Genomic DNA, 72,089 nt, shown 5'->3' with positions numbered 1-72,089 from the left:
CTGACTAGGCTGGGACGCGAACCCGCGCGCCGCGACGAATTCTAGTCGGCAGGCAAGTTCGGTAACCACTGCGCCAATAAAGCTCTAGCCAACGGCGCAGCCGTTAGCGTCCTTGCATGAAGGAATCGGCGGGGAGGTTTCCACGTGCTACAACGGATACACTTTCTGTGTACTCGTTACACTCCCCCACCCCCCACCCCCGGACGAGCCCCCAGAATTTGTTTCGGGTCCCAAAAATGGTACCAGACAACAAATACAATAGTCTGTGGAACAGACAAAAGTGCATGAGGAACGAGGACACGATGTTGCTCACGTGCTGTCCAAATTCAGTCTTTTTAATTTCAACATAATGACTCAAACATCACATTCACATCCGCTTAAATTAAATGTCTTCATGCTCAATAAAACGAAAATCTATTCAAAATAATATTTGCAGTTACAGGAATACATATTCTTCCAACCAATAACAGTCTTGCTTTACTGTGATGGATACAACTGACATCTGTTGTTCTTTTCAGCTGTACGACATACTTTCGCCACAAGGGGACGCGCGCGGACGAATATAACGGTTTCATTGTCAGTCTTTTCTTTTCACATCAACAAATAATCATTTTACACGTCCTTAAACAATACAGATAATGTACAGAAAGTTCGCTAAATACCTTTACTAAACAACATGTCCGCTATATACATTTATTAAACAAAGGTGGGAGAGTAATGACTACAAGTTTTGTATGACGCAATCTATATCGCAATCTACAATTCTACAGCAGAGGGCAAAATAGCCGTTGCTATCACTTCGCCATGAGAACGCAGTTTCTTTTCACTTTCTTTTGTCAATTAAACTTCTTAAATGACCATCATACTTGCTCTTAACATACAATCAACACAATAAAATTACATTTGACTCAAAATTAGTCAACATTGGTGAATACTGACCTGTGGAACAGACAAAAGTGCATGAGGAACGAGGACACGATGTTGCTCACGTGCTGTCCAAATTCAGTATGGGCGGAAGTCCACATCTAAGACGAGGCCAGACGGCAGCATTTCCGGTGTCAAAAGTTCCACTTACTTTTCCCTTTTAATTAAACAATTGATAACAAAATGAACCTAAGGATGAATTTTGTTGATTGTGAAACCACAATTTATATTAATCTGATTACATATTTTTGTAGTTACTACACGTTAATACTTTGTAGCGCCACCTTTTGCTCCATTTACAGCTGAAAGTCGCTTGGGGTATGTTTCTATCAGTTTTGCACATCAAGAGACTGACATTCTTGCCCATTCTTCCTTGCAAAACAGCTCGAGCTCAGTGAGGTTGGATGGAGAGTGTTTGTGAACAGCAGTCTTCAGCTCTTTCCACAGATTCTCGATTGGATTCAGGTCTGGACTTTGACTTGGCCATTCTAACACCTGGATACGTTTATTTTTGAACCATTCCATTGTAGATTTGGCTTTATGTTTTGGATCATTGTCCTGTTGGAAGATAAATCTCCGTCCCAGTCTCAGGTCTTGTGCAGATACCAACAAGTTTTCTTATATATATATATATATATATATATATATATAAGTTATAAGATAAGATATATATATTATATATGTATATATATCTATGTATATATATGTATGTATATATATGTATATATGTGTATATATATATATGTGTGTATATATATATATATATATAATATATATATATATATATATAATATATATTGGATCGACTTTGTGAGTACTCACTTTACAACATGTATTTAGAGGGCCCGAGCATCAGACAATGTAAAGGTCCTATTGGAAGCAGAAAGTTTCCCAAAACTGAATCACCTGTTGCGAGCCTGTGTGTTATGTTGAAAATCTGTTTTAGCAGAGCTCTCAAACCTCGCTTAGTAGTGCAAGTGAGCAGTAATTCTTTTCCACAAGGATTTATTTGTGCTGTCATGAAGGAGGATTTCCAATGGTATTTGATGTGGTTGTCTGGATTTATTGTTTATTTTCTTCTCAGTTGACTCTCATTAGATGTTCACGTGAATTCTTCTCATCTCATGTTTCAAATACTTCATTCTCTTCAGCAGTCTTTTACTGATGTTTTCTTTTCCTTCTTTTTTTTTGTGTGCATGTTTGTCCTACAACAACAACAACAAAGGCAATCATATTAACAATTCATAGATCAGGTGGATCCACATAACCACCTTTTTAACCTTGAGGTCACCCTACATTATTGATAGGCTGCTTGCCACTGGCTTTATTTGTGATGCAAATGTTGTGCGGTCAGCTGCATCTCAAGACGTACCTGGACAACTCACAAGATATGGCCGAGTCGGGTTTTTTGTAAGTGGAAGACATAGGTGGGAGTCTGTCCAATCTAAAAGGAGCATGGATGACTGCGCAAGAAGCACTTTGTGATTGAAATATTGACACTAGTCAGCAAGCACGCCAGTGTTATAATCCACCGTATTGATTCCCTCCACTTGTGCTTATCGTGTTGGTGCCAATTCCAAGACAAGACAATGAGGTTGAGGTTTGACAAGCGACATCTATTTTTCATGGCTTCTTTGTTTACACACGGCATTACACGCAGGATGTGGTCTAAGTGGTTTCCTGTAAACTTATACTCCTCTATCTTTTGTTTTTGTACCTCAGATGAACGAATACATGTTTTATTTGTGATTTCTAAATCTTAGACATTAATTTTCTTTGAATTTATGAGTGAGAGTAAAAGTGTTAATGGTCAGTGTGCTTAACAGTCTCGTGAGAAAGATAAACAAGTTGACAAATAACTCAGTGTTTAGCTATAAAAGCACTCCCACTCTCAGTAAAAAGGGGGAAGACCCCTGCCCTGAATCCATGGTATGGAAAAATAGCACATTCATGAGAGACGACTTGAATGCAGTTACAAGTGTTATCTGTAACATGTGGGATCTGCAGTCAAAGATGGAGTTAAGTCTGTTGATCGGGAACTTTTAATTCTCTTGTTGTTGCACTGGAGACAATAATGCTTATGAATATGGTTGAGCATCGTTAGAATTTGAACTGTTCTGATTCCGATTCCGGTTCTTTTAATGGGCAGAGTAAAAAAATTGCATAGTTTATATTCATTTCTTAACTTCTCTGTTATTTTTTTAAATTATATGAACTTTCGGGCTCTTTTTAACATGTGCTGTACATGCAGTGGGGCAAATAAGTATTTAGTCAACCACTAATTGTGCAAGTTCTCCCACTTGAAAATATTAGAGAGGCCTGTAATTGTCAACATGGGTAAACCTCAACCATGAGAGTACACTTGAAAAGATTAGAGAGGCCTGTAATTGTCAACATGGGTAAACCTCAACCATGAGAGTAAGAATGTGAAAAAAACCCACAGAAAATCACATTGTTTGATTTTTTTAATGAATTTATTTGCAAATCATGGTGTAAAATAAGTATTTGGGCAATACCAAAAGTTCATCTCAATACTTTGTTATGTACCCTTTGTTGGCAATAACGGAGGCCAAACGTTTTCTGTAAGTCTTCACAAGCTTTTTACACACTGTTGCTTGTATTTTGGCCCATTCCTCCATGCAAATCTCCTTTAGAGCAGTGATGTTTTGGGGCTGTCGTTGGGCAACACGGACTTTCAACTCCCTCCACAGATTTTCTATGGGGTTGAGATCTGGAGACTGGTTAGGCCACTCCAAGACATTGAAATGCTTCTTACGAAGCCACTCCTTTGTTGCCCTGGCTGTGTGTTTGGGATCGTTGTCATGCTGAAAGACCCAGCCACGTCTCATCTTCAATGCCCTTGCTGATGGAAGGAGATTTCCACTCAAAATCTCTCGATATGTGGCCCCATTCATTCTTTCCTTTACACAGATCAGTCTTCCTGGTCCCTTTGCAGAAAAACAACCCCAAAGCATGATGTTTCCACCCCCATACTTCACAGTGTGTATGGTGTTCTTCGGACGCAATTCAGTATTCTTTCTCCTCCAAACACGAGAACCTGTGTTTCTACCAAAAAGTTCTATTTTGGTTTCATCTGACCATAACACATTCTCCCAGTCCTATTCTGGATCATCCAAATGCTCTCTAGCGAACCGCAGACGGGCCTGGACGTGTACTTCCTTCAGCAGGGGGACACGTCTGGCAGTGCAGGATTTGAGTCCCTGGCGGCGCATTGTGTTACTGATAGTAGCCTTTGTTACTGTGGTCCCAGCTCTCTGTAGGTCATTCACTTGGTCCCCACGTGTGGTTCTGGGATTTTTGATCACCGTTCTTGTTATCATTTTGACGCCACGGGGTGAGATCTTGCATGGAGCCCCAGATCGAGCGAGATTATCAGTGGTCTTGTATGTCTTCCATTTTCTAATAATTGCTCCCACAGTTGATTTCTTTACACCAAGCGTTTTACCTATTGCAGATTCAGTCTTCCCAGCCTGGTGCAGATCTACAATTTTGTCTCTGGTGTCCTTTGACAGCTCTTTGGTCTTGGCCATAGTGGAGTTTGGAGTGTGACTGACTGAGTTTGTGGAAAGGTGTCTTTTATACCGATAATGAATTAAAACAGGTGCCATTAATACAGGTAACGAGTGGAGCCTTGTTAGACCTCGTAAGAAGAAGTTAGACCTCTTTGACAGAAATCTCGCTTGTTTGTTGGAGACCAAATACTTGTTTTCCACTCTAATTTGGAAATACATTCTTTAAAAATCAAAGAATGTGATTTTCTGTTTTTTTTCCCCCACATTCTGTCTCTCACGGTTGAGGTTTACCCATGTTGACAATTACAGGCCTCTCTAATCTTTTCAAGTAGGAGAACTTGCACAATTGGTGGTTGACTAAATGCTTATTTGCCCCACTGTAAATATCAGTCTTTGAACTTGAATGTGAAGAAGTTTCTTTCCACAAGAGTTACTTTCACAAAGATTTTTATTTTTCAAAAGCTAATGGAGAAAACATTTACAGATATTCTTTCGGCTATGTTTTAGAGTGCTGCAGGCATTTTTACATGTTATTGAGCTCCCAGTAATGGGCAAACTTGGTGCAGAATATGAAAGAAACAAACAAAAGAAATAACTTTTAAAACCTAATCTTGATTAGCAGTGAGTACAATTTAAAATCAGAAACTGTTTTTATTGAGGAAAATGATCATATCAGCCGTCTCAGGCAGTAAGCGTGAGTGTTTGGATAGTGTCTCCTGCAGTGGTGAACACACGTTCACTGGGTGTATATGAAGCTTAAACGCATAAATATGACAAAGCGAGAGTAAGTCGCAAATATTACGTGGGGGTAAGGTAGCTGTTAGCTGCTACGCACTTTACATGCATGTACCTTAGCTGGGAGCTACGATTAAGCTTTAGAATAAATTCTTCTATTGATTATAATTTGATGTAGATGAGGCAAAAATAATAAGGTTTCCTTCTTTGTAAAACCGATTCTGTTGTCTTTACAGACACATGCAATGTTTATGTTGTGACAATACCAGTAAGGTCAGTGAGTGGTGCTGCACGAGTGTGGACGTATTCGTATAATGTGTAGAAGAAGAGACGAGAGAGTCTGGCTAGGATGCTATGTGATGTCTGCATGCGCTCAATGCTACGAGTTCATTAAAAAAGTAATCGAATGCTTCATATGGCTTCTTCTTTCTAAACAAGCAACACTACAGATTCTAAAACAAAAGATGCTTTTAATACTGTTGGTTTTAAAGGAGGCAGCAACGCGCTACGTAAAGTACGTAGCTGCTTTTATAGCTACATTAGCCCGATGTAATAATACGACTTATTCTCGCACTTTTCCATCCATCCATCATCTACCGCTTAATCCGGGGTCAGGTCGCAGGGGCAGCAGAAGACAGTCAAATTTATTGATTTCATTACCTGGTTCTGACTGGTTAGAGGACCGGCGCAGCATGTCAAATACGCGGCACTCAGCTATGCACTTGGCACTCGGCACTCGTATTCCATGAAGCCGGAGGTGTTAAATCATATTGGTCGTACAGGCACCTTTTTATGATATAGCTGTGTTGCAAATGCTGCACTGAGCAGACTGGGTAGTTATTTTTGTGAAGTTGAGGCAAACTTTTGAGCGCCACTGCACCATGTCCATGGTTGAAATCAAGTTGCAATCCATAAACACGCTTCATGTGGCTTCTTCTTCGTGGTGTTCAGCAGCTGTTTGTTTTTTCCTATCGGCGGTCAGGGCACCAAAACATTGAATCAAAATGTAAAAATTCAAACAGTTCTGGGAGCATCGAAGTGTTAGTCCCGGATCCCATCGATGCCCAACCTTACATATCAGCTCAGTGCCACTTTTCCTGTCGTGTTTTCCATGTCTCCCTCCTCCAACACACCCGAATCAAAATAATCAGGATCATTATGAGGCTTCTGGAGAGGTTGCTGATGACATAATCATTTGATTCAGGTGTGTTAGGGGAGAGAGATGTGGAAAACACGACAGGAAAAGTGGCACAGAGGTCCGGATTTAGTGAACCCTGAGCTATTTTATTATGGAAAAAAAATATTTATTATTGTGGCTATTCCAGGTGCTGTGCGTGTTTACTAGAGATAGACAGATTATCAGCCGAGCCGATTATCGACACCAATATTTGAAAATTTGACATATTGGTATTTTTTTTCCTTTTTTTTTTTTTTTTTTTTTTTTTTTTTTTTTTTTTTTAAATCCGAACGGCCGATATGACAAAAATCAACTCTTTACACGCCGAGCAATTTTGTGAAACTTAGAGGTTGATTTTTCTATGAGTATTTAAACTAAAAAAAAAAAAAAAACAGTTCGAACATACCTTGTTGCACATCTTTTGATGTTATCAACTTTTTTCCCAAAATGTTTACATTTTTTAAAGTGTCATAACCAGCTAAAGTTGAAGAATCTTAAATGGCAAATATGGAAAATCACACACACTGCTTGATTACTGATAAAACTATAAATCTTTGTAAAGTTTTGACAACTAATCATAAAAATTTAACATCATAGCTTTAATTAGAAATTTTGCACATCGAGATTCAGCAATTGAGCACGGAGTAATTTACATTCCAAAAATTGGACTTTTTGACAATATTTTGTAAACAATAGGCATTATTGTCATGAAATGTGAAAAGTAACATTTTCTATTCGCTTCAATGACATAAAACTTCATCGGGATCAGTCCTGAAAAACCCATATCGGTCGATCTCTATTATTGAGTGCATCAACATCGCAGTAATTTCCATTTAGTCCTTAGTCTAAATGTCATTAGACTCACCGGTTTCTTGTTAGCTGGTTATCACAATTAGGGCATTTGGTTTCATTTTCTAATTAGCGAGACGTTTATTGTGCAGAAGTATGAGTCAGTGGTATGACAGGAATCCCTCATGTTACACTAGTAAAAGACTAATTATTTCTGTCTGTAAATGTTTCTGAGCCATATAAAGTCCTTGTTTCCAAAATGGAGAAGATGTGTTTCAAGGAGACATATTGGGAATTTCTTCATATACTTTCGAATGTTCCAATGTGTCTTAATTAGTGTTGCACCGTTACCAGTTTTTTTGGCTTTTGATACCAATTTCGATATACCCAGCTATGTGGCATAAGCTGATGAAGATACTGTACTTATATCATGTTTTTTGATTTTTTCCCCCCATTACTAAATGACTGCATACTCACTTGAATGTAAAGTAATTGAACATTTAGTACATATTTTGACCAATAGTTGGCGCCATGTTTTGCGGGCTCGGTGTGATGACGTAAATGGGCCGTTTCCAATTGTGTATGGCTGCCTAAACTCGCTAAGTAAAATGCTACGATGCGCTGCTTTTGGATGCAATTTCCAGTCAAATGGAAACAAGGGGAGTGATGTGACTCTCCACAGATTTCCTATTGACAAGAACAGGAGAAAGGTTTGTGAAAATGCCTGTAGAACGACAAAACTTCCCAAAGACCCAAGGATTTGTTCTCGCCTTTTTTCTCCTTCCTCGTTCGAGGCTTTTAGTCAACGACAACGGAGCGGCTGAATACAAGTGGATACTAAAATCAATTGCTGTTCCAACTATTTTCCCTCACAAGAAGCCTCAACGCACTCGGAAGGCAAGTAAAATGCGCGCAATAAAGCGCCAAAGACAAGAAACTGCTGGACGCTCTCTTACGCAGGCAAGCTGCTCCTGTCGCTACAGCGGTAGCCGAACTTTCTGGCGTACTGCTAGTCACAGAGGAAGCTAATAATTCCCCTCTACTGTCAGTTCATCAGGCAGTAGGTGTGTCTGTTCAGTATTCACCTAATATGAGTGATGCTGCAACTCAAACTGATCCAGACACGTCCGATGCAGCGATGCAGTGGCCAGCTGATGCGCGCCGAGCACTTAATATGGACCACCCTTACGTAGCTAAACGTGACTTGGATGTACAAGACATGGAGGACACTCGATCCAGATGACAAATTTAATGAGGACAGTCAGTCACAACACGACTCCGATCCTGACTATCACACGTGGTATTGTTTTGCCTTAAGGAAGACTACGTTTCCCATAAGGACCAGTGCCACGTTTCCCATGACGACGACACCCGCACAGTGTCGTGAAATCCTCAATTCACTAAAAATCAATCTCCCAGTCGCCTGCAGATGGATTAAACAAAATTTCTGTTTCCAGCAGCTGTGTGAAGGATGAATAGTAATAAGGTAATGAATCCAGTTGTGAATAAACAATAGCGTATGACGATTAGCAAACGTGTGGCTTAGTATGGCTAACCCCCCTCCCACCACGACCACCCCACTTGAATTCGTCAGCGCGTACGAGTTCGGTTGAGGGGTTTGGGGGTGCCACCACGCCAGCGGGTGAAGGCTGGGGCAACGTTTATTCTGTATATCCTGGTAACCCTCTTTTTTTCCCTCCTTAGGCTAAACTTTTTGTCTCTTTTGTTGCTCAGCCAACTTTGTAGAATTCACGCGAAAGCGTTTGCATCGACTTCTGTCTTCATAATGAATGGGGAAAGGGGGAAGTGACATATGCCATAAAGCAGCCACCACATTTGTATTTTTTTGTGTGTGGCGGGGTTCCTGCCACCCTTTTAAAGTTAATTAGTGCCTGTGAAAGCGATACAAACCCCCTCAAGATATAAAACAGGTGTCATTCAACTAGTTGTCAGTGGACATATTATCACAAATTTTATGAAAATATTTTACAAAGGTTGAAAGTTACCTAGTTTTGCTTTAATACGTGTTCGTTATTCGAAAATATGACTGCTAAATCTGAACATTCAACAACACTTGCCAGATTTTACTTTAATGATAACAATTGCTGTCAAATTATTTTGCTTAACGGGCGGTAATTAATTGTTTTAATTAATCACGTTTTATTGGCATAAGCTTTGGCAATTATTGTGGCGAGCAACGTGGGGAAGAATGACTAGGGACGATCTTAACACGCTTTATTGCACACTACGCAGAACATATACCGTTTGCAGCCACCACTGACAGTCATGGTTGCCCAACCTCCCATCATGCATTTGGGCGGAACAGTTAAGTCGCTACAGTATCATTTAGTGTAAGCACAACAAAAAATAATATTCCTATCACTCAAAAAAAATAATGCTCACAAAAAGAAAAGAGCTCAATGCAAAGAGAACTGCATTCCCAATCAAAATAGCTATGCAAAATACACATAAAACTTACTCAGACTTTTCCTTGGCTAGATCTCTAATTAATTTAAAACTCGCCATTGACACCTTGTGGTGTATTTCAATCACTACCTTACGTAGTTAAAGACACTGTGGAAGAACGGCAGGGAGCCAATGTGACGTCCAGCTCGGCAATGTCAACAATGGCGAGCCATTAGTTTATTTTTTAATTAAAAATGTTACAAATTTTATTAAAATGAAAACATTAAGAAAGGTTTTAATTAGGGTTATTCCGACCATGTTTTTTTGCTCCCGATCCGATCGTTTTAGTTTGAGTATCTGCCGATCCCGATATTTCTCGATCCGATTGCTTTTTTTTTTTTTGCTCCCAATTCAATTCCAATCATTCCCGATAATTTTTCACGATCATATACATTTTGGCAATGTATTAAGAAAAAAATGAATAAAACTCAGATGAATATATACATTCAACATACAGTACATAAGTACTGTATTTGCTTATTATGACAATAAATCCTCAAGATGGCATTTACATTATTAACATTCTTTCTGTGAGAGGGATCCACGGATAGAAAGTCTTGTAATTCTTAAAGGATAAATGTGACTTTGTATATTGTGACTAAATATTACCAACTAGTGTATTTGTTGAGCTTTCAGTAAATGATACTGCAGCCATTTAACTTCTGCCCAAATGCATGATGGGAAGTGCAACCATGACTGTGCGTAGGGCTACCAATTGATATATCTTCTCTGCATTGGGAAAGTTAATAGGGTGTTAAGAAAATGATCAACTACTACCTTTCTTCCCTACATTCCCATGTTATATGTAATTGCTGAGAGAGGTATTGTAATGCTTTAGCCACATAAAAAATGGCTCCAAAGGCTGTCAAAATTCTCTCTACTCATTATACGCTGCCTTATACCGCTATCTATAGGTAAAACGGCGTCTTTGTAGATTGAACGCGACAATACTGAGTGGGTCGTGCAGCGCATGCGTTAATTACTTAACGTGATTAATTTTAAAAAATTAATTACTGCCGTTAACGCAAAAAATTTGATAGCCCTACTTTAAGCCAAAACTACTTTGGATGAGTGTTAAGACATTTTGTCTGTAACGTTAAATACAATTAGAAAACGATCTAAATTAAAATTATATATATATATCAAAAAAAAAGGCATGTCCGATATTTTTTTTGCCGATTCCGATACTTTGAAAATGACGTGATCGATCGGGTCTGATCACGACATCTTCAGTTTTAATATAAAAAAATTACTATAACTTGTACCACATTTATTTGTTATTTATTTATTATTCAGAAAGAATGTTAGTAATGTTAATGCCATCTTGTGGATTTATTGTTATAATAAACAAATACAGTACTTATGTACAGTATGTTGAATGTATATGTCCGTTTTGTGTCTTATCTTTACATTCCAACAATAATTTACAGAAAAATAGGGCATATTTTAGAGATGGTTTGAATTGCGAATAATTACGATTAATTAATTTTTAAGCTGTGATTAACTCGATTAAAAATTTTAATCGTTTGACAGCCCTAATATTAATTCAATACATCACAGCACTTTACCATCTTCCAGTTGACAAAAAATATTAAATCACATTTAGCTATTTTTTTCTCTACCTTTCTCTTCTTCGCTTTTGTTTTCTTCTGCTTTGGCGGCATTCGTAATCGGCGGTTATTTTGGGAAGGGAGCACAGCATCGGTGTTGTATTAATACTTCTTGATACCGATGACGTCATTTTTGTGGTACCATTACCGTTATAAAAGGTCTCTTACACATTCTTCTGTCAAAATTCACAAAGGTTATAGTATTAGGTTTTAGGATCTTAAATGGCTTGCAGTGTAAAAAATTTGTCACTTTTATGCTCTGTTATTTGAAGCTGTTGTTCATTTTCAGTAATGTCATTCAATTTTGGAGCAATCTCAACAGAACCAATTGGCTCATACCGTCGCACACTAAAGATAAGCACAGCACATGGTGATTAATTGAGAGGTTTCACGTCATGGCTAAACGAGTCAGTAGCCAGTAGGTTAACACTACATGTTTCATGAGGATGAATTACTGATTGTTTATCTGTGACTACTGTAGACTTTACTGCCCCACTCTGTTTAAAGGAAACAGTGCAATCAACCTTTCATCTCAAAGTGGGCAGATTTATTTGACTTTATAGTAAAACAATTTGACATTAAAAATAAAGGGACTTTTTGGTTTTAAACATTTATTGAGGTGCAAATTGGATTATAATTATGTAAAATGCATCAACACATTTAGGTAAAATTGTAAATATTCTTATATTTTCGTGCAGTAATAATGTTCAAATTTCACAATGTTTCAGTAGCTTACAATAATATTAAATGCTGTACACTTTCGGAGAATAAAACCTATAATTTTAATGAGGACTGGGGCCTTCTAAGCTAATGTACAGTCTATCACAAAAGTGAGTACACCCCTCGTATTTCTGCAGATATTTAAGTATAACTTTTCATGACACAACACTGACAAAATGACACTTTGACACAATGAAAAGTAGTCTGTGTGCAGCTTATATAATACAGTTAATTTATTTTCCCTTCAAAATAACTCAAAATATAGCCATTCATATCTAAACCCCTGGCAACAAAAGTGAGTACACCCCTAAATGTCCAAATTGAGTACTGCTTGTCATTTTCCCTCCAGAATGTCATGTGACTCGGAGTGCTGCCCACCTCATCAGACCAAAGGACATGGTACCAGTAATCCATGTGCTTTGTTGACATGTCTTCAGCAAACTGTTTGCGGGCTTTCTTTCAGCTTGAGAACGATAAACCGATACGACCGGATATCCGGTTTTACAGGTGGGAGATACAGCTGTATCGATAGTAAAGTTACCACTGGACAGTAATTAGCCATTAAATATTCAATGAACTGATAGTAGAGATAGAATTCGGCTATCGCGAGCACAAGAATCAGGTTCTAATGCCTAGTTCAATGCATTGCTTAGTATGATAATAATTTAGCTTTTATCTCACATGCTGCGCTTGTGTCATTCACCACACAGCACACTTAGATTGAGACCGCACGCATGATATAACATGGACAAGCACAACTCACAGTCGTGGTTGCCTCAACTTCCCATGCATTTCGGCAGAACCGCTACTAGTCGCCGTCATTACCCGATCGTCACGGGCGTGTCATAACAACGCGAGAGCTAACAAAACCACTGTAACGCGTTTAGCGTAGCGTTTTCTTCACAGCCCAAAACGAAACTAGTAGTGGCAACGAAGCAACATGCTAAAACAATCGACAGTTTGAGCACCGACGCCAGCGACGTCCAGCGATTGATTTTCAACGCACCCAGGAAAACAAAAGTCGGACTTTGAAGTGGGGAAGGCATCCAGACCTGTTCGCATGGGACAGAGCTAGTGTGAAATGTGGAGCGGTACAGAGATCGTGAGTTTTTAACCCTGGAAAATAACCCACTACAATGGTGGAAAGGGCAGCACGACCCTCTGGAGATTTTTTTTTCCACAAAACGCAGTCTACTTGAACATGTGGATTAGTTGATCTTCCTCAAGAAAAAATCTGCCCTTCAAAAAATATATGGACAGTGATGAGGAGTAAAAAATGTGGAAACACAGGCATAAGTGAAAGACTTTGTTGTGTATAATGTTAAAGTAATGATTATTGACCTGTCTAAAATGCCATATTTTTGTTCCAGTGGTAAAGCATTATTTATTATCTATTTATGATATCATTGCAGGTTTAATTCTTTTTTTCTACAGCTGCTGCATATAATTAATATTTTTTGTTTGTAAGATGTTTACGTTGAAAGTTTGCACTTAAATTACTTACCTCTTGTGTCCAAAACACCAGGAAATACAGTAATTGAATTACTGCACTTTATTGTTGTCTGTCACTGGAGTTTTATTATCAATCCCATCCAACAAAATGGCGGTCAGATAGAAAGCTTTTTTTTTTTTTAATAAAAAAATAAAACAAAATATTGGTATGAAATTTTGTTGTTAAATTTTTTGCTATATGAAATGTGGTCTTTTTTTATGTTTAAAATACTGTACGAAGACACACAACAAATGTTTACTATCGTATCATTTTCACTCTGTATCGAACCGTATCGTTCTTAAACTGTATCGAATTGTATCGAATCGCTCGGCCATAAAAATGTACCGTTTTTTAATCGAATCGTAACCTGTGTATCTAGATACATATCGAACCGGCTTGATGCCAGAGATTCCCAACCCTAGCTTTCTTGTGTTGTACCGTCTTCAGAAGAGGCTTCCTCCTGGGGTGACAGCCATGCACGCCAATTTAATGTAGAGTGCAGCGTATGGTCTGAGCACTAACACGCTGACCCCCCAACTCTTAAATCTGCAGCAATGCTGACAGCACTCCTGTAATGAGTCACATGACATTTTGGAGGGAAAATGACAAGCAGTACTCAATTTGGACATTTATGGATGTACGAAGTTCCCATGTGATGTACTCACTTTTGTTGCCAGGGGTTTAGATATTAATGGGTGTATTTTGAGTTATTTTGAGGGGAAAATTAATTAACTCTATTATATAAGCTGCACACAGACTACTTTTCATTGTGTCAAAGTGTCATTTTGTCAGTGTTGTCCCATGAAAAGATATACTTAAAAATCTGCAGAAAAGCGAGGGGTGTACTCACTTTTGTGATACTTTTGTGGTACTTCACTGCCGGTTATCATCATCATGACGTAAACTAGAGTGCCAGTTACTGTATGGTTTTGTCTGGTATTTGGTGTTAAAAGTTTGATGTGGAGGTCTGCTGATGTGTTTATATTTGGATTGTCTCAAGCAAGCAGAAGGATCATCAGCGTGTTGGTTTTGTGGGGTGTTGATTGGATTTGTTGAAAAGATTACATAGACAGTCTTACGAAACCGAGATAGGGGTGGGAGTTATCTATCCAGTGCACAATAAGTCAAGTTTAAAATGGTCCTGGCACATTCTACTCTGAGCTTGTCCAATCAGACAGTAAGTGGCAGCTTTCAAAACACTGTGGCCTGTTGTCATGGCTGTGGAATGTAGTAATAGCTCTTTGAAGGGCTTTGGAGCATCGGTGAGAGGAGAGAAGTGCATAGTGATGCACTTTGACTCTCATCCTTTCTTTGAATTGCCAATGTAGTGACACCTCTGAAGTAAAAAAATGTCAAAAGTAGTGCAACTTGGAATTTAACCTAAGATTTTCTGAAAAATATGCATCAAAAATCTAACTAAAACTTCAACTCGTGGGGTATCTGCAAGGATTAATTGCATGAGTTTACAGTGGGTAGATTGATATTTTGCTTTTCTTTAGCTTTTTGTGAGTTTCCATTTTTAAATAGACAACTGTTTGACTTTAGATTAAGGCTGCAGCTATCAATTGTTTTAGTAGTCGATTAATCTATCTACTAGTTACCCTAGTTTTGGCCCTATAAGGTGCACCTGACTATAAGCAGCCAACCACCAATTTTGACACGAAAACGGCATTTGTTCATAGATAAGCCACCCTGGATTATAAACCGCAGCCGTCCCCACTGTATTATGGGATATTTACTAGGGGTGTGACAAAATATCGAAATGGTGATATATCGTGATACTTTGTATCCGAAAAGGCTATCGATATGCTCCTGCCAAGAATCGAGATATCGTTTTAAAAAGGTGGCAATGTTTAAAAAAAAAAAAAAAAAAGAAAACGGACCAACAAGTTGCTACCAAAATCTTCCACCATAATAGTGTCTCAGGTAACTCCAAGGCTGTCATTGACGGTGCTCGACGCCCAATCCATTTAGACTGGGAACGTTCGTTCATTTGAAATAGGGCTGCAGCTATCGATTATTTTAGTAGTCGATTAATCGATGAACTATTTAGTTCAAATAATCGAGTAATCGAATAAGGAACATAAAAAATTAAAATACCTGAGCTGTGCCTCACACGGTATATATAAAAAAAGAGGATGTATGTACAACAAAAGAACAATTGGCTAATTTACATAGCAAAAGTCCGCTAGTTTAAATGCTATAAAATGCTAACGCTTTTTTACAATGCTCTTAACAAATGGCTCAGACACATATTCCCACAAAAAAATGGCTAAATATACTTTTAAACTAAATTGCAAATGCATTCAAAAAAATCATTAGCTCAAACAAAAACTTAGGTTATGCTGGTCTTAAAAGGGAGCAGATGGATTCAGCCATGTGAAATGAGGTAGACTAGAGGACCGTGTATCCACCCAAATCAATAAAAATAAATGCAAACACTTTCAAAACAAACCATTACAACGCAACTTTAATTAAAAGAATACTCGAAGTAGCAAAATTGAATTTGAATCTTTTTTTCTAATTGAATACGCGAGTTAATCGATTAATCGTTGCAGCACTAATTCGAAAACAGAGCATTCGCAGTCATTCTGTCAGATTTTCGGGGCATTTAAGGGTAAATTGCTGTTCATTTACAGGTCATTTCCTGTTGAGTTTGAGTCACTGCCTATTCATTCAGGTGATTCCCAGGTCACTTCCTGTTCTGTAACTCAAAATAGAAAGGAAGTGACCAATAAAATACCCCAAAATCAACAGGAAGTAACTGAAATTCAACAGTTAAATGACCTTAAATGGCCCAAAATGGCCTCATTGCCTGGCATTGGCTGCGCATGACGGCCATAGACGTTCAATCCGTTTGAAGTGGGCCACCCTCCCAGTTCAAATGGATTGGACGTCTACTAGTGATAAACTCATTCCAATTCACAGCAGAAGCTTGTTTTTCGGTTTATTAGTTTGTAAAATATCCTAGAATGATTTCCTGATCAATGTATCGATAATCGTTGTATCGCCATATCGTCAGATCATTGTTATCGTGAGCTTTGTATCGCAAATCGTAGGTAACAAGAGGTTCCCACTCCTAATATTTACACCAAACGATATCAACCGGTAACACTTAATTTGAAAGGGGCATCATAAGACTGTCATAGGACCAATTAAACCACGATAAAGCTTTGAACCAAATGGCTGCAAAGCTTAATTGTCTCAATAAGCTTAATTCGGCCATCACTGTTCTCTTGGGAGAGACAGTCAACCTCTGCTGCCACCCTCTGTCAACGATGTTGTCATCCAACATGGCTCCTAGCATGCATTGCCCTACAGATGTAAATAACAAATCAAAATTCATGTTCTTTGCGAATTTTTTCTTCAGTTACTGTTCTAGTTGTTTCAATAATTGCTATTTATGGAATTTGGTAACACTTTATTTGACAGTAGTGCCATAAGACATCATAATTATGACATAACACTGCCATGAGCATTAATGAATGCTTATAACGGATGTCATTTTGTGTCATCCGGCAAATTATCTCCCGTTTAAATGGATGTAAAAGATCCAAGCTGGACACAAATGGAGTTAGTGACATAATTAGCTGGATGACACTTAATGATATCTGTCATCATTCATTAATGCCCATGATAATGTCATGTCATAATTTTGACGGTCTTATGGCAGTCTTATGACGCCGCTGTCAAATAAAGTGTTACCTATTAACCTAAATAAATCAACAAACATGACGCTCTGGCCTATAAGCCGCAGGATTCAAAATGAGGGGGGAAAAGTAGCGGCTTATAGTCCGGAAATTACGGTAGTTCGAATGATCGAGTAATCGGATTAGAACCATTTCATGCGTTGTACAATAAATTTCAGGAGATGTGAAACAAAAGCTTGCTAAGATTGCACTTTCAAAAGGGCATTAAATTCGAATACAAAATAAAATTCCTGAACGTTTCTTCAAACTATGCAGAATTGCACTTTGATTTAAAAATAAATTTAAAATACCTGAGCTTAGCCTCAAATGGTATATTAAAAAAAAATAATAAATGAGGATCTAAGTACAACAAAACAACAATTGGCTAACTTGCATAGCAAAAGTCCGATAGCTTAAATGCTATAAAATGCTAACATTTTTTTACAATGCACTTAACAAATCATGCAAGCACATATTCCCACAAAAAACGGCTAAATATCCCTATAAACTAAATTGCAAATACATTAAAAACAGATTAGCTCAAACAAAAACTTACCTTGTGTTTGTCTTAACAGGAAGCAGCTGGAATCAGCCACGTTAAATGAGTTATGTCATACTCATTGTTACCACAAGAAGGCAGTGTATCCACCCAAATCAATAAAAGTAAATGCAAACACTTTTAAAACAAACCATTACAACGCCACTGTAATTAAACGAAAAGTCCAAAGCAGCAAAATTTGATTCGAAGCTTTTTTCTAATCATATTTCTCAATGTAATTGATTAATCGTTGCAGCACTACTTTGGATTTTCCACTTTAGACACTCATCTTCCACAAAATGAGGCACTCCAATAAAAGAGCGGTGTTGACCTATTGAGTGTATGCAAATCTGAAAATGTAAATAAGGTTCATTTATATTACAACTGCAGATCCAGATGACCGGTAAACATCCTCGTCTACAGTGATAATTTTAAAATAATGTGGAACATAGCCTTGCAAGGAATGTGGCTGCACTGTGTGCATCTACTTAAATAGATAGAAAATTACACAAGGTCTCCATATTTTTGCACGTTTCTTTGTTCCCCCTCCCCCAAAAATTAGTAAATTTTAGTTACTTTACACTGTATTTTAAACTTACCATTTTAAGGTTCTGGGTTCAAATCTCTAGGCTTCGTTTGTAGTGTTTGCGTGTCCTGTTAAATATTTTTTGCAAAGCTTCTGTAGCTTATTTCATGTGCAGCTTGTGACATGGAATGCAGCGGCTTGTTCCTTGGCCTTCTATACAAAGAGTGACTCACCCACTTTTTATTTTTTTGCAGCACAGCAATGTAATGTTGCATTGTATTGCAGTGAGTGGGCCAACTACCGGTTCATTTTTCCTATTCAACACAAAACGGCACTTTGGCATGACAGTCAGTCATCTCCACCCGGAAATCAATGATCATTGAAAGTCCTGTATGTGAGGACCATCAAATGTTGCCCTCGTCCCCTTTCATGTACTTACTGCTTGTCTCCCTGTATTAGTGATTGAGGGCATATGAGTCCTATTTTCATCCACACGGCATCCTTGAATTAGTAGTGAAAAGTCAGGGTTAGCAATGTCTTCTCTACTGGCCTAAACGCTATCAGAAGCACTGACCTGAATTTACAATATTCTGCCTTTTTCTTCTTTGTAATTTTAGTATTTGTTCTCTGAAATAGCTCAAATTCCCACCAGTCTACAGCGTTGGTGTCGTTAGGCTTCAGCCCACCTAAAATATTCTTAAGCCCCCCTAATAAATTGGTGTTCTTTTACAGTATTTAAAAAAAGTGTGTGTGTGTGTACTTCTTACGCACACAGAGCACAGCGTGAATAGATGGATGAAGGATGGACATAAGAAGGTTTTTTAAGAAAGTGAATATCACTTCTGATAGTAACAGTTAGTTAGCTCCAGCCCCCAGCTAACAGAAGAAAGTCACATGTAATTAATGCTGCGTGTTTGACAAATAAAAACCTAGCTTGCACACGACAGACAATCTCTGCATATGTCTTACCTTTGTTGTGATGTGGTCAAAAGTTTCATCCCAGCTCTAAAATAACGCTGCTACTTAGCTGCTGCTTACTAGTTAGTCTGAAATGCATTGTGATGGTCCTGGTTGTTTATAGAGTTAAGTTTGCACTCTTTTTACTGCTATCTTTGGGGTGACTTTCTTCCGGAGCATCAACTGTGTTTGTCACTTTACGCATAGATGAGTTTAGGAGCTGAGCTCATTCACGTATGATTATCATCAGTGGATAGTCATATTAATACACTAATGATAATCACTCCACCACCTTTATTGACCTGTAGGAGTCAGAGCCGAGGAGCGAAAAGGGTGAGAGGGGAGAGACCTCTACTGGAAAGGGGAGTAGGAGAGTAATGATTAGAAGGTGGAGAATGCCAAGAAGATTATATATAGCATACAGTATATACGTGTATACACAGTGATCCCTCTATTTTGCGCTTCAAACTTTGGACCTCAGTCCATCGCGGATTTTTTTTTCCAATTTGAAAAAAAAAACATCTCCCTGCTCTGTTTGTCAGGCAGTGAGTGCACTGGAGTTGCTTACGGTGATTGACAGACGTTTACTGTTTGAAGTTTACGCCTCTGGCAAGATCAAATCGCCGCATACGTCAATCATCGTTTAACTTGTTAAACAGTTGCTGTGGCAACTCATTGTGTGTAAGTGAGCGGACTGAGTGCACTCACTCAATGAAGCATTTAATAAAGCCAAGCATTTTTTTGCTTTATTCTTGTTTAAAAATAATTCGGTGGGACAGTAACATGTTTAAAACCTATGATAATTACCACATTTGAAGTCCTTACAAACCATTTATTTAAAAAGAAACCAAAAATATGTATATATATACTGGGGCTGTCAAAATTATCGCGTTAACAGGCGGTAATTAATTTTTTAAATTAATCACGTTAAAATATTTGGCGCAATTAACGCACATGCCTCGCTCAAACAGATTAAAATGACAGCACAGTGCAATGCCAACTTGTTACTTGTGTTTTTTGGAGTTTTGTCGCCCTCTGCTGGCGCTTGGGTGCGATTGATTTTATGGGCTTAAGCACCCATGAGCATTGTGTAATTATTGGCATCAACAATGGCGGGCTTCTAGTTTATTTTTTGATTCAAATTTTATTAAAACGAAAACATTAAGAGGGGTTTTAATATAAAATTTCTTTAACTTGTAGTTCTTAAAAGATAAATGTTAGTACAAGTCTTTCTTTCCATGGATCGCTTTAACAGAATGTTAATAATGTTAATGCCATCTTGTTGATTTATCGTTATAATAAACAAATACAGTACTTATGTACCGTATGTTGAATGTATATATCCATCTTGTGTCTTATCTTTCCATTACAACAACAATTTACAGAAAAATATGGCATATTTTAACAAGGTTTGAATTGCGATTAATTACGATTAATTAATTTTTAAGCTGTAATTAACTCGATTAAAATTTTAATCGTTTGACAGCCCTAATATAAACATGTTTTTTTTTTAATTAGACTTTGGCTTTAAAAAGGAAACCAAAAAAAATATCTATATCTATTATTATTATAAATTATTATTATTATAAATATTATATCTATTTCCAATGTTACACACTTACAAAAAAAAAATTGGGGGGGGCACTACTTCGTGATTTTTCACTTATTGCAGCGGGTTCTGGTCCGCATTAACCGCGAAAAACGAGGGATTTCTGTGTATGTATGTGTTATATATATAATGTATATGTGTGTCCATGTAATGCTTCCATCTACCAAGTAACTTGAAATTGTAGCCACCCCCCCCCCTCCCCGTTGTTCCACTTTATTAAAAAAAGACTGAAACAACAACAAAATGATAATGAATAAATAATCATTTCTTGTTAGCTGTTTGTGAAGTTCTGTGCCTGTACGCTACGTAACATGTACGTTACATTCTGTGCATCGCCTGGGGGCCAAGCCCCCTCTGTTTTCAAAACCTAGTGACGCCCCTGTTGTACAGTATTTAGCTGATTTTGGAGCACTTCTATTGGTAGCACTGCTTCCAGTCAGCGTGGATACTCAATGTTTATTATGTCCAATCAGATTTTAGGACTTCATTGTTGCCCCGGCCATTAAAAAAGTAGTGTACTCATGTACGAATAGCAATAGGATTTAGTAGCGGCTGGAGGAGTTGCGTGGGCTGGGGATCTCTCTCTCTCCCACTGTTATTTGCAGCTCCAAATCCTCCACTAGATAATACATACATGCATATAAATGGGCCAAAGTGTGGAAAACACTCAAATCGATTCAGCTCCAAGATGTGTGGAAGGGCTTGCCTGCATGCCTTGCCCAGGCAGCGTCACTAGAGACAAGCAACTGGGAGGCGGCGTTGTTTTAGAAAAAAATGTCAGCGAATATCCCGCCTCTTTCCCCTCCCTCACCCAATCGCAACTCTCCCTCGGCCAGTGCCTTCTTTACTATTGCGTCTGAGCGATCCAAAATGGACCAATAGGCGCCCCACCTTGAGCGTGACGTCACAAAGTAGCCAGTTCCCTCCAGCGGCAGGGAGCTTCATTTTCTGATCTGCTTTGTGCTAAAATGGAGGCTGGCCTGTCGCCTTGAGTGGATCGCCTTCCTGGTTGAGGTTTACATGTTGACATGCAATAGGTCTGAAGACAGAATGGTTGTGGATGCGCCTAATTCCAACGGGCCTTTTCAGCCGGTGGCCCTTATGCACTTCAGAGGTACGTACGGGTAAATTATTCCTCCTTATTATCGCGGGGAAATAAGGGGTAAAGGTGTGTATGTGTGTTGCTGTGCTCCGGTGCCAGTCCGCTACTTATAGCTTTGCTCCAGCGGGTTTAGGTGCGTCAAAGGAGTCCCAATGAACGAATAGAGCACCGGGACTATAATCATCTGTCGTGTGCGTTTTTTTAGGTGACGCGGCTACGTTAAAAGCTCGTTTTTTTACTCGCAAGCCAACTAGCCTCATTCGCTTTGCCCATCCCCCCGCTAGCTATGACGCTACGGAAGTGGCGTCAGAGAACGAAGAAGGTCTCCAGTTGAATTATTGGTGCTAAAACAATTTTTAGGGGGCGTCTGTCTATGCGTTATGAATTCCCAGGCAGAGTGAAGCGTTTACAAACGAGTGCTGAAACTGTGTCGCAAAGTGTGTTTAATTTATTACGTATTTAGTCCCCGTAGTTGAATTCAAGGGCACCCGACTGCAAAGCCGTTGTCCACCAATTTTTTGTTATCAATATTTTGTATTAGTATTGAATGAAAATAGTATTGGATGTATTGGGTATCTCGGGAAAGCTGTTTGGCAAAGAAATACAGTGGTTGAAAATGTGATTCCTTTTGTTTTTAGATTTGGAGGAGACAAGCGATAGTTGGATCAAATCTTTAGTCATTTTACTCAACGGGTCTCTGAATTATTGATCAGTTAGACTTATAACAAACTAGGCATGTGCCGGTATGAGATGGGATGATAAGCATAAGCAAACATTACGGTTTCACGGTATGTCGATATTGCAATTGCAGCTCTAAAATGTGTTACTTTGAGATATCTGGGTTTAAAAAACAATCCATTGAACATCTTTTTATTTTTTTAAAATATTAGCAGATTGGAACTGTTGGAAATATTAAGTTAAAATAAATAAATAAAATAGGTGAGCCTAAACACATAGCCACAGCTCAACATTATTACCATCACAACAAAAATAATGAATTATTATCCATAAAAAGCACATGTGTATGACTCATATCATATTTACATTATACACACACTTAGAGCTGAAACGAATACCCGAGCAACTAATTTGAACTAATTTTGCCAGCTCTAAGCATCTCGTTTTGCCCAGACAACTTCTAATGTGGGACAACACGCTGTTACGTGCGTAGAGGAAGAAGAAATAAAACCTGACTGCAACCGACAGCTGCTACAAACTACGCCGACGTTGCTAAAAACTACGCCCGCATGATGCTTTGGCGGTAGCAGGTAGCGTCTGATGCGTCTCATGTATATCACATTGATATAGAACTAGATGCGAAATGACAGACTCGGCGGCGTTAGTAAACAGCCTTAAAGCAGTAGACCTCTCAGCGCTAATAAATATAACGTTACTGTCCCTTGTTCACATAACGTTAGCCCTGCGGAGGGCTAGGTTTCTTACATACAAGCTTTATTTAATCTGTAAAAACAGTGCTGTAGAGTGATGAGGGTATAAAATAAAAACATAATAAAGCTAACTGTCAATTTTAGCTCAGCAGTCTTTGCTGGATAAAACACCAAGTATAACTGGTCCCTAATGTGCTCTAATACAGCAGGTATCATACATTTATTTTGAACACTGCAACTCAAAATCCTATCAGGACTTAGTTTAGACTAACTTAAAACTTAACTAGAACTTAAAAATAGCTTGACACAAATGGACATTCAATTGAAACACGTGGGGAAAAACACGTGATTTTTAAGGCATGTGTTATCAAGCGTAATGACATTTTTAGGTAAGAAATGATTTTTTTGAAAAAATAAGATTGTTTTTTGAGTGAAAGCAGTGAATTATTTTTTCTAGTCACATCTGAGATGCAATTGTTGGCTGTTTTCAACAATGTACTTCGAAAATAATGACATTGATTGACTGAAAATGGTTCAGTATTTGATGAAATATCTTGTTTTCTAATGTATATTTATAATCGCTTTTTACCCAAAAGTTTTATCTGATTACTCGATGAATCGATTGAATTTTCAGTTGAATACTCGATGACTAAAATATTTGACAGCTGCAGCCCTACACTCTTTCTCAACACAGTTGCCAGAGAGAAAAAAACCCACATGTTTTACCACCGCTAGACACTAAACACGCCAGAGTTAAATCTCATACCTGGTGGGAAACGTTCATGACAGCGTTTACTAACCTTTAGTTTTGTATAAATACGAAATCATATTGGAGGTATTGCCTCATCGGCAGCCACCCTCCGCAAACATGTTTTACATGTCGGTTGGCCCTCCTCCTATAAGCTGCGGCCGTCCAATTTTTCTGTGTTTTTCCAAAGTATTCCCATACCAGCGATTTTGTTTTCTTTGATTGGGGAAAAAGTTCAGGAGTTTCACCTCCTCCAGCCATCGTGGAGCTCAGCTGACTCTCTGACACTGAGCAACAACAGATGGGGGAGGGTTGAGCCTTGAAGCTGCAAGTGAGGGATTTCTCGCTGCATTTTGGTACTTAAAAAATTGCTAATGCCGTAGAAATGGTATGAGGGAAAATTTTTGCGGTTTTGAAACCGTGACATTTTCATACTACGGTATACCTTGAAACCTGTAATTGGCATATATCTATAACGAGCAATATAATTTTGTTGCATCACAAACTTACATGATGTATGACTGTATTAATTTCGCGATCGTTTTTATAATGCTATAAAAGTGTGTCAGCGGACTATTCAAGAAACTTGCTTTGTAGATCCTTAACTCATTGGTTGCTATTGACGGTTATCGACTCAGTCCGTTGTGACCAATAGGGCTGGCAGCCATCATTCGCTGCCAGCTCCTCCAAGTTTTAATGGATTGGACTTCTATCGCCGTCAATGGCAGCTAATGAAGAAGCGTTGAAGTTCCACGTGCCTGCTGCTGCACACCAAAAACAAGGGAGTGAAATTGACAGTGTAATGTTAGGTTTGCTCAGATGACTGGTCCAATTTCAGGTGAAGTTGCTGTGATTTGGGGAAAATACAAGTTTCCACATAATTTACCAGAATTTATTGAATTCTTGTGCATTGTCAAATTTGCGTGGACAGATGGACGGCATACTGGCAATCAGAGATAGGGTAGTTTAGGATGAGACATCTGTAGGGCAGATTTAGGGGCATTTTACATGGAGACTCTGCGACACGAAGACGCAATGACTGAGTAGCGGAATTGCCTCGCGTGCATATGATGTCGGCGAAGACGAAAAATTCAGAATCCTGCCTCCAAAGTGGAAGAATTCGATTGCGGCTTGAGGGGGGCTGGCTCCGCATGCATATCATCCGCGCGGGACCCGTGCCTGTAATGTCAGCACTCGACCACGTCCCATTTGACGTGTGCAGCGGTGCTATTAAGCATTAAAAACAGCTAATGGCGGAACGTCGGCTTTACTGTTTTAATAATATTCTTAAATTTAAATATGTTGAATCTAGGGCTGCGGCTATCGATTATTTTAGTAGTCGAGTAATCGATAAATTAGTTCGAATAATCGAGTAATCGGATAAGGAACATAAAAAAATTTAAATACCTGAGCTAACCCTCAAATGGTATAAAAAATATATATATGAATGAGGATCTATATACAACATAAGAGTAATTAGTTAACTTACTTAGCAAAACTCCACTAGCTTAAATACTATAAAATGCGAAGTTTTTTTTTTTTTTTTTTTTTTAATAAGAATGCTCCTAACAAATGTTTCAGACACATATTCCCACAATAAAATGGCTAAATATACCTATAAACTAAATCACGAATGCATAAAAAAAAAAAAACAAGCTCAAACAAAAACTTGGCTTATGTTGATCTTAACAGGGAGCAGCTGGATTCAGCCAAGTGAAACGAGGCAGACTACAGGGCAATGGATCCACCCAAATCCATAAAACTAAATGCAAACACTTTCAAAACAAACCATTACAACGCCACTTTAACTAAACGAATACTCGAAGCAGCAAAATTTAATTCGAATCTTTTTTTTCCAATCGAATACTCGAGTTAATTGATTAATCGTTGCAGCACTATTTGAATCTTTCCATTTTTGTGCCTTTTTGAACAAAAGAAAATGCCATTGCTTGAAGTGGGCGGGCATGGTGTCTTCCGGGCTGAGGAGGTCAAAGTGCATCATTCGCTGTCGCCTTGTAATTCTGCACTGCCCCCTAGGGCCTGGCATGAATACTACATCGTTTTAATGCGGAATTGCGACATTGTTCGAATGGAGACGGAACTATATAAATGCAAATTTTAGATTTTTCGTCTTTTTGGAGAGTCACCATGTAAACTGCCCCTTATACTATATGTAGCAAAAATGGGGAGATTACGCATCCAAGTGAATTTAAGGAACCCTTCTTTATCGTAATCACGCTCCCTGGTATAAAATGTCTAGTTTTTGGGCTGAAGCAATGCCAGTCTTACCTCTCACCCATTGAACAAAGCACTCAGTCGGTTTTGAAAGACACCACTGTACTCTGCTGCAACCCAGGGCAATTATTGATTACATTCTATTGAGCCACACAAGCCACTGCCTTTTCTGTCACTCTATCAATATGACCCTTGCACAAAGTTTTCTACATGTACTATAAAAATGTTAGCTATGTCAAAACAGGGTGTCCGTGCTTGTTTTAGTTCTTGCTTATTCAGCTCCCTTTTAGTAGTGTTCCGAGTCAAACGAACAGATGGTCTTTCGGTGGCTGCCTTTGCATTTTTATTGACACTTCATCAGCCACTTGGACATACAAAACTGACCACCTGTGAACGAGAGCAAATGTGTCCTTTGAGTTGGGCTGGTTTTATTGCTTGCAAATTGGGCTGAATGTAGACTGCTGCTGCAAAAGCCCAATTTCAATTAATGGCCTGTATTTATTCTTGTAGATGTTCATTTTAAGTGACAAATATTTCTGTGCAGTGAAAACACTGAATAAACAATATAAATAACTAGGGTTGTTCCGATCATGTTTTTTTGTTCACGATCCGATCCCTATCGTTTTAGTTTGAGTATCTGCCGATCCCGATATTTCCCGATCCGATTGCTTTTTTTTTTTGTTGCTCCCGATTCAATTCCAATCATTCCCGAAAAATTTTCCCGATCATATACATTTTGGCAATGCATTAAGAAAAAAATGAATAAAACTCGGACGAATATATACATTTAGGGCTGCAGCTATCGAATATTTTAGTAATCGAGTAATCGACTGAAAATTTTATCGATTAATCGAGTAATCGGATAAAACATATTTTTTGGTGAAGAGCAATTATATACATGAGAAAACAAAACATTTAATCTAATCTTGAACCATTTTCAGTCAATCAGTCTTTTTTTCGATGTATATTGTTGAAAACAGCCAACAATTGCATCTCAGATGTAACTAGAATTAAAAAAAAGACTAATTCACTGCTTTCACTCAAAAAACCGTTAGATCTTATTAACAAATATATATATATATATATATATATATATATATATATATATATACACACACCTAAAAATGCCGTTACGCTTGATAACACACATAACTTAAAAGTTACGATTTTTCCCCACGTGTTTCAATTGAATTTCTATTTGTGTCAAGCCATTTTTAAGTTCTAGTTAAGTTTTAAGTTAGTCTAAACTGTAAGCCCTGATAGGATTTTGAGTTTTTGCAGTGTTCAAAATAAATGTATGATAAAGGCTGTGTTGGAGCACATTAGGGATAGGGGTGTGCCATCTTAGGCACCCCACGATTCGATTCGATTACGATTCAGGACGCCACGATTCGATTTTTAATCGATTATCGCGATATCGTCTATGATCGCGGTTATCGCGGTTATCACGATTATCGATGCATCGTGCAGCACTGATTACTAAAGCAGCCAAGCAAATTTATGTCCATTATTTATTTAAAATATCCTTATGATTCAACAGGAAAGATGGAATAATGCCCATACAACAAAAAGCTGCCCTTAAGCTGCTTTTTTATTTATTTCGTTTTTCAAGAAAGTGCAAAATGCTTAACTATTTTAAAGGGAGTACTCATTTCTCTCAACAATGCAATGAAATTTACACTGGTGGAATGAATTCGACATTTTCTGGACACAAACAAAGTGTCTTTAGAAATAAGACTTCTTTTAACCAATATACTTTGTTTTCACAGTGTTACCTCTTGGAGTAACAGGTGGAAATCTCAACTGGTCTTGACACTGCTACACTCACACTCATTACAGCGCGCGCACTTTCTTCTCTTTCTATTTCGCATGTTTGTAGTGTTACCACTGTACTTTATCATGGTTTTACAAGTTCTGCATATGAAATACACGTTAGCGAATTAGCTCATTAGCTTAGCGCTCGGCGCTAACTATTAACATCTCAAAAACAACAACAATAAAGGCTAAACAGTACAAGAGGGTTCTTGTACTCACCTCTTATAGATGCACACGGGTCTTAGCAACACACTCAGGATATTTTTTTTAATTGAAATGCCTTAAAACTACAGCTGGTCATCTGAAAGGCAAGGAGCAACGAGCAAAGAACTATCTCTCTTCCCCTCTCGCTCTAAAAATGCGCACAAAAGCGCGACCGGCTTCTGGTCCTGCCTGCCATATACACAAATTTATTTTCCAGTCTTTTAAAAAGGAGTAAATCTATCTTCCAGTAACTGGGAGCATCCATCATAACGTTGTGTGTGCGTCCGTTAACGGTGTCCGGGCCGCAGACGTGTCTTGAATTTCGTTTCGCTACGAGCGTTGTTAGGAGTGAAAATAATCGTTTTTTAACCTTTATGAATCGTAATCGAATCGTCACGTGTCGAATCGCGATGCATGTAATAATCGATTTTTTGGAACTCCTCTAATTAGGGACCAGTAGAGCTGGGAATCTTTGGGCACCTAACGATTCGATTACGATTCAGAGGCTCCAATTCGATTATAAAACGATTATTGATGCACCCCCCCTCCTTTTTTTTTTTTTTTTTTTATTAAATGTTTTGTACATTAGTTCCAAAATTGTTCAAAAATCCTCTCAGGCTAAACCAAACTACTATTTCAGTATCAAGTTAACATATAGCAGTAAACAAATATACAAAAATAACAGTAAATAAAAAAACTCCAGTCCCCATTCTGTAACAGCAGCTTTAAAGTGCTTGTGACACGAAAAAGCATGTTTATTTCATAATACACGCGGTATTTTATGCTCCTGAATGATATGGACCGCTTGGATGTGTGTGGAAGCGATCGCTATATTTATTTAGTTTTTTGAATCCCGCGCCAGGAAAATGAGTGACTTCCGGCTTCGGTCTTGCATTGAGGAGGAGGGCGCTGTGACGTGTACGGTAGAAGACGTCCTCTTCACGCTACAGTGTACTGTTGTGTATGAGGACGAAGGATTCAGCTGATTTTGCGGATTAATACTTTTATTTTTTGCATCACGCCAGCCAAACGGCTGCAGAAAAATCATTCTGTATGCGGGAGAGGCGTATGTGCCTTTTTGGAGTTTCAAAAGGTTCCCATTCACCGTGGATATTTACTGTGGGACCATTGGACTTACAAGGAAGTGAGTAAACATCTTGTTTTGTATTATGTCAAATACGAATACAGTGATTACAAAGTAAACACTATAAAATTCCTTTAAATAAAGGACTACTTACGTTTGATCATTGATAGGCATGTAAAAAGCTCTCCTCATGCTCGTTAGCAGTTAGCTGTTAGCACGTTAGCTACACAACAGTTCCAGCCACCCTCCTCCAGGGAACGAACTGTAAATTGCTCTCCGCCGGGCGGTTTGCCGATCCGCAAAGAAACTCGACAACCGGGTCGTCATGTCAAATAATCCAGGCTAGTTATGTGTGATTTTCCACTTCGAAGACTTTGAAACATCCCTCGGTTCGGGTTAGCATGTCGGCTAGCTGTCACTCCTTCTGGTCTGTTTACATTCTCCGAAGCCGGGGAAGGGAAATGAGATATGTCCGATTTAGGTGTCATAAAATATCGTTCGGCAGGTGTGACAGTAAAGGTAAAGTCGACTGTTTTGACCATTATGGAGTAATTTTGACATGTCGTCTTGAATAAATGGATTTTTATTATTTTATATTCCATTTAGCACAAGTTATTTGTCATGACCATGCCATTTATTTAGCAATTGGGGAAATTACTTGGGTAAAAACAATATCCTGTAAAAATATTGAAGTAAAGAGACAGAAACAATGACATTTTGCCGCTCTCTTCGTCGCGTTTTCCTCATTGTGAATAGTTCCCCCTCGACGGGCTGACTGGTCCTTCTCAAGCCATTTATATAGCTATTGGGGAAAAATACTTGGATAAAAAGAATATCCTGTAAAAATATTGACGTAAAGAGACAGAAACAATGACATTTTGCCGCTCTCTTCGTCGCGTTTTCCTCGTTCTGAACAATTCCCCCTCAATGGGCTGAATAGTAAAACCGATGAGCCTAGTCTACCGCTGACGTCATCCACCTGTTGGGGACGCTAAAGCCCTATAATTGTAGGCGTGGCTAACCGGCAGATTAAAAGACTAATTTCTCGTCATCTGCGCTTTGCTAAATTGTTGTATATAGTCGAATCGTCTCAAAATATGATTCTAATTCACATAATAATGCCATTTAAGACTTTTTTTCTGGTGTCGTATGCTCTTTAAACTACATTCAATTAATTTAATGTTGTGAATCAACTGTTAAAGTTGTTAAAATTGCTCCCGTTATTCCATAATTTCCCTTTTGTCTACTTTCGACATGTGAAAGTTTTAAAACTATTTTAAAGATAGATTCAAGTCAATATTTTACCGATTTAGGAGTATTTTAGATCAAAAGTTAATTAGGTTTGCTTGGAAGGTTCGTTACAACAGCCTTGCAGGGAAGTGTACTGCTTTAAGATGGCGGCCGGTTACTAGCTTTTTGTAGATGTGCTGCTCACGCTACCGAATCAATGGTGCATCTAGTCCTATATAAATTATATCTACCATTACATTATGTGGATGACGTACTTTGTAGCAGCTTTTCGGCAGCAGTCAGGTATGTTGTTGTGTTTTTTTATCTCGTGGCATGAGTTGAGCTAGAGCCATGAGTTGAGCATTGGCATCACCCGAGGGGCCGGGTAATGAGAAGCATGATGTTTAGCTACTCTCGCTGCGTTCTGCCTCGTTGGGCCCCGAAGACCGCGCGGCGCGCTGAGTGTGTTGTACTTCCGCTTTACTTGGCATATTTCAATAATCGGAATTTGGATGTTTGTGAATCGTTCTCGAATCTTCCATGGCCGAATCGCGAATAATCTAAGAATTGGAAATTTTGCACACCTCTAGGGACCAGTGCTACTTGGTGTTTTATCCAACAATGACTACTGAGCACATCGTGGCATTTTACTTCGCGAGTTAAGCCAGTAATACACAGTTGTTGTACACACGCTACACGATTGGAAAAATATCATCTACGTCATCACTCCGCGCCCGCAGAACATGGCGCCAACTATCGGTCAAAATATGCACTAAATATTATAAAATATTTCCATTGATTTAACATTTTATGTGTTTCTAACGACATATTTTAATACAAGAGAACAATTGTGATTTATTAGAGCCTACATGTCTTTAAAATCGAGGATCACTTTAAGATGCTTCTTACGGAGCCACTCTTTAGTTGCCTTGGCTTTGTGCTTTGGGTCGTGTCATGCTGGAAGACCCAGCCACGACCCATCTTCAGGGCTCTCACTGAAAGAAGGAGGTTGTCAGCCAAGATCTGGCGATACATAGCCCCATCCATCCTCCCCTCAATACGGTGCAGTCGTCCAGCACCCTTGGCAGAGAAGCAGCCCCAAAAAATATTTCCTCCTCCATGTTTCAGCGTTGGGATGGTGTTCTTGGGGTTGTACTCGTCCTTCTTTTTCCTCCAAACACGACGAGCCAAGTTTAGACCAAAAAGTTCAATTTTGGTCTCATCCGACCTCATGACCTTCTCCCATTGCTCCTCTGGATCATCCAGATGGTCAGTGGCAAACTTCAGATGTGTCTGGACATGCACTGGCTTCAGCAGCGGGACCTTGCGTGCGCTGTAGGATTTTAATCCATGACGGCGTATTGTGTTTCCGATGGTTTTCTTCGAGACTGTGGTTCCAGCTCTCTTCAGGTCACTGACCAGGTCGTGCCATGTAGTTCTGGGCTGATCCCTCACCTTCCTCATGATCAGTTGCCACGTTTACATGGAGCCAAATATTCCAATTACAATCGGTTTAGATGTTCAAACCGAATAAATGTGTTCCATATAAACACCTCATTCGGAATGAAAAGGCCCAAACCGAATGGAATTTCATTCCGATTCACAGGGGTGGAATATTCCTTTTCCCAAACCGATTAGAAGTAAAATTATATCATGTAAACAGGGAAGCGCAATGGTGTCTGGTTGCGTTCTTTCTGCACATGCTCCGTACTGACGTGGTGACGTCGCTTGGTGACATAAGTAACGTCACTTGCAACATGGCTTCCAAGCACAGCGCACCTAATTGGAGTCCGGCGGAAAGATTGTATTTAATTCAAACTTTAAAAGAATTGAATATAATTGCTCGCTTAGATGGGCGTAAAACGAGGAACAGTGAACTATTTAAAAAAGTTCACGAGAGGTTACACGAAGCCGGAATAGACCGGAGCGTTGACCAGATTAGAAACCGGCGGCTACTACAAGGCAAAAGAGCAAAACAGCAGAAGCGGATACGACCCCACAAACACAACAAGTGGGTTAAAGTTAAAACAGCAGCACTCTGACGATACTTGTTCTCCCCACTGTGTATATATATATATATATATATATATATATCAGCAATAATGGAAAATCTGCTAGCAAGAATGAGTAAATGTTTGGAGAGCTTCTTCTTCAAAAACGTGAACGAGCCCAAAAAAATGAAGCATCTTTCAAGAAAGAGTTGTATATTAGAGACAATATAACCAGTCTTATATAAGGTTAGGTGTTATTCCTAGTTGACTATAAGCACAACCCACTGTGCAAGTTATATTGTGCACAAACCCGCTCTGCTTAATATGTTTCGACAGGCTCACAATTTAGTTAATTAAGTCATCAAAACTGCAACAGCACAAGCACCAGACATTAAAAGACAAGACTTGGAAGGTTTTTACTTTTTTTTTGTTTTTTGTTTTTTTAATAAGTGTACGCTAAGATAATACGATCTCAGTGAAGAGCAATAAATGAAGTCAAGAAGTATAAAAACAATATACAGTATTCACTGCAACCATTTATGAGGATTTTCCTTAAAAATTATGAAAAGGTAACATGCACATACTTGGTTCTTTTTGTGACTCAAATGAGCTCTAGCAATGTCAGCATAACAAGGTGTGACTTTGTAGAATAATAATAGTCCCTTTCTGAGTTGTGCCACTTTTTGTGCATTTCTGTGTTGCTCACAAGGTCTCCACCTTGCAGCAATGACTGTTAATGCTGCATGTGTTGCAAACTTTGACTACAAAGCTGCACAAATCCTGGATGCAATCACATGTTGCTTTGCTCTCATATGCCTGCCAGCCTGTGACCTTTTGCCCCCTTACATAAGAACATAAATAGTGTCCTTTTGGTTGTTTACATTGAGTATCATGCAAAATAAGATTGCTGATTTGAGCCACTTTCAAGAAAAAGTGGCTCCAGTGGGGTTCATTGTTTACTCTCTTTTGTTTAGAACAGTTATCTTAATACTGCTCTTTTCGCCATGATGGCACTAGTCTCTGAATGATCTCACACATGCCCTGCCCCACAGCGCTCAGTGGGTTACATTAATAGAAGTCACATCGTGGTTTCCGTCAATATTGCGATCACAATGCAGAGCCTCTGTCTGCTACACAAGTAGATGAGTATTTTTGGGACGGCGCAAAAAGTTTATAACTCTCTGAGACAGGACTTATGTAAGAGGAGGCGTAGAGCAGAACTGAATATGGGTGCACAACCTGGCCAGCCTTGTTACCACCTTTCAACATCAATTCATACAGAGATGCCTTACGATTGAGTGATGCAACTTTTTGGAGTGAAACTGTCATACATTTTGCCTCGATTTAAAGCAGTTGAGTTTCTATTCATGTCAAGTCACTTAAATCATGAACATAAAAAAAAATAGGGTTCAGACTGTTTATTGCCTTTCCCAGTTTACTGCTATTAGACTGATACTAGTAAAATTTCAGCTATCTTAATGCCTATGCTAATAACTGATGTTAATAACAGTGCAGCATATCATTCATAAGTTCAATATACGGTGCGTGTATACAAATTATTTATTTTAGAGGATCGGATGTCGCTCTAATGTAATAACATCTATGTGAAGTTTATCTGTGTGTGTTCTATACTGCTGCCAGGTATCCATTTATAAATTTGACTTACAAGCTAGTAAAAAAAAAAAAAAAATTGATTAGTCTTTTGTATGTTAACCCTTTAACACCGAACGTGTCGGCAGCGACGCGTTTACGCATATCATCTTTGAAGCTTCGTCACGCTGTAATTACATCACCCACGTGCTGCTGGTTGGTCTCGTTTGAAAGTGCGGAAGTTGATGTCCACACCAGTTTTTATTTGAAGTTAATCGGCCAAGAAAAACGGGAGATAATGTCATTTGAGTTTTATAGTTTTATTGCACTCATAAATATGCATTAAAACGCTGCATGGACCATGTATCCATCTCCATATTTCCATCATTTCTTGTCCTTTTTCAAAAGCGAAAGCAGCACAAAAGACTACTTATCCCAAGAGTCATTGTGATGTCAGGAAGGACGAACCGAATGTGATCATTTTTAATAAATTTCCGAGCTAGGCGCCAACTATTGAAAGGGAGGCATGCGAAGCAAGCAGCGGCCGGTGTCGTGCCGAAAAATGCGCAACACCGGTTGGTTTGAGCGAGCAACTTTGAAACGTGCAGAATGAATCTATAACTACATTTAGCAAAAGCTAATACATTATTTCATTCACTCAAGGAAGAAGATGACTCGTATTTGTCAGTTTTCCTCTGATGAATCGGCGTCTCGGCGAGTAGAAGTGACAGTAGAGCGCAAACCGCGAAAAAGTAGGCTGTGTGACGTTGTGTGTGATGCAGCTCCGTGACCTGTTGAAGACGAAGCTTTATTGAGTGCGCAAAAAAAAAAACTTTATTGGGTCGCATGCCTGAAAATTTTGAATTGAACTACTTGTCAATATTTTTGAAAATACTTCTTTTCAATGTTATATATATATTTTCTTCACTATAATCTTTTCAATTTTTATGTAGATGTGTGTGCGAGAAGCTTGATTGCATGTACGTACATACTTTTGATAAGGTGATGGGTACAACACCTAACTTCACAAAGAGATATCTTCCTAACCCTTTTTGTGTTAGATGATATATATATAAATTTTTTTCTCACTATTTTGCACACTATATAGACTGTTTTGACCATAGTATGTGTAAAGGCCAAAAACGCCTATGACCATACCTGCTGTTTGTGTTGAATTGTCAAACATAAAACTATTCAATCTTATTTTTTTCTATTGAATGTTTATCCTAACAAGTTGAATAAATATTATCAAGCTTCAAAACGGTTGGTCGAGCATGTTTGGTTGTCAATGGGACGTCAACATTACAAATTTTGAAAAAAGATTTTTGGATTTTTTTGTCTTTTTGGGTTCAAAATGTGGATTATAATTGGTCAGTGAAGAAAACAACAGTTTAGACATGAAGTTCAAGGTGTCCTGAAAAAAGGGACCCAATTTGGCCATTGTAAACATTTTTTTCTTTGAAATATAAAGGCAACATCAAATGCATGCAAATTCGGCCAAAATAGGCTTAGGTGTTAAAGGGTTAACTAACATTTTCCCCCATTAATTGATTGATATTTCTCTTGGTTGGGTCTGGAACATGTTAGAAACTGGGTAAAACTATTGATTGTTTTCCCAAACTAAACAAAGATGTTTGCAAATATTTCATTTTGATTTAAGGGCTGCGGGGATCGATTATTTTAGTAATCGATCAGTCTATAAGCTGGTTAGTTCAAATAATCGAGGTACAGGTTAGGAACATTTAATGTGTTGCAGAATAAATTTTTAGGAGATGTAAAACAAAGGCTTGCTAAGATTGCAGAAAAGAGCATTAAATGAGAGGACGAAATAAAATCCCTTAGTCTTTCTTCAATCTATGCAGAATTGCACTTGAATTGCATTTAAAATACCTGCGCTTGGCCTCAAACTGTATTAAAAAAATTTGAGTACATACATAAGTACAACAAAAGAACAACTGGCTAACTTGCAAAGCAAACATATGCTAGCTTAAATGCAATAAAATCCTATGTTTAAAAAAAAAAAAAAATTACAATGCTCTTAACAAATCGTTCAGACACCTATTCCCACAAAAAAAAAACTGCAAAATATACCTATACACTAAATTATGAATGCATAAAAAATACATTAGCTCAAACAAAAACTTATGTTAGTCTTAGCAGGGAGCAGCTGGATTCAACCATGTTATATGCCATATTCACTGTTGTCCTTAGAGGGCTGTGTATCCACCCGAATCAATAAAACTAAATCCAAACGCTTTCAAAACAAACCATTACAACGCCACTTGAATTAAACGAATCCTCAAAGCAGCAAAATTAGATTTTTCCTAATCGAATTACTCCAGTTAATCGATTAATAATTGACGCACTATATTTAAGCACAAAAAGCAATCTGCTTCCTTGAAGGGCTACAGAAATCAGTTTAGCTGTTGTGGAACACATTGAAATCGGGGGAATTCAAAGTCAATGAATGATGATTCGCCCTTCCCGGGCTTAATAGTCTGGGTGTCGAGTGTCATCAATGGCAGCCATAGAGTTAACTGAGACACTATTATAGTGGAATATTTTGGTAGCAACTTGTCTGTTCCTCTTTTTTTTTTTTTAAACATTGACACCTCGATTCTTGGCATTATCATATCTATAATATTTTTGGGTGCAAAGTATCACAATATATCACCATTTCGATACTTTGTCACACCCCTAGTTGTCACTACACCAATGTCCACAACTCCATGCAACCTACAATCAATCTAGAATTTTTGTATTTGATGACACCTGATGCCAACGTCCACCTTGCGCTGTTTTGCATTCAAATGAGTGACGCTTGCATTGTGACATCGGAGCCACAACATTGTTTTCAATCTTTTCAAGTGCAACAAAGCAAGCAGGTTTAAATGTACACAATTTTTTTCAAATGCCAGTCTTGACCTCGGTAAGGTTACGCAAAGGTACTAGCACTGTGGTTCTATTTTATCGTTATCTAATTGATGGAAGTTTACTTACAGTGGTATGAAAAAGTATTTGAACCTTTTTGGATTTTTTTACATTTCTGCATAAAATCACCATCAAATGTGATCTGAGCTTTGTCAAAATCACACAGGTGAAAAAACAATGTCTGCTTTCACTAAAACCACCCAAACATTTATAGGTTTTAATATTTTAATGAGAATAGTATGCAAACAATGACAGAAGGGTGGGGGGAGATAAGTGAGCCATCTCTTTTAATATTTTGTGGCTCCGTTTGGCAGCTATAACTTCAACCAGACGCTTCCTGTAAATGCAGACCAGTCTGGCACGTCGATTAGGATTAATCTTGGCCCATTCTTCTCACAAAACTGCTGTAGTTCAGTCAAATTCCTGGGATGTCTGGCATGAATCGCTGTTTTTGATCAGGTGTTGAAAGTCTGACTTTCCAAAAGACTGCCTTTATTTTGCTTTTAAGAAAATGAAATAAACACTTAAAATGTAAACATTTTTAACTGTTAAAATGCCTCTTAGCACTTTGCCTAGTGTAGTGACTGACTACTGAAATACACACAGAAGTAAAAATAACTTCAAAAGAACAATTGCACATTAACTTGAACTACTGAGTGAACTGACTGAATATAAACGACAGTTCAGGGGAAACAAACAATAAACAAAAAATAAAACTGCCAGCAACAACAACAAATAAAAATAAATACTAATACTAATAATAAAAATACTGACCGATACTGTAAAAATACACTAAAATTTGTTATTGCGACAGGCCTAGATTCGTGCATTAAGACCTGCGGTATGAACCTAGCCTTCTTACCAGTTGTGTTTTATAGTGGGCAGGGCAGCTTTAAACCACTCATCAGTGATTGGGCACACACCTGACTTAAATTATTTGGTAAAAATTAGTTTCAATTGCTCTTTAAGTCTCCTTAGGCAGAGGGTTCTGTTATTTATCTTGATGGTGATTTTATGCAGAAATATTAGAAATTCCAAAAGGTTCAGATACTTTTTCATACAACTGTATATTTAAGAAGTCATTATTTTTTATCTGCTGTTTGAGATTGGCAAACTGTTTTTGGTAGTGAATGTAGACCTGTGGCTAAATATCCTTGATCAGCCATGAAATTGAATTAATGACTGGGTCATAAAAATTTTGAAAGGATGGAAAAAACTAAATTTTCTGATCTTCGGGTTTAATGCCAGTCTTGTAATTGAACTGTGCCTAGAGGAGTATTGCCATAGTAAAGTAGTTCATTTGACGGCCAGTTCCTTAGCTGTGTGCTTACCTACGCCAACTAAATTACGATTAAATGCTGTAACACAAAATTGCAATGTCATGTGGTTTGCCTCTTTGCATTCCTTGTGTAATGATTGCCCTATATCATTTCCTCTGCTGATTTGTTTACACATGGAAATGAAGTGAAACAGGAAGTGCTGTTAAAACCATGTTACAATAATAGTGACCACCACTTTTTTCCGCTCTCGTGTGCTACCAGTATCTGGGCCGTGACCATTCACCCACTTCCCAAATTCCTCTTCGTCACGTCCCTCTCCTTAATGTCCACACGCCTCCTCTTCGTGTTGTAGTTATCCGCGCTGTGGGTTTCTAATTGTTCTGACACTTAAGTCTTTATGACTCATTTGCCATCTTACATCTCTCTCTCGGACTCGGTAGCTGCTTTCAGAATTTTTGACATTTATGCCAACACTAGCCTGCTTTAGAGCTCACCTGCTCTCTTATTACAAAATGACTTCCCTTGTCTTATAGTGCCAACTACTTCATTCATCAAGTGTTGCTTGAGTTCCCGCATTGCTCAGCCATGTTTAACAGTGTTCTCCCTCCTGACTATTCCCTCAGACGTCGCACCCGCCGAGCAGGAGAAGCTCTTCATTCAGAAGCTGCGACAGTGCTGCGTCCTCTTCGACTTCCTTTCAGACCCGCTCAGCGACCTGAAATGGAAGGAGGTGAAGCGGGCGGCCCTGAGCGAGATGGTGGAATACATCACCCACAACAGGAATGTCATCACAGAGCCCATCTACCCAGAGGTGGTTCACATGGTCAGTGGAGCTGATAGCTGATTGGGCAGGGGCTGGGATAGATCTGTTTGTGTCCAGAGAGAGTGATGTGTGGGAAACTCGGTCAGCACAGTGGCTGGCCGGTTGGGTTTTGGTTTTAGTGACATTAATTTAACAGCAGTGCACGCTAGAGCTCACTGGGATAGAAAAATTACTACAGTGGTACACTGCCAGCCGTTTGATGCGGGCCGGCCCAACAGTTGGGATGAAAGAGAGTCTTCTAGCTCAGGCTTCGCACTTGCATTTGTCATGATGTCATTTGTCATTCCTTTAAGCTACTTATTCGGTGCCCTCTGTCGTCAATAGTGTCCAACACTTAAGGCAGTGCTTCTCAAGTATTTTCTGTTACGCCTCCCCAGGGCGACGTAAACGTTTTGTCCCCTCCGCCCCCAACTCTCTGCCGCTGCTGTAAATAGTATGCTTGTCTATAAAATTACTACAGTGTTACCTCAACTTACAAAATGAATTGGTTCTGGAATTAGTTTCTTAACATGAAAATTCTGTAAGTAGACGCGTTTTCCATGCAAATGCCCTAATCCGTTCCAAGCCCCCCAAAATTCAGACAGAAATCTTTTATACTTTATTAAAAAAATCATCAAAACTAAAGGTGGGAATCTTGGAGCACCTCACGGTACAATTTAGAGGCTAAGACTCGATTATAAATCTATTATTGAGGCACAACCCCCCAGCTATTAGCTTTTATTTTTTCGTACATTAGTTGAAAAAATAGTAAAAAAAAATCCTCTCAGGCTTAAATTAACTACTATTTCAGTATAAACAGTTCAAAATGGTAAATAAAATACTCAAGTCCCCATTCTGTATCAGCAGCTTTAAAATGCATTCTCTCTTCAACAGAATACATCGTAAAATTTTCAGAAATATATTTTTATTAAGGGTGTAAATGTACATATATTTGTATTGAACCGTTTCGGTACTTGGTGCTCGGTTCGGAACGGAGTCGTACTGGACGAGTTTCTGACGTAATATAACCCTTACTTTTCGAGGCTGTGAGTCGATCGGGTTAGAGTTTCTTTGTGTTGATTATATTTACTCCGTCTTCTCTACTATAATGGGGACCAACACGGTTGGACAGTAAATTTGAAACGTCAACGGCGTGACAACGTGGCCGCCGCGATAACACAGTGAAACGCGGCCGTTAAAGTCAATCAGCCAATGCAAACCAGTCGCAGTGCGGCTGCGTGTTAGACGCGTCCCAGAAGCGGCTCAACGCGATGCACGCGAAAAGAACGGCAGAGTTTATTTATTTGACACGAGACGCGGCCCTCCTGCGTCAATACTACTAGCTAGCAGACCGGAAGTCACTCGTGTAAAAATACGGTGGATCCGGTCGATTTTCAAACTGATATGCAATCGTAACCCACATTTTGAGTCCATCAGATCTCTTGAGTGGACAATCAGGGGGGCACAGTTGACTTGTCTTTGTTGATTTACAGTTGTCTTCTCTGCTATAATAATAACCAACACGGCCCCGTGTTCAATACAAAACAAACCCTCCTACCACAACAAAACAAGTAGGAACTAATATTCACATAGGAACTAAAGTTATACAACATAAAATATACAATACACATAATATAATAAATAATAGCCCATTTAAATAAAATAAATTGAAATGAGCTAAAACACCTGTAATTAAATAATAAGAATAATACACAGATCCTGCTTACACAATTAAATTCATTAATTTCTGTGTGGCGCTTTAACTTGAGAAAATCCACCAATAAAGCTTTTGAAAACCGTTCATAAGAAAAAATTAATTGAGACATTTCATTTGTAAAATACATGTTAAATCTTCGTCATTGGGATTGCTTTTCTCTTTCGCACAGGACTTCTTTTTTCTTCTTTCTTTCAGAAAGAAAGCCGACCAATACGCGGGGTCTGAAAGGCAAATTGTTGTTGGATTATTATCTTTAAATACCCGCTTCTTTATGAGCAGCATTCTAGCTTTGTATAGGCTACTGTTCCTATTGTTGAAAGCACAAAAGTGTGTAATAAACAACTAGCACATTTATATTTTGCATTTTGTTTTCTTACTGTACCGTAAATGAACCGAACCGTGACCTCAAAACCGAGGTACGTACCGAACCGAGATTTTTGTGTACCGTTACACCCCTATCTATTAGTGTCACCACAAGCAATGACGAAAAGTGTTTTTGGCGGACTGTAAAGTTTACGGTAAGCGGTTTAGCGAACGTATTTCCGGTGAACATTTCAAAATAAAAGCACGTCATCATCGTCATGTTCGTCATATAAATAACGATTTCTGGAGTTAATCCCACATATTTCAGAATTAATTTTATTATATGTTGAGTAAATACTACATAATACAGATTCTACACTAAGAATAGCTTTCAAATGACACTCTTCATGACAAATATGATTGGCAATGAATATTATATTTAATATAACGCTAATATTAATGCTAGATATTTTTTAAGGACTGTTTTGTATCATGTTGGAAGGCGAAGTCAGTTTTATGTTATGTTTTATCAGATTACTCAATCGATAGAATTTTCAGTCGAATACTCGATTACTAAAATATTCAGTAGCTGCAGCCCTAATTCCGGCCATATTCTTTGGCGAGATCAACCAAACGCACCCTTTTTACATACTTTTCTATTATCTCTTGTAGTGCTGCAACGATGAATCTATTTACTCTTGTATTCAATTAGGAAAAAAAGATTTGAAATAAATGTTGCTGCTTCGAGTATTCGTTTTATTAAAGTGCCACTGTAATGGTTTATTTTGAAAGTGTTTGCCTTTAGTTTTATTGATTTCAGTGGATACACTGCCCTCTAGTCTGCCTCATTTCACATGGCTGAATCCAGCTGTTCCATGTTAAGACTGACATAAGCCACGTTTTTGCATGAGCTAATGTTTTTTTTAATGCATTCGTAGTTTAGTTAATAGGTATATTTAGCCATTTTTTGTGGGAATACATGTCCGAACCATTTGTTTAGAACATTGTAGAAAAAAAAAACGTTAGCATTTAATAGCATTTAAGCTAGCGGACTTTTGCTATGTAAGTTAGCCATTGTTCTTTTGTTGTACATGAATCCTTATTTATTTATTTTTTTTATTTTTTTTTTATACCGTTTGAGGTTTAGCTAAGGTATTTTAATTTTTCATGTTCCTTATCCGATTACTCGATTATTCGAACTAACTAGTTCATCGAATAATCGACTACTAAAACAATCGATAGCTGCAGCCCTAATCTCTTGTTTGTATCAACAAAATAACTCTTCTTAAACATTTCTACTTACAAACAAGGTCTTGGAACGAATTCGTCTGTAGAGGTACCACTGTGCTGCGGTATACCCACAAATATTATTGTAAAACTTATCCAACTACATAACGTGCAGATGTATAAGATAGCATAGAACAGTCTTTTTGCTGTTAGGATAGAAACATCTTTTCTTTAAGCCTTTAGACTGTGGTCATGAGATTCAAAATAAAGCCAGATTGTGTATTTCTGTTTGGTTAACTTCAGGTTATATCTCGTGTCCTTGAGCTAGGATGCAGTAGAAAACTGGCACTCTAGTTTCTGATAGATCTGGGGGATGTTGTCTGTTTATTTTATTTTATTTTTTTTTTAAACATATCTTGTACAGTGCGAGCTAATCCTCAGCTTTGATGTTTCTATCAGACAAAACAATATTATCCGAATCATTAGTTTAATGCTTGAATGGACAATTATGTAGGGTGTTAGAAAGCAGCCTGGTTTCTTTTAACAGTGTGGGTGTAATGATGAGCTACGATTATTAGCTGGCTTTTCCAACAAAGGGATTTCCCTCCTCGCAACAGGGGAGCTTTGGTTGACATTTGGAGCATAAGTAACTGTTTCTCGTCTCTGCAGCCAATCTTTAGAAATTTCTGCGACAGACAGAAACTACGTCATTAGCACTTGTATGGCGCTCCCTTACAGAAATTGGCAGTCATGTGTATGACCTTTTCTTTTAGCTTCCATTTTTAATCCCACGCATCTTTTGCCGGCCTGACACGGAGGCGCAGTGCAGTGTTGCCACAACAAGCTTATCTACCTTGCAGTCCTGTCGAACAAGGCTTCCTGTGTCTCGGTTCCCCACCTGCACTGTCCCATGATTGCCCAGTCGGGTACAGCAGCCCACAGGGGAATCAGTTGACACTGCAAGAGGCTACAGTACCACACACATGCATTATTGTCTGCCAGACTCTTGCAACTTACAGTTCCAGGAGCCTAAAAATAAAATTGACTTTGGACTGTTGGATAACAAGATGTAGGTTGGTTATGTCTGCACTGTGGCTAATTGGATCTTGCTGTCCATTAGCCAGCTCTAATACTATAAAGTTGTTTTTATTAGCGTAATTTAGAATGCACTTTTACTTGAATTACCGTGATGTTCATTTTTTTGACGTTTTCAACATACTACTACTTTTGGGTTTAGTATTCACAAAATTATGACATTTAAGCGAATTCTCACATTCAAAAGCAAGCCAGTCAACATGATTTGGTTATATTTTGTTAAAAAGATACAGTGCTTTAGTTAAATTTCAAGTAAGGTTGCAGCTGTTGAATATTTTAGTAATGGAGTATTCGACTAAAAATTCTATCGAGTAATCGGATAAAACTTTTTTTTTTTTTTTTTTTTTTTAGGTAAAGAGCAATCATAAATATACTCGAGAAAACAAGACATTTCATCTAATATTGAACCATTTTCAGTCAGTCTTCATTTTCGATGTACATTGTTGAAAACAGCCAACAATTGCATCTTGGATGTAACTATAGAAAACAAAAAATAATTCACTGCTTTCACTCAAAAAAACTTTTAGATCTTATATAAAAAAAAAAAAATCTTATTTCATACATAAAAATGTCACTATGCTTGATAACGCACATCACTTAAAAGTTGGATGTTTTTCCCACGTGTTTCAATTGAATTTTTGAATTTGTGTCGTGCAATTTTTAATTTTTAGTTAAGTTTTAAGTTGCAGTTGTAGTTAAACTAAGTCCTGATGATAGGATTTTGAGTTTTTGCAGTGCTCAAAATAAATGTATGACACCTGCTGTCTTGGAGCACGTTGGGGACCAGTGCTACTTGATGTTTTATCTAGCAATGACTACTGAGCTAAAATTGACAGTTATCTGTATTATGTTTTTATTTTACACCCGCATCACTCTACAGCGCGATGTTTTTATAGATTAAATAAAGCCTGTTTGTTAGCCACACATCGACAATAGTCATATTAATAGAAACCTAGCCATCTGCAAGGCTAACGTTATGTGATCAGATGACAGTAACGTTTGGAGAGTACTGTATTTATTAGCGCTGAGAAGTCTACTGCTTTAAGATGGCGACTGTTTACTAATGCTGCCAAGTCTGTCATTTCGCATCTAGTTCTATATAAATGTGAAATCTATGAGAGGCATCAGACGCTTCCTGCTACCACCGTAGCATAAGTGCTACCTGCTACCACCGTCGCATCATGCGAGCGTAGTTTTTAGCAACGTTGGAATAGTCTGGAGCGACTGTTGGCTGCAGTCGGGTATTATTGCTTCTTCCTATACGCACGCGACGTGATGCTTAGAGCTGGCAAAATTAAACGATTCCTCGAGGTGAATAAAAATTACTCGGATTTGTTTTTAAACTCGAGTTGCTTGAGTACTCGTTTCAGCTCTGATTTCAAGTGACATGTCCGTTTTTGGAGGTTAGGCGCATAAGTAAACAATAATACAAATACTAAAGGGTTAGAAGTTGACTCACATCTCAATTTGATTCCGGTTTGTTAACCCTCGAGGTCGACTGATAGGAGATTTTCAAATGCTGATGCTGATACCAATATCTAAAAAAAAAAAAATCAGCTGATTGCCGATATCCAAAGGTTTTTTTTTTTTTTTTTAAAGCACATAGATTATAAAGACAATTTTAGAAAATGCTTCAAAAGCTTCAAATTTACAATGATAACCTGAGACCTAAAGGATTAATTCGTCTTGTGCTACCAAACCAACAAATGTAGTACCGTATTTTTCAGACTATAAGTCGCACCTGAGTATAAGTCGCACCAGCCATTAAATGCCCAACGAAGAGGAAAATAAAAATGTATAAGTCGCACCGGAGTATAAGTGGCATTTTTGGGGGAAATTTACTTGATAAAATCCAAAATATAGAACAGATATGTCATCTTGAAAGGCAATTTAAAATGAAAATACAATCGAGAACAACATGCTGAATAGGTGTACAGTATGATACTGTTACATGATGCATGAACAACGAAATGCGAACGTGGCCGGTATGTTAACGTAACATAGCTGTTAAGAGTTATTCAGATAACTATAGCATAAAGAACATGCTAACAAGATTACCAAACCAATAAATAACAATAATAATAATGTAATAACAATAGAGAACAACATGCAGAATAAGTGTACAGAATGATAATATTATATGATGCATGAACAACAAAATGCGAACGTGGCCGGTATGTTAACGTAACATAGCTATTAAGAGTTATTCAGATAATGATAGCATAAAGAACATGCTAACAAGATTACCAAACCAACAGTGTCACTCCAAAACACCAAAATCACATGTGAAATGATATAATAATGTGTTAATAATTTCACACATAAGTCGCTCCAGAGTATAAGTCGCACCCCCAGCCAAACTATGGGGGGGAAAATGCGACTTAGTCCGAAAAATATGGTACTCTTTTTACGATTATACACACTCAGCAAGAATGGTACATTATTTTCATATAATTAAACCTGCCTGGACGTCACGACGAGATATAAACAAGTGAGCGTAAAAGGATGCTTGCCATGCTAAAGCTAATGATAACACTACAAGTTACATTTGGAGTGAAAGGAACACTCGGTAAACACCTTCAAAGGCTAAAGCAACATTGCATATTGTTTTATGCAAGATTAAAAAAAAAATCTTAGAATATTTACAAAACAGGCAAGATATACTTAAGCTAATGCTACAAGTTACATTTAGAGTGAAAAGGAACCCCCGGTAAACATCTGAAAACGCCTAAAGCAACATTGCAAGATAAAAAAAAATCAAAGTATTTACAAAACAGGCAAGCCTGAAGCTTCCGGTAGCAGCCTGTTGATGTTGGGGGGGGGGGATTCTATATATCGGCCGGCCCAAATATCAGTCGTAAAATAAGAATTGAACTGAATCTTTCACCACAATCAGAGAGCTGTATTGTTTCACAATATTTCCCCCTGCTGGCATCCCAAAATAACATCTCGACTATTTTTGGCTAGTCTGGATTTAGTCACATGACATTTGCAAGTTTTGTGTTTTATTTTGATGTGTGCATTCATGTGGCACTCGCATTGAAAAGTAAATGATTTTACATATATTTTTTTAGTCTATGTTTGGAGAACGCCTTCTTCAGATCTCAAAATATCAAATTCTCGCATTGTTGGCTGGCAACCAGTTCAGGGTGTCCCCTGCCTACTGCCCGTAGTTGGCTGGGATAGGCTCCAGCACCTCCGTGACCCTCGTGAGGAAAAGCGGCATGGAAAATGAATGAATGTTTGCATTCAAGCCATGAAATTTGTGTCATTTGTTGTGCTTTGAAATCCGGTCACTGGTATCGCTTTCTTACAAACGGCACATTTAAGACGGAAATCTATTAACTAATCACAAGGAAACTATAAGAACATTTTAAAAAGGCAAGCTTAAATTTCAACTTGATTCAAACCTTATTCAGATCCTCACAAGAAATACAGTCACTGACTGATAATGCAACTTTTGAATGTATTCTCATTCAGCTGCCTCACTGTTGATATTTTGGTACGTCTGTGTTCAAGCTGATACAAGATTATAACAATGCAGTAATTGTTTCATAACAGCTTGCTCTCTTGTCTAATCAAAACTGCATGCCTTCTTCATTATCTGTCTGCCTGCAGTTTTCAGTGAACATGTTTAGAACACTGCCTCCATCGTCCAACCCCACGGGAGCTGAATTCGATCCCGAGGAGGATGAGCCGACACTTGAAGCGGCATGGCCACACCTCCAGGTTGCTACTTTTCATTGATAAACGATCACCGGGTTCACCCAGGCCATTACCATGAGTAATCGTTATCTGGAAAACAACCTCGCCATTCAGTGTTTAGCTTGAAAAATTGAATTAGACAAAAAATACATATTGTTGCTGTCCATTGAAAAGTGTATCATTTCCCACCTCCCCACTTTTATGTATTCAAGACTGAGTGGATATACCTGGCCAGATAGTAGTTAATTGGTAGCATTTTGAACAGCAAAGTCATCTTACCTATGGCGGAAAACGCTCAGGTGACTTCAAGTGCCGCTCTGAGACCCCCAATTTGGCAAAATTGTCCGATATGCATGCGTGATACATCATTGGAAAGCTTAAAATCTCAATTTTCTGGGGGAAGAAAAATTTTGGACTGGAGGGCTTTTTTTGTTGTTTTTTTTTATATAAAGTTTTTTAAACAGAAAAACTCTATATGGAGGCGAGAGCACGCGAGAGCAGAATTACAGACGCCATGACTTTAACGAGATATTATCGCGTACTTACCTCTTTTCGATCCAAAAACTCCATGTCGCATGTATCACTGAGTGTCAAGACACAGTTGTGAGTGGCCACAGCTGGATTATTTTGAGGGTTTTATGGGTGAAACATGGTAATATAACAAGGGTCGTGATGCAGAAATCGCAGACATCAAGGAGCGGTCGAGATGGTTTTTTTTCATAAATTTACCCTTTTAAAGGTTTTTTTTTTTCTTTTTCAATTTTTCTTTGTTTGGATCGATCATCTAACATATCGGGGAAAATGCGACTAACAAAAAAATACAATTTAGCGATAGTTATAAGGTAGATATCCGTGACTTTTTTACAGACGCCATTTTTTTCCATTGTGACGTAATTTGTTTAAAAGTTTAAAATATGCGAGTGAATAATTTTTTAGTCTTTTTTTTTTTTTAAACAAACTATTAGACACAATTAATGATTCTAAACTAAAAATGACAGACATTTTAAATAATAAATACCTTGTTTTCATGGCTGGGTTGAAACAAAAGCGGTTGCGCGACGTCTGTAAACAAGGGTTTCCAGGGTAAAACGAGCAAATTAAAAAAAGTTCGGGGGCTTAATGCGCCATGAATCTGCTATGGCAGCAGATAGACATATTGTTCTATCAAACACAACAATTGTTTTGGCTTAAAATACAGCAGTTTCTTTTAAAGAGGAGTGCAAGAGCAGAAACTAATTTTTCAGTCTTGTCTGTTTTCCGCCATATATATTTGTCTCTGAATTCTACTCCTCTTTGCTTCCCTTGCAGCTCGTCTATGAATTTTTTCTTAGGTTTTTAGAATCACCCGACTTTCAGCCCAACATAGCGAAGAAATACATCGACCAGAAATTTGTTATGCAGGTAAGAAAAGCAGATCTGCTCTTAACAAGCGCTTGTCAATGCAGACAAATGGCTTGACAGCACTGTGGGAAAATCATTTCATTCCAATTAGTTAAAAAAACGAATGTACAAAGCATTGTTATATTTAAATTGCTTAATGCATTGTTTTCTCTATCCACTTGAAGCTTTTAGAACTATTTGACAGTGAAGATCCCAGAGAGCGAGACTTCCTTAAAACGACTCTTCACAGGATCTACGGGAAGTTCCTAGGCCTGAGAGCTTACATCAGAAAACAGATCAATAATATTTTCTATAGGTCAGTTCAGTTTTCATATTCTTGACTTTTTTTTGGCAGTAGATTAAGAGTTTGCTTTTGACAGAAGAAATCATGAGCTCTTATTTTGCTAGAGGTCGCCAGTCAATTTTGGGTGCATTTTCAGCTTGAATAATGTCTCACCAGATTTTTTTTTTTTTTTTTTAAAAAAAACCTTTTTCACCAGATTCTGATCTTAAAATGAAGTGATCGGGCCCGATTTCCGATCACATGATCTGGGCCTATCCCTACTTCTTCAATCTTCAAATCATCTTTTTCTTTTAGGTTTATCTATGAGACGGAGCATCACAATGGTATTGCTGAACTACTGGAAATACTTGGAAGGTTTGTTGCATTTTCACGCTACAGCCACATAAGCACACCTGTACATGCTAATAGAAAATCATTATAGAAGATTTACACCACCCTCTCTTTATCTTACGCCAAAATTCAGAACATTAATCTATTTTCTATATTGCCAGTCCCAATGGCGTACCGCAAGCAACACGTCACTTTTGCTCATTAATATTCATATCAATATTCTGTACGAGAATGATGTCCCTGGTGCCAAATTCACTGGTAAAGATTTGGAAGAACATACAAATGTTCAGTTAAAGAGATGGCTTGAGTGTCGAGGCTGAAAAAGAGCCGACCTGATCCAGAGTTAGCTTTTTTTATCGACACCTTTTTCTTGTCCTTCCACCACTGACAATGATATTCTCCTGTTTCAACAATCCATCCTTTACCACCATAGGCCCTGGTCTTTCTTATATATTATATCATGTGGTTGTCTTATGTCTCTGACTGTTCTTGGGGGCAATTTACATTGCTATTTTTGTGTAGCGATCGCAAATGCTACTCAGTTACAGCCAACGAACTCTTTTAATTGTTTCATTAATGACAAATCTTAATACAATAATTTATTTACACTTCCCCTTACTAAAGTTTTTTTGCAACAGAAAAGGTAACAGTGGCATTCAGATACCATTGTATGTTTTTTTTTTTCAGGTCATTCATTGTCAGACAGAAGCAGCACAGCAAAACGCTATGCTAAAAAAGTAGTAAAAATATCAAAATGGCTTACCTCTTTGTCCTCTGTAGGACCATGGCACCCAACAAAATGTTAACTGCATGTGAAATGTGAATGGCTTCACCTTGTTGGCATTGAACTGGTCTTTTGGACGTCCGCGCAAGTTGATCCATTCTTCATTTTTTCCTCAGTTTTTAGTTACGCGAAACGTATGACGAAAACATTTTCATATGCCGTCATGTCTAGAGTCGTTTCTAAAAGTTCAATAGCAGCAGTGTTTGATTGGCATGTTCTTTTTTCAAAGATTACTGGAGGAAACAAGCAGAAATAACATGGGTTGTATGCAAGGGCGTGTCTATAATGACCTACGTGTCACAATGGCGACGTCACGGTATAAAAATAGCATTCGTGTGGTACACTATTGGTGAGAGATGGGATAGCCCAGGGACTCTTAACAGCATATACAGTGCCCTCCATAATTATTGGATTTATAATAATTGTGTTTTTTAGCTTCTAATATATATATTTTTTAATAATATGGGACCTTAATGGAAAAAAAGAGAAAAATCCAACCTTCAATACAAGTGCATTTATTCAGTGGGGAAAAAATCCTACATAAAGAAATAATTATTTGACATCAAATAATGTGTGTCACAATTTTTAGCACCCCTGGTGTTAATACTTTGTACAACCCCCTTTTGCCAACAAAACGGCACCTAATCTTCTCCTATAATGTTTCACAAGATGGGAAAAGACAGCCATTCTTCAGCCATTCCTCTTTGCATAATCTCTCTAAATCATCCAGAGACCTGGGTCCTCTCCTCTGTACTCTCCTCTTCAGCTCACCCCACATGTTTTCAATGGGGTTGAGGTCTGGGGACTGAGATGGCCATGGGAGGAGATTGATTTTGTGTCTGCTGATCCATTTCTGTGTAGATTTGGCCATATGTTTAGGGTCATTGTCTTGCTGAAAGACCCAGTGACGACCCATCTTCAGCTTTCGGGCAACAGATTTTGTATTTAAAATGTCCTGGTATTTCAAAGCATTCATGATGCCATGCACCCTAACAAGGTTCCCAGAGCCTTTGGAAGCGAAACAGCCCCACAGCATCACTGACCCACCCCCATACTTCACAGTGGGTATGAGGTGCTTTTCAGCATGCGCATCTTTCGTGGCACGCCAGAACCACTTAGTGTTTGTTGCCAAAAAGCTCAATCAAAAGTCTCATCTGACCAAAGTACACTGTCCCAGCTGAAGCCCCAATATCGCTTGGCGAACTCCAGACGTTTGCGTTTGATTGTGAGTGAGGAAAGGTTTTCTCCGTGCATGCCTCCCAAACAGCTTTTTGGCGTGTAGACAGCAAGGTTGGATTTTTCTTTTTTCCAGTGAGGTCCCATATTATTTAGAAAAAAAAATATATTATAAGCTAAAAAACACATAATTATTATAAATCCGATAATTATGGAGGGCACTGTATGGGCAGCCAACACATTAATGTTACTTAATTGTTTAACTGTAATAAACAGACATTCATCGAGTGATTTGTTTATTCACAGCATTATCAATGGATTTGCCTTACCTCTAAAAGAAGAGCACAAGATTTTTCTGTTGAAGGTTTTATTACCTCTACACAAAGTGAAATCACTCAGTGTCTACCATCCACAGGTACTGTGTATGTGTTTGATGTTTGTTATGTAACAGTTTATACTTTGTTGGACTTGGTAGTTGTGAAAGTGCTTGTCATGCTTGGATGAATGTGTCGCTGTAAAAACGAGAGCAAATGCATTTCGGGTGTTAAAATATTTAAATCTTCTAACTTTTCTCTTTTGCAGTTGGCCTACTGTGTGGTGCAGTTTTTAGAAAAAGACAGCACTCTAACTGAGCCAGTACGTTGATTAAATTCATCTTGTTTCCTTGCCGGTTTAAATGGCTGATTTTTAATGTTGTTCCTTGTCTTTGCTCTTCTCCTAGGTGGTAATGGCTCTCCTAAAGTACTGGCCAAAGACCCACAGTCCCAAGGAAGTGATGTTCCTCAATGAGTTAGAGGAGATTCTGGACGTCATCGAACCATCTGAATTCGTGAAAGTGCAGGAACCTCTCTTCCGGCAGCTCGCTAAATGCGTGTCCAGTCCGCATTTCCAGGTAATGCACATAAGCTCGTCCCGGGAAGTCTGTTCAGTTACGCTAGAACCCCTGCTAAGATGCCTTGTCTGCTCTTTAGGTGGCAGAGCGGGCGCTGTACTACTGGAATAACGAGTACATCATGAGTCTGATCAGCGACAACGCGGCCAAGATTCTCCCAATTATGTTCCCCGCTCTGTACCGAAACTCCAAAACCCACTGGAACAAGTGAGAGCCGTCACTTTTCACACTGGAGTGCTGCATTCTTGCTCTTTGAGTGCGTTCACCGTCCTCCCGCTTAGCATCCGTGTGACACAAATGTCACATTGTGGACGGTAGTGTGACAATACGACTCTGTGACTACATTACTTATTAGGGTTATGTATATAGCACATCCCTGACACCCATTGCTAGACCTTGTCTGTTCTGCACATGGCTCACTTATTAACAACTGGATTAGATTAGACGAACTTGACATATTTATTCCCGTCAGCAATAAATAATGAGAACGTAATAGTATTTTTCTCGTGCCAGTAAATAAATACCAGTTCTTAAGCTATAAAATCGCATTTTGTCGCCCAAGTCTCACCCCAAGCTATAATAGCAAACAACTTAACATTTCGAAGTTGTCTTACAACTAGGCATGTGCTGGTATTCGATCCTGACAGTATGATAACCTACAGCCGAAATTTTCATTCGGTTTCATAGTATCACAGTGTTGTAATTACAGCTCTAAAACTGTGTTAGAGATAACTGGGTTTAAAAAAAAAAACTGCCAAAGCTCAACATTATTACCATCAGAACAAAAATTATTGAATTATTTTCCATTAAGAGCACGTGTCTGGCTCGGATCATCTTTACATTTTACACTTTCTCAACACAGACAGTTGCCAGAGAGAAAAAAAAACACATCTTTTACTACTGCCAGACACACTAAACACACTGGAGTTAACTCTCGTAGCAAGTGGGAAATGTTCATGACAGCGTTTACGAACCTTTAATTTTGTATAAATGCGAAATCATATTGGAGGTGTTGCCTCCTCGGCAGCCACTCTCCGCAAACATGTTTTACATGTCGGTTGGCCTTCCTCCTCTGAGCTTGGGACATCTAACTTTTCTGTAGCCGAAGTATTCGCATGCCAGCGATTTATTTTTTTTTCCCAATGGGGGGGAGGTCAGGAGTTTCACCTCCTCCAGCCATTGTGTAGCACTGCCGACTCACTGACACTTAGCAACAACTGGTACGGGAGGGTTGAGCCTTGCAGTTGCAAGCGTGGGATTTCTCAATGCATTTTTGGGACATAAAAAAGCTAAGAGACTGTATGATGGAATGTTTTTGCAGTTTTGAAACCGTGACGTTTTCATACCAAGGTATACCTTGAAACCGGTAATCGGCACATGTCTACTTACAACACTACCTTTAGGTAAGACATATTTATCTTGTATAGCAAAATTGAACACAAGGTAATTCAAAGTGCTTTACATCACATATAAATCCAAAGACACAAATCGAATGATGCATAAAGGTCACATTAAATTATCAAGACGATTAAAACCAAAACCATTTAAAACCGCAAATAGAAATAAACCCAACTACTGAATGAAAAGCACATGTCATATAATGTGAAATTTGAAATCTATGGGCAGTTATGAATACACTCTGGTAAACAGTAGAACTCTAGCCTTTGACTCACAGGATTTCAGAACTGGTGTAATATAGTCCAGTCTCCTTATCCCTATATTGCCGTATGTATCACATTTGATACACCTAAAATTTCATGATTTTGAGACTAATTCAGAGTTTTGACATTTCTTTTTGAAAAAATAAAATGATGGATGCAAGTCAACACATGCATCTGCAGGTTCCATGAAAAAAACAAACAGGATATAGCAAGGGTTATAGATATCTGAGCGCTTATTACACATATTTATTTTGACTTTTCTTATTACAAATTTGAAGAAAACGTTTCATTAGGACCTTATTTTTCAAATTTTGGGATTCTCTGATAATTGCTTCATATTGCTGGCAATAAAGGGTTAAATATGTTAGGACTCTGACAGTGGCATGCTGTATTAGCTGCAGGTTCTTGGTTGATTTTTTTTTTTGGGGGGGGGGCGGGGGTTGTCAAGACCTGTACATATAGCATACAGTGGGGAGAACAAGTATTTGATACACTGCCAATGGGTTTTCCCATTGGCAGTGTATCAAATACTTGTTCTCCCCACTGTGTGTGTGTGTGTGTGTGTGTGTGTGTGTGTGTGTATATATATATATATATATATATATATATATATATATATAAAATATAGCTGAAACGAATACTCGAGTAACTCGAGTTAAAAAACTGATCAGAGTAATTTTATTCACCTCGAGGAATTGTTTAATTTTGCCAGCTCTAAGCAATACGTTTTGCCCGGACTACTTTTAATGCGGGACAACGCGCTGACGTCACGTGCGTAGAGGAAGAAGCAATAAAAAAAATACCTTACTGCAGCCGACAGCCGTTACAAACTGCGCCGACGTTGCTAAAAACTACGCCCCCATGTTGCTACGTGGTAGCAGCCTAGCAGGTAGCGTCTGATAAGTGTCATAGATATCACATGGATGTAGAACTAGATGCGACTTACCGACTCGGCATAATTCATAAAACAGCCGCCATCTTAAAGCAGTACACTTCTCGGCGCTCATAAATAAGATTAAAGTTACTTTCACTCGCTCATGTAACGTTATCCCTGCGTAGGGCTAGGTTTCTATTCATTATGACCACTCTCGATGCGTGGCTAACTCTTACGTGCAGGCTTTATTTAATCTGTGAAAACACCACTGTAGAGTGATTAGGGTGTAAAATAAAAACATAATAATGCTAACTGTCAATTTTAGCTCAGTAGTCATTGCTGGATAAAACACCAAGTAGCACTGGAGCCTAATGTGCTCCAATACAGCACTGCATTTATTTTGAACACTGCAAAAACTCAAAATCCTATCAGGACTTACAGTTTAGACTAACTTAAAACTTAACTAGAACTTATAGCTTGACACAAGTGGAAATTCAATTGAAACACGTAGGAAAAACACCTAACTTTTAAGTCATGTGTGTTATCAAGCGTAATGACATTTTTAGTTAAGAAATATAAGATCTAAAAGTTTTGGGGTGAAAGCAGTGAATTAGTCTTTTTTTTGTCACATTTGAGATGCAATTGTTGGCTGTTTTCAGCAATTTACATCGAAAATAAAGACATTGATTGACTGAAAATGGTTCAATATTATATGAAATGTCTTGTTTTCTCATCTATATATATAATTGCTCTTTACATTAAAAAAAAAAAAAAAAAAAGGTTTTATCAGATTACTCGATTAATCGATAGAATTTTCAGTTGATTACTCGATGACTAAAATATTCGATAGCTGCAGCCCTATAATTTAAATCCGACCGGTCAGTAGGGGTAACATTCAGTGCGATCCCTAGTCCCTATCCCTATTTTAAACTATTTTTCAGAGGATCGGAATCGGGTGAAAACGATTTTTTTTAATTAAAAGAAATATATTTGGTTTTGTCCTTCATGCTCGTACAGCCTTACTCTCCTTCCTGCTGCTTTTCTTAGTCAGCAGTGCACTGCTAGTTTTGCTTGTTAAAATTAACGATGTTTGACAGGCGTTGAAGCTTTGAGTTTGCCAGAGAAGCTTGGCAGTGCTACTTTCAAAGATGCCGAATGTGTCATAGTTTAGCTTGTTAAACACTATTGTGCTGTGGCAACTCATTGTGTGTGCGCGGCTTTGACTGGACTGACTCAATCAAGTATTTAATAGAGACAAGCATTTTCTCCCCCTATGTTATTCTTGTTTGAAAATTGCATTATGAGGCGGCACGGTGGGACATTAACATGTTTAAAACATGTTTAAATGTTTTTTTTTTTTTTTTTTTTTTTTTTTTTTTGTAACCCTTTTTTTCTGGAGTGCAATTTATTTTACCTTTTATTCAACTTATAAGAGATGTTTGAGACTTTGAGTCTAGGAAATTCAGGCACTTCTGGAGCTATTTTTTTTTTTTGTGTGTGTGTGATTCAATAAACATGCTTTAGGGATTTCAATGTAGTTCATTGTTTGCATAATTCAATTTTTTATGCCAAATTTTTTAAAACTCATATCGGTCGATCTGTAATATAAAATAAAATAATTTTCCTATCCTTTATTCTATTTCAAAAAGGCTTTTGTCGCTTCAGCTACCGGCTGCCAAATTTGCATTTAGAGTAAACTCACGTGTACCTTCCTAAGCAAAGTTTTCATATTTTAGTTAATCAAACCTTAATCGTATTGCACTTTTCATGCACAGAAAATGCAGAACCGTTTTCATTCAGTACACTGAAAACCACTGTTTGTGGTAAAGAGAAAACAGTGCAAATACATCCATTTAAAGCACAAATAAGCCTGCATTATGAACTGATTGCTCGAGCATGTCTTTGTTACATAATCCTCTAAACTGTGATAAATGGTACAATTTATCAGTCTGCCTGTACACACATGCACAAAGGACTTTTTATCTGCTCATTAGCTTACCCTAATGCATTCGTGTGACACAGCTTTAATCCTTGAGATCGGTAAACAAAACATTGGAAGACGTTAAACTAATATTTTTTCGTGTGCCTCATACAGAGCACAAGGTTATCTATTTGGTTGCCATGCAGATGACAAATTTGCCAAAGCTTTTACATAAAGTCATTGATTGTCCCATTTTTATCTACAGAACCATCCACGGCCTCATTTATAACGCTCTAAAGCTGTTCATGGAGATGAATCAGAAGCTCTTTGACGACTGCACTCAGCAGTTCCGGGCCGAGAAAAACAAGTAGGCGTCACACTCCAAGGCTATCTTTTCTTTGTATTCGTCATGTTTTAATGTTTTAATATTTAACCTGACAGGGAGAAGGCCAAGTCGAAGGAGCGTGAAGAAGCTTGGATCAAGATCGAGAACCTCGCCAAGTCCAATCCACAGGTGGGCAAAGCCAAAACGGCCATTTGGATTAATTTCATTTTATTTGCTTTGCACCTTATTAGTTTACATGTTAAAATGGAGTTTATCAATTAAGGGGTGGAAACATTTTTATAGTAGTTAACAGCAAATTACGCAAAAAGTTGAAGGTAAGTTTTGTCAAGGTTTTTATTTTGGATGTTGTCTTTGAAATGGGAACTTGTAAGGTTTACTTGACAAGTCACGTTTTAAAGTGTTAAAAAAATTGTAATTCTTTGATTCTCCATCAACAAATTTATTTGTCCGTTAGCATCTGTTTAAAGGGAACCTCAGACTTAAAGACTTGTAGGCTCTAATAAGCCACAATTGTTCTCCTTTACTAAAATATGTTATTAGAAAAAAATGTTATTAGAAACACATACATTACTGCCATTGATTTAAAAATGTATCACATTTAGTACATGCTTTTGACCTATGGAGGGCGCCATCTTTTACATGTGCAGTGCACACTGGGGGTGATGATGCAGTTAGGCTGGACTGGAAGAATAGCTGTGCTAGCTAAGCAAGTGAAGCTAGTATGACAACTGGCATGATTTTGTTACATTCTGATGCTGGTCAGATTTTGTTATAGAGATGTGGGATGAGTTCCCGACGTCGTACCTGCATCCAATGGTGTACCGCAAGCAACACGTCACTTCCGCTCATTAATATTCATGACATTAGCTACTGTTGCTAAGTAGGGACAAGTCACCGTTTGTCCCTAATAGGAAATGAATGGAAATCGTGTACGAGGGAGATGTTTACAGAGCTAAACCTACCAATTCTCTCCGAAAATGATGTGCCTGGTGCCAAATTGACTGGCAAAGATGTGGAAGAACATAAAAATGTTCAGTTAAAGAGATGGCTTTAGTGTCGAAGGCTGAAAGACGAAAAAAACGAGCCGACCTAAGCATAGCTTTAGCTTTTTTATCGACGCGACTGACAATGACATTCTCCTGTTTCAACAAGCTATCCTTTACCATCAGCCCTGTCTTTCTTATATATCCTATGGTTGTCCTACGTCTCTTACCGTTCTTGTAGTTAGCTTTGTGTAGCGATCGCAAATGCTACTCAGTGACAGCCAACGAACACTTTTAATTTTTTCATTGATAACACATCTTAATTCTATAATTTATATACACTTCCCCCTTACTAAAGTTGTTTTATATATATAACAGAAACGGTAACAGTGGCAGTCAGATACCATTGTAATTCTTTTCAGGTCATTCATTGTCAGACAGAAGCAGTACGGCACAACGTTACGCTAAAAAAAAAAAAAAAAGTTAAAAAATATAAAAATGGCTTACCTCTTTGTCCTCTGAAAGACCATGCCAACCCAACATAATGTTTACTGCAGATGAAATGTGAATGGATCACCGAGCTGGTGTTAAAGTTCGCGCAAGTTTATTCGGTCTTCACATTTTTTCCTCCCGAGTTTTTGGTTTCCAGAAACATATGAAGAAACCATCCTTCATGTGTCGTAATGTCTAGAGTCGTTTCTACAGGTTCAAAAAAAGCAATGCGTGATCGACATGTTCGTTTTTGAAAGATTACCGGAGAAAAGTAGCACAAATTACGTTGTGTCTATGCGAGGGCGGGTCTATAATGTCCCACTTCGGCTTCCGCTTTACGATGTGACGTCACGGTCTAAAAATAGCCTGCGTGCCGTACGCCATTCCATCTCATCAGCAGGGTCTTTAAACTGATCCTAGGCGGCTTGCCAAGATATTGACTTGCTGCCATCTGGCAATTTGTATATCCCTTTGTTGCTAGTTGCATCATTGCCTTGTTTTTTCCCTCAGGTTTTTCATTTTTATTGATCACAACCTATTGTCAGGAACCGTTTTTGTGTCTCCCTTTTCGTGGTCACATGTTTTTTTGTGTGTTCAATAAACCCTTTTATGCAATCTAACATCACGCGGAAGTATAGTCCTGTGGTCTACACTTTTATCTGTCGCACGGAAAACGCGAGTAGGAATCCCGTTGGAGACCTTCATTTAATTGCTTTTGCTGCTCGTTTTGTGAAATGTCGACAGTGCTGTCCTGCTCATCACTTTTCCGCACGGTTTCAAATTGGAAGGGAAGAACCGACATGTTTATGTAGCACTGTGGAAGTAGTAGTGCTGCCCAGTGACGTCATCGCCCAGAGTGAATTGCGTCCTCAACAGCCATGGCGACCTACAAGTAAAACTAATTTTTCAAATTTCATAATAACGAAAAGACTAAGAGGGGTTTGAACATTAAAATATTATAACGCATACTAATATTGATATTTTAAGAAATACAAGTCTGTCTATGGTTCCCTTTAAATACACATTGAAAAAAAAAAAAAACTTGGCCGATTCCTCTAGATTTATTTGTTAACACAGCTGCACGTTCTGATAAAGGCTTGAGTTAGAAACTAATTAAACAGGTGTACAAACCCAGATAAAATGCTTTTAGAGCACACTTTGCTGTGCGTGGTGAAGTGTTTGGTATGATGTGCTTATTTCAAGAATTAGCACTTTTAGTCTCAGGGTCTCATGGTTAAATATTAAAATGAAGCTGGTAATTTGTGCAGAACCTCTTGATCCGTTCTTCTCTGCATGCCATTCAACGTCTTTTCTCCACCCCTACCCCCATTTTGTTTTTTTCCCCCTCCCCTCCTTCTTTTCTTTTGGACTTAGTTCTCTGTGCTTGTTGATCCCTCTGACTTCAATTGTCCGGTAGCAATGGAGACGGATGTTCCTTTGATAGAAGATGTTCAGAGGTTAAAAAAGACAGTTGAGGAAGGCGCAACTCAGGTAAACCTGACTTCTCTCTGTCTTCATTCTTTTCCTCTTGACATTTTTTTGGGACTATTTTTTTCCCCTCCATATCAGAAGACATGTGCTCTGTACAAATTACAGTTCATTTTTATTTATATGACCATAGGCTTTCATAATTAAAAAAGCATGTTGTCCCTAAGGTGTCTTATTAGTGAATTTGAAGGGAACGCTGATCAAAATGACATCTTGGTTTTATGTTTCATTTTAATGTTGGTAACTATTCTGATTAAAGCTATGCATTATGGTAATGAAGGATACAGTGGGGCAAATAAGTATTTAGTCAACCACCAATTGTGCAAGTTCTCCTACTTGAAAAAATTAGAGAGGCCTGTAATTGTCAACATGGGTAAACCTCAACCATGAGAGACAAAATGTGGAAAAACAGTAAATCACATTGTTTTATTTTTAAAGAATTTATCTCCAAATTAGAGTGGAAAATAAGTATTTGGTCACCTACAAACAAGAAAGATTTCTGGCTGTCAGAGGTCTAACTTTACCTGTATTAATGGCACCTGTTTTGACTCATTATCAGTATAAAAAGACACCTATCCACAATCTCAGTCAGTCACACTCCAAACTCCACTATGGCCAAGACCAAAGAGCTGTCGAAGGACACCGGAGACAAAATAGTAGACCTGCACCAGGCTGGGAATACTGAATCTGCAATAGGTAAAACGCTTGGTGTAAAGAAATCAACTGTGGGAGCAATTATTAGAAAATGGAAGACATACAAGACCACTGATAAGCTCCCTCGATCTGGGGCTCCATGCAAGATCTCACCCCGTGGCGTCAAAATGATAACAAGAACAGTGAGCAAAAATTCCAGAACCACACGGGGGGACCAGAGAGCTGGGACCACAGTAACAAAGGCTACTATCAGAAACACAATGCGCAGCCAGAGACTCAAATCCTGTAATGCCAGACGTGTCCCCCTGCTGAAGCTAGTGCACGCCCAGGCCCGTCTGCGGTTCGCTAGAGAGCATTTGGATGATCCAGAAGAGGACTGGGAGAATGTGTTATGGTCAGATGGTTCTCATGTTTGGAGGAGAAAGAATACTGAATTGCATCCGAAGAACACCCACTGTGAAGCATGGGGGTGGAAACATCATGCTTTGGGGCTGTTTTATCTGCAAAGGGACGAGGACGACTGATCTGTGTAAAGGAAAGAATGAATGGGGCCATGTTTCGAGAGATTTTTAGTGAAAATCTCCTTCCATAAGCAAGGGCATTGTAGATGAGACGTGGCTGGGTCTTTCAGCATGACAATGATCCCAAACACACAGCCAGGGCAACAAAGGAGTGGCTTCGTAAGATGCATTTCAAGGTCCTGGAGTGGCCTAGCCAGTCTCCAGATCTCAATCCCATAGAAAATCTGTGGAGGGAGTTGAAAGTCCGTGTTGCCCAACGACAGCCCCAAAACATCATTGCTCTAGAGGAGATCTGCATGGAGGAATGGGCCAAAATACCAGCAACAGTGTGTGAAAAGCTTGTGAAGAGTTACAGAAAATGTTTGGCCTCCATTATTGCCAATAAAGGGTGCATAACAAAGTATTGAGATGAACTTTTGGTATTGACCAAATACTTATTTTCCACCATGATTTGCAAATAAATTCTTTTAAAATCAAACAATGTGATTTTCTGTTTTTTCCCCACATTGTCTCTCATTATTGAGGTTTACCCATGTTGACAATTACAAGTCTCTCTGATTTTTTCAAATGGGAGAACTTGCACAGTTACTGGTTGACTAAATACTTATTTGCCCCACTGTATTTACCAAAGCTAGCTCTAAATAGCAGAATGCTATGATGAGTCATTATTTCTATTTTCCCATACTGCATTTACAGTTAAATATCTGATTAATGTAAAAAAAAAAAAAAAAAAACATCTGATAATAGCCATGATGGTAATGATCACCTATGTTAGGGAAGTTGGCATATGTAAACATAAACTTAATTAATAACAATATCAAAAAACACCAAAAAATCTTATATTGTAGCCACCTCATGTCTTGTCTTCTTTTTGATGCATTATGGGTCAGAATATTTAAAAAATATATATATACTGATTTTGACAGCACCATAAACAATAGATCAAAAGTAATGAAAGCTGCATGCTTGGACACTACATTTTCCTTGAATATTTTTATTCAATGAAAGAAATCATTGTAGCTTATCTGCTAAATCATATATACAGTGGGGAGAACAAGTATTTGATACACTGCCAGTGGGTTTTCCCATTGGCAGTGTATCAAATACTTGTTCTCCCCACTGTAGGTCCAGGACTTGAACTGTCTTACCACCATCATTTAGGGGCCGATTGGACTTTTAAAATGTTATTCAAACCTTCACATATGTATCTACCTCACACTGCCCGCATTTCTGCTGTTTTAGTGGTATGAAAAAGTTTGACCACCCCTGGAATTTCCATTATTTCCAATAATAAATTTATGGGTGTTTTAAGAAGCAACCTCATTTTTAATGTATCAAAAAAAAAAACAACAACTGATGGACGGTAAAATTTCAAAATTTCGTACTCGACCTACGCGTTTTCAAACATTTCCCATGAATAAACAGTACCTTATTGTACCTCACAGTATCTTATTTTTTACTGTATTAATATGACGTGTTCTGGCCTCACTAAACGTGAAGTTGTTCAGCTTGACAGACAGCAAACAAGGCAATGTGATTTTTGAAGCTTTTTTCTTCCTTTTAACAATTTGTAAAGCTGTAACAGACGTGCACTTATGTTCAAACGACACGCATTTTAACAATAAATCATTTGACACAAAACAATTGGGACTTAAATGTCCTTTTGGTCTGAACAATATGTAAATTTAGTAGATTAAATTAACCTAATTTGTAGTGATGCAAGATAATACATTTTTCAACCGATATCGATAACCGATAATTTCCTGCCCCTTCCACCCGATAACCGATAATGTCACGCCGATAATTCTATTCAAATATGTATGTAAAATTTTAAAGTATACAAAGATCTAATGCTACTGTGCAAAAATGTAATTTAGTGCTATTTTTTTCCATATCAAATGTGAACAAGTAGTAAATTCCAACATCTAAACAATGGCAATGACATTGTGTAATGGTAAGCTTTGGCAACAATTACTTAGAGAGTAAACACCCAAGTTGCCAAAAATGCCTTTGAAAATAAGCCATTCCTAACATATATCACATTACTACACTGCAAAAACACCTCCTTAAAACTAGCAGAATTGGACAAAACTGTTGATTGCGCACATTTGGAGGCTAAATCAGGTATATAATTATCGGATTGCATTATCGGTTGAATTTCGTTTTATCGTGCATCTCTACTAATTTGCCTATCTAACGTCCGCTATCTTAAATTCTACGAATGCTAACATTTACAATTCTCACAGCAAATCGCTCACACGTAACTCCACAAACTGTAGCGATAAACTTATTTACAAATGCATATACAAACATATATTAGCTGAAACAACTTACAGCCTTATATGGTTAAAACCAGAGCGCAGCTATCCTTTACCCATGTCAGACGTCGGAGTCTGCGCAGTCACACAAGGCAACAGTCCAGCCAGACCCAATGCTTCCACCAGAGGCCAGTGTATCTTCCATCAATAAACAAAATAGAATAATTAAAAGGGTTAATTCAGATCCACGCGGAAATTCGGGTTACGTCGCCAGCGTAGGAACAAAACAATTTTATATATAAAATTAATTGAATATTTATGACACTATGTTGGCGTGAAACATTTTTTCATGGGCACAATTAGTAATGGATTTATGACTAAAATCAGTTTTTAAAAAAAAAAAAAAAAAAAAAAGAAAGACAAAGTATTTCCGTAACAAATTGTGGATTGTGCCACATAATAGACATGGCCATGTTTTAAGTAAAAATGAACTCTTTCAGGTTTTCATGATTACACTGTGATCCCTTCCCCGCCAGTGAAAATCCGCATAGAGGCGGAGCTTAAAAATTTTGTTTTTTGTATTTCAATGTACTTATTCAAAATTTAATACATATTAGATTAGATGAGATACATTAGATGCATATAAGACGTTTTTTCCCTTTTTTCCTCAATGTATAATTAAAAAAAAAAAAAAACTACCGTAATTTTCGGACTATACGCCGCTACTTCTTTCCTTCATTTTGAATCCTGCGGTTTATAGTCCAGTGTGGCTTATTTGTTGATTTATTTGGGTTAATAAGTATCACTTTATTTGACAGTGGCGTCATAACACTGTCATAATTATGACATGACACTTTCATGAGCATTACTGAATGCTTATGTCATTAAATGTCATCCGGGCAAATTATGTCACTAACTCCATTTATGTCCAGCTTGTCTCTTTTACATCCATCAAAAGTGAGATAATTTGCTGGATGACATTAAATAACATGTTATAAGCATTCATGTCCTATGACAGTCTTATGGCGCCACTATTGAATAAAGTGTTACACAATACCATAACTAGCAATTAATGAAACAACTGGAACAGTAACTAAAGAAATAATTAGCACAGAACAGGAATTTTGATTGTTATTTACATCTGTAGCGCTGCGAAGCATGCTAGGAGGCATGTTGGACGACAACAGTGTTGACAGCAGGTGGCAGCAGAGGTTTACTGTCTTCGCCAAGGGAGCAATGAAGGGAGCAGTGATGGGCAAATGAAGCTTCATGAAGCAATGAAGCTTTGCAGCCAATTGTTTCAAAGCTGTGCGGTGGTTCATTTGGTCTTATCACAGTCATATGATGCTGCTGTCAAATAATGTGTGACCAGTTAATGTCTTTTGGCGTAAATATCTCATAACACAGTAAAGACAGCTGCGGCTTATAGTCCAGTCTATGAACAAATGTCGTTTACGTGTCCAATTTGGTGGGTGGCGGCTTATAGTCAGGTGCGCCTTATAGTCCGAAAATTACGGTATATATTTTAATGTTTTTTTAGCACTGCCAATGTAATATTTGTGCTATATATAAAAGAAAAGAATGATTTGTTCATGTATACCTGCATATGAACACTTTAAAATACTGTTTTTTAAAAATTTTATTTGGACTGAGGGTGCACAGTTCGAAGCGCGAAGTATCACTGTAGGGTTCAGTGTAGATCCCTAAATTCTTCTTCACTTCATGAAAATCACCCAGCTCCACTTTGGGGTTTTTGCTTTAAAACTAAATTGATTACATGCACTTTTGGAAGCAAATACATTTTGGAACCTTCACTCACTACTGAAGAAATTCAATTTGCTCCTCAATGATTATTTTAGAGCTGAAACAAATACTCGAGCAACTCGAGTACCTCGAGTTTAAAAACTGATCCGAGTAATTTTATTCACCTCAAGGAATCGTTTAATTTTGCCAGCTCTAAGCATCACGTTTTGACCGGACTACTTTTAATGCGGGACAACGCGCTGACGTCACGTGCGTAGAGGAAGAAGCAATAAATTTTTTTTTAAAACCTTACTGCAGCCGACAGCCGCTACAAACTACGCCGACGTTGCTAAAAACTATGCCCGCGTGTATGATGCTACGATGGTAGCAGGTAGCGTCTGATGCATCTCATAGATATCGCATGTATATAGAACTAGATGTGAAATGACAGACTCGACCGCGTCTGGGTGGCGTTAGTAAACAGCCGCCATCTTAAAGCAGTAGATTTCTCAGCGCTAATAAATATAACATAACTGTCACTCGATCACGTAACGTTTCTCTTAATTATGACCACTGTCGATGCGTGGCTAACGTGTCTTACATACAGGCTTTATTTAATCTGTAAAAACACAGCGCTGTAGAGTGATGAGGGTGTAAAATTAAAACATAATAAAGCTAACTGTCAGTTTTAGCTCAGTAGCCATTGCTGAATAAAACACCAAGTAGTACTAGTCCCTAATGTGCTCCAATACAGCAGGTATCATACATTTATTTTGAACACTGCAAAAACTCAAAATCCTATCAGGACTTACAGTTTAGACTAACTCAAAACTTAAATAGACGTTAAAAATAGCTTGACACAAATGGAAATTCAATTGAAACATGTGGGAAAAACACCAAGCTTTTAAGTGCTGTGTATTATCAAGCGTAATTACATTTTTAGATAAGAAATATGTTTTTTTGTTTTTGTTTTTTCCTAGTCACATCTGACATGCAATTGTTGGCTGTTTTCAACAATGTACATCAAAAATAAAGACATTCATTGACTGAAAATGGTTCAATATTAGATGAAATGTCTATTTTTCTCATGTATATTTTATCCGATTACTAAAATATTCGATAGCTGCAGCCCTAGTTGATTTAGAATTTTAGTACTGATATCGAAGTGACACATCAGTAGCGCAGCTTAGCCCTGCTTCCCTGTAAATACGGAAATACCGATTTAATGTTTTAATTTTTCTCTGGCGAGGCTGGCTGTTAAATTTGCCCTGGAATTTGCATTAAATTCTCTTTTAAGTGGCAATGGCACCCAATGAGTTGCATAAGCGTCATATAAAAAGGTTAATTATGGCCAAGCCACAGCCTTTTCAATGAACATACTGCACACCTCGCTATAGATAAGGAAAACAAACACATCGCTATTGATAAGTTTACATTGTGCAATGGAAAAGGCATTTTTCCTCAAAATTTGGATTGAACAATTTCTGTTGCAAACCAAAGTGGTATCATGTTTTGTCAGGACTCCCAACAGATTTTCCTCACTGTTAAATCAGTGATGGATTTGCAGGGACGAGACCTGCTGTGGTTTTTCTAGTTTAGCTCAGCAGTACAAGTCGACTCACTCAATCTCTCCGTGTGACAGCTGCAGCACGGCCAGTGGAAGGACCGGCCTATGATGCGGCGCAAATCTGAGTTGCCTCAGGACATCTACACCACAAAAGCCTTGGAGACCCACCGCAGAGCTGAAGACATGTTGACAACCCGTGACGGACTCTAGATCCAGCTACTCGACTGCCCCTCCGTGGCCATGGACAACCCATCTCCCCCACCCACGCACACACACTTTCCCCCCAACCCCATGTCATTAGTTCTCGTCCATTCCGACTGCCTCTTTGAGAGCAGCTCACTGGGCCTGTGACCAGTGCAGAAGTCTTGTATTGGCGTTCCTCAGATTTCTGCTTTCTCAGGTTCTTTTGGTTTTATTTGGAGAAGGACGTCCACGTGTGTACGTGTCTTTGCGCTCTTGCCGTTTGGCTCCGCGTTGTCTGCCCTGTTCATCCCAAACCCTCGGTCATCCACTCACTCTTAAGCGAAGAACCCGGCGCTGGCACTGAGCCGGTTCCTTCTTTCTTTCTGGGGATGCGGATCTGCAGGAACGGACGTGTTAATGGATTTTTGTTCTCCATCGCACGGAGTGCAAGAAAGGTCAAAGGAAAGACGATGTCGTCAATTTTCCTTTTCTGTCTTTTAACAGACAGCTTGTCAGTGCCAAGACTGTATTTTTGTTTTTAAATCTTCGATTCAAACAAGGGGCACTTGCCTTTTTTTTGTCATGAGTGTTTTTTTTTTTTTTTAGTGTAGCACACTTAACGACCAAACTCAGGCCTGTCCGTCGCCTTGCAATGTCCAGGTAGACAGCGAGGAAAGACGACCTTGTCCTGTGGACATCTGTCACTTTCCGTTTTTTTTTTTTTTTTTTTTTCACGTGCCATTTGCCGTGCTTGCTTCCTTGTGTTCACAGGAGACGTTTGAAATCTAGGTGCCCGTTACGGCCACTCCGTTCAAACAGTGGTACTGCTGAATGTGACTTTGAATCCTAACAAGCTTGGACTAAGAGTTTTAAAGAAAATCTCCATATTTGATCTATAAAAAGCTAATTTATTATTAAAACGAAGCTCTATTAACCTCACTAGTTATAGATGCACTTAATATTGAAATAGAAATACCAAAAATCCCCTTCGTCAAGCTCGCATGTTTGCTTTGCCATCATTCGTCTGTCAGCGAATCAGTACCGTTGTTTCGACTCACGCGTCAAGAGTGTTCCGATTTCTTTATATTTGATGTGCTAGTTGTCTCGTTCCTGGAGGTGAAGTAGTTTGGCCGTCCCGGCCTAAAAACCGGCCGGTGTCACACAGATGCTGAACAGTGAACTGACATTGTGACTTGGCTCGGTTAACTGTATTAATACTGTATTTGCTTGAATGCAAAAAGTTGTAAATTGAAAAGTACCATGTTAAACATGTACCTTTTACTCCGGAGGAATGCCATTCAACCAAACTTGATTTCTTCTTGTTTCTATAAAAAAAATATAAACAAAAAAAACCCATGCTTGCTGGGAAGGATAATCTTTTATGGGTTTTTGAGTTATTTTAGTGCTTACAAACAAGTCCTTTCGAGAAAGAGAGACTATTAAAAAGTTATCTGGTGGCTTGTCTTTTTGCAGATCTTTTCTTTTTCACATTTTATTTCCAAAACATAACTTAAAAGTGTCCTTTTGTATGTGACCTGTACTATATAATTCATTTAATATTGTATATATGAGTTACTTTGTTTCATGTAGTGTTATATATCTAGATTAATTTTGTACAAATTGTCTTTCTGTACAGAATAAAAACCTCCATAGCAAGTAAAAAATGTCAATCCGGCACATTTTTTTTTGTTTTTTTTGTTTCACCATCTCCTCTGCAAAGCAATGGTTTTGAAAAGTGTGCATATTTTTACTGTTAAATCCATGTTCATGTGCTCCAATCACTGTCTTTAGTGGTGTTTAACAATATAGAACGAATAAAGAGCTTATTTGAATATATATTTTCAACCATGCATACAAGTTTGGCTTTGCTTGATTTGAAGAGTAGATGTAGGGCACAATCGGGGACAGTTGTCGCCATGATCGTCATCTGTCAATCGGTTACTTGACGCCCCGCTATAATATTTGAGCTGCAGACACCAAGTTGCCCACGTGTAAACTTCAGTACAGTACAGATAAGAAAAAGCTGAACCTTTTGGAATTTCACATTTCTGCATAAAATCATCAAATGACATCTAATCTTTGTCAAAATCACACAGATGAAAAAACAGTGCTTTAACTAAAACCACCCACACATTTATAGGTTTTCATATATTAATGATACCATGCAAACATTGACAGAAGGGGGATAAATAAGTGAATCATCTGCCTAAGGAGACTTAAAGAGCAATTGAAACCAATTTTTACTAAACAATTTAAGTCAGGTGTGTGCCCAATCACTGATGAGTGGTTTAAAGCAACCCTGCCCACTATAAAACACACACCTGGTAGGAATTGTCTTGATGAGAAGCATTATCTGATGTGCATCATGGCTCGGTCAAAAGAGCTTTCTGAAGATCTGCGATCAAGGATTGTTGATTTGGATAAAGCTGGGAAAGGATACAAAACCATCTCTAAAAGTGGATGTTCATCAGTTGACAGAAGTTGTCTACAAATGGAGAAAGTCTGGCACTGTTGCTTCTCTCGCAAAGAATGGCCATCCACCAAAGATTATGCCAAGAGTTCAGCGCAGAATACTCAGAGAGGTAAAAAAGTACCCTAGAGTGTCTGCTAAAGACTTACAGAAATCACTGGCACAGTTCATCAATCGACAGTCAGACAATTGGTCTACAAATGGAGAGCATTTGGCACCGTTGCTTCTCTCCCAAAGAGTGGCCGTCCACCAAAGATGACGCCAGGAGCGCAGCGCAGAATACTCAGAGAGGTAAAAAAGAACCCTAGAGTGTCTGCTGAAGACTTACAGAAATCACTGGCACAGTCCAATATCTCTGTCCACATATTAACTATATGTAAAACTATGGCCAAGAATGGTGTTCAGGGGAGGACTCCACGGATGAATCAACTGCTGTCTTAAAAAAAAAATGTTGCTCGTTTAATGTTTGCAAAAATGCACTTGGACACTCCACAGAAGTTGTGGCAAAATATTTTGTGGTCTGATGAAACCAAAGTTGAATTATTTGGGAGTAACACACAACGTCATGCGTGGAGGAAAAATTGAACAGCTCACCAATATCAACACCTCATTCCCACCGAGAAGCATGGTGGAGGGAGCATCATGATTTGGGGCTGTTTTACTGCTTCTGGGCCTGGACAACTTGCAAACATTAATGGAAGAATGAATTCAAAAGTTTTGCAGGAAAACCTGAGGCAGTCTGTCAGACAGTTGAAGCTAAAAAGAAGATGGATGCTGCAACAAGACAATGATCCAAAACACAAAAGTAAATTAACTTGAGAATGGTTTCAGAAGAACACAATACACATTCTGGAGTGGTCAAGTCAAAGTCCAGACTTGAACCCCATTGTGATGCTGTGGCATGACCTAAAGAAGGTGTTTCATGCCAGGCATCCCAGGAATTTGACTGAACTACAGCAGTATTATAGAGATAAATAGGCCAATATTAGTCCCGGTCGATGTGCCAGATTGATCTGCAGCTATAGGAAGCGTCTGGTTGAAGTTATTGCTGCCAAAGCGGGGGAGGGGCACAAAATATTAAATGTCATTGTTCACTTATTTTCCCTTTCTGTCATTGTTTTCATACTATCCTCAATAAAACATGAAAACCTTTAAATGTTGGGGTGATTTTAGTTAAAGCAGACACTGTATTTTCATCTGTGTGGCTTTGACAAAGGTCAGATCACATTTAATGGTGATTTTATGCAGAAATGTGAGAAATTCCAAAAGGTTAAGATACTTTTTCATACCACTGTACAGTTAGTCTCCAGCCTTCATTGTAATAACTAGTTTACAACACAAGGGAGAGCCACAGAGCTATGATTGAACAGAACCTCCAAATGGTCAACTATATTAAGTGATGATGTACATTACATTAAAAATATATACCTATAGTTACATTTTATTTACTGTATTTGGGCAATTCTTGAATTGGAGGGAGTCCCATCAAACTTTAACTATACCAGATAGAAAATACAGTGCCTCCATAATTATTGGCACCCCTGGTTAAGATGTGTTTTTTAGCTTCTAATATTTTTTTTGTATTCAAAAAAATTATAATATTGGTATTAATATATATAATAATAATAATGTGTGTCACAATTATTAGCACCTCTGGTGTTAATACTTTGTACAACCCCCTTTTGCCAACAAAACAGCACCTAATCTTCTCCTACAATGTTTCACAAGCTTGATTTTGTGTCCGGTGAAGCATTTCTGTGTAGATTTGGCCATATGTTTAGGGTCATTGTCTTGCTGAAAGACCCAGTGACTACCCATCTTCAGCTTTCTGGCAGAGGGCAACAGATTTTGATTTAAAATGTCCTGGTATTTCAGAGCATTCATGATGCCATGCACCCTAACAAGGTTTCCAGGGCCTTTGGAAGCGAAACAGCCCCACAGCATCACTGACCCACCCCCATACTTCACAGTGGTAATGAGGTGCTTTTTAGCATGCGCATCTTTCGTGGCACGCCAGACCCACTTAGAATGTTTGTTGCCAAAAAGCTCAATCTTGGTCTCATCTGACCAAAGCACACGGTCCCAGGCTTCAACTGGGACCGTGGTCCCTGGGAACCTTGTTAGGGTGCATGGCATCATCTTTCCGCAAAACAATAACCCTAAACATATGGCCAAATCTACACAGAAATGGTTCACCAGACACAAAATCAAGCTTGTGAAACATTATAGGAGAAGATTAGGTGCTGTTTTGTTGGCATAATGGTGTTGTACAAAGTATTAACACCAGGGGTGATAATAATTGTGACTCATTATTTGATGTCAAATAATTATTTCTTTATGTGGGACCCCCCCCCCCCCCCCACTGAATAAATGCACTTGTTTTGAAGGTTGGATTTTTCTCTTTTTTTCCATTAAGGTCCCATATTATTTGAATTTAAAAAAAAAAAAAATCATTAGAAGCTAAAAAACACATCTTAACCAGGGGTGCCAATAATTATGGAGAGCACTGTACATGCAGTTTTCCAATAAATGTACCCCAATCTACAAAGCTAAGAGAAAAGAATGTCCCAGCCCCACAAATGACCAAATTTATTCTCAAATTGAAATTTAAAAAATGGATTTTATCATTTGTTTAATTGCTATCTCTTGTCAGACCGTTTGTTTTCTTTAACAGTTTATATTTGATGTCCATATCATGCAACTACATGCAACCCTGGTATGCTTATTGCCAGAATTGGCTGCTCCTGAGTGAGAGCTAACAGTTGTATGGATTTGGGCTCGCAAAAATAGTAAACTGTGAAACTGGCGTGCAAACCACTGTACGGATATCTTATACTCTTTCATGCGTTA

At 38.3% G+C, this 72,089-nt stretch overlaps 2 protein-coding genes across 3 annotated transcripts in view; both read left to right on the top strand.

The window, feature by feature from the left end:
* Window positions 1-8,147, top strand: part of LOC130930713 (serine/threonine-protein phosphatase 2A 56 kDa regulatory subunit delta isoform-like) — a 13,674-nt gene extending 5,527 nt beyond the window's left edge. The window contains exon 5 of the mRNA XM_057858757.1: window positions 8,119-8,147. Coding sequence (XP_057714740.1) covers window positions 8,119-8,147 — 29 coding nt within the window. The remainder of the gene's footprint in view (window positions 1-8,118) is intronic.
* A 13,543-nt stretch (window positions 8,148-21,690) lies between these two features.
* On the top strand, window positions 21,691-68,626 carry ppp2r5ca (protein phosphatase 2, regulatory subunit B', gamma a). Of its 2 annotated transcripts, XM_057860372.1 has the most exons (14): window positions 21,691-21,879; window positions 38,987-39,186; window positions 47,126-47,236; window positions 48,521-48,613; window positions 48,778-48,908; window positions 49,191-49,250; window positions 51,493-51,601; window positions 51,769-51,822; window positions 51,908-52,078; window positions 52,158-52,285; window positions 56,800-56,901; window positions 56,976-57,048; window positions 59,730-59,846; window positions 66,662-68,626. In XM_057860372.1, exons 1-14 carry the CDS (start codon window positions 21,786-21,788, stop codon window positions 66,794-66,796), a joined length of 1,578 nt encoding a protein of 525 aa, XP_057716355.1. In that variant the 5' UTR covers window positions 21,691-21,785; the 3' UTR covers window positions 66,797-68,626. The 2 variants fall into 2 exon arrangements, with proteins under 2 accessions (XP_057716355.1, XP_057716356.1); XM_057860373.1 differs by lacking the exon at window positions 59,730-59,846 and having other exon boundaries at window positions 21,692-21,879.
* Window positions 68,627-72,089: the final 3,463 nt, after the last annotated feature.

The sequence above is a fragment of the Corythoichthys intestinalis genome, chromosome 15 (assembly GCF_030265065.1).
Source record: "Corythoichthys intestinalis isolate RoL2023-P3 chromosome 15, ASM3026506v1, whole genome shotgun sequence".
Taxonomy (NCBI): domain Eukaryota; kingdom Metazoa; phylum Chordata; class Actinopteri; order Syngnathiformes; family Syngnathidae; genus Corythoichthys; species Corythoichthys intestinalis.
This window is presented reverse-complemented; position numbering and strand designations above follow the sequence as displayed.

What these genes read in the sequence shown, in the direction of transcription:
- ppp2r5ca (XM_057860372.1), top strand. Translation starts at nt 21,786, where the DNA reads ATGTTGACATGCAATAGGTCTGAAGACAGAATGGTTGTGGATGCGCCT. An exon ending in ATCAATAATATTTTCTATAG is followed by an intron (nt 48,909 to 49,190) that starts GTCAGTTCAGTT and finishes TTTTTCTTTTAG; the next exon opens with GTTTATCTATGAGACGGAGC. An exon ending in ACAGCACTCTAACTGAGCCA is followed by an intron (nt 51,823 to 51,907) that starts GTACGTTGATTA and finishes CTCTTCTCCTAG; the next exon opens with GTGGTAATGGCTCTCCTAAA.